Genomic DNA, 72,089 nt, shown 5'->3' with positions numbered 1-72,089 from the left:
GCCGTTACTGAATGTGTGATCTGATTTGGGTGATGAAATGTGTTAAATTACTTAGCATTACATGATATTTTATAATGCTTATTATATCGATTGAGGAACTCACCCTTACAACTATGTTTCAGGTAACGAGCAGTGATTGAGTAGAAGCTAGTGCTTGGAGTCTAGTGTAGTTACTTAGTGGGTCATGCTCTGGTAGATGTAACATCGGGACGGGATGTTTTACTTTGTTTTCAATTGTGGTTGTTGAACAGTTTACATGTAATGTGATTACATGGTTTGCATGATTGATTAGATCTCTATCCGCTGCGAATTGTGCAATGTTTTATTTTTGATTAATAAATGAGCATGACAAGTTATTATGGTGAATGGTGTGAAGTGTCAAGTGTGACACCCTTAAATTGCATATCTACTCTGATTTATATTTTGTTGAATTAATTGATTATTGGGGTATTTTAGAAGGGTGTTACAAGTTGCACTCAAAATTTCTCAAGACAAATAAGTATGATGTGAATTTTGAGGAATGCCTTATTTCATAATATATTGTGAAGCCCTTTCAACAATTTTAAACCACATAGAAACATTGAATTTTCTAAACAACCGAACTCGTCATCAGGAAAATAATTCGTATACAAACACTTACAATCTAAGGAAGATGATAAATTGATTTTTTTCTTTGAGAAGCTTAACCATAAAAAGTTTTTAACCTAAGTAAGATGTCATTCAACCAAGGTTTACTTTCTCTCTAAAGCTACCATTAGCTTGAAGTATCCCCACAGTCTCTTCGTCGATCCATTTAACCCTTAGAGGTCGCTTCCTTTGCAAGGGATGAGACTCTATCGAGTTAGGTGTAGTTTTTCCAAGATATCAACATACATGATGTTGCAAGAGCTCATTTGGTCCCGAAAAATCCTATGTACTTCAAAGTTGGCCATAATGACCCTTACTAACAACGAGACATGAGAGTTTTGAACCCTATTGACTAGCTTTTTGTCATAGAATGGGAGGGGTGACATGCCTCTTCTGAGAGGTTCTTTTGGTGATTTATATTCCTGAAACATTTCCCTTTATTTCATCTTTATAGATTTATAAGAGGCAACTTTGGAATAAGGGAATCCTCATGAAACTATCCTTGTCGTGACTAGCGTGGTTTGCTTTGGGGAGATTTGGCTCAGTTGGCCACTTCCATTATTTTCTTTCTTTAGGTTGGTCTATGCACTGATAAGAAGCATCTCCCATGGATATTACTCTATTCCTTGATGTTCATTAGGATGTGTAGACTCTATCATTCGATTAGCGTTCACCCGACTACGGTTTAAGGAACTTACAATTTGTTTTCTTCTTCATCATCATAATGTTTCTCTTTCTTGGTTACTTGGGTTATTTAGTTACTTCTTCTTAATGGGATATCAACCTTTGACCTCTTATTCTTGGATCTAACTTTGCCCTTATGGGAACATCTAGACATACTTACCTTCTTATTCAGATATTTAATAGCATTTTTCAGTTGAACACACTCATTCATGTTATGGTCGTTACATTGGTGAAAGCGATAATATGAAGATTTATCCATTATGTGTCGTTCTCAAATAGGTATATGTATCTTAATGTGCTCTTCTTGAAACTCCATGTTGATGCACTCTCTGAATATGTTCATTGGAGTGTGGTGTCTATACCTAGACGGGGGTGCTTTTTTGCCTTCTCGGTTGGTTCAAGATTCTTTTTTAACGTTGCCTCTCTTATCGGTTCCATGCCTAGTATCTTCATTTCTCTTTCTACTTGTCTCTTATTTCTCATGCCTTCCTTCATAGGTTATCTTGTTGGCTGCTAATTTTTTCTTGCACTGAATATATTTATTGACCCTTGCAAGCATGTTGTTGAAGGTTTTATGGGCCCTGATAACAACGCTTTTAGCGAATTTGGACCCCGACTGGAGTCCGAGACTTAGAAAACATTTCTTCATCTTGTCGCCATTGATCTTCATTAGTATTTCTTATTTATTTAACTTCTAAATGTGTGATCGCATGTTTCATCTGTTCCTTTTTTGGTAGGTCTTAAGCACTCCAACAACATGTGTTGCCTTCGAGATACCGTGAGATGCACCGAAAAAAGCAAATGAAGTTCTCCCCATGAATTAATCGACATGTAAATGCCTTTAAATCAGGACACAACCTTAATTTCAATATGAGGACGAACACCTTGAATTTTTTAGGTCCCATTGCTCTCCAAAACATTAGAAGAAAGTCGACCAATTCCTAATGTTCGTCGATATCAATTGTTCTACCATATGTACCCATCCCTAGATGTTTTTAAAGTTCCCTCTTGATGGGGTAATCATTGATTCTTCTGCTTAAGGCATTTAGGAAAATTATTTCTTCCACCTCTTCTGAATCGTTGGAGGATGAAGAACGTCGAAAATGAAAAGTGACCCCTAAACCTTTCTAGATGGTGGTGATTGAGTTATGTGTCTTCGGTGGCCTCACGAGCACTATAATATCATTATTTTTATATTTAATGGTGGGGAATCTCTAGATTCAACTTACAAGAGATTCAAGAGATTATTAACTACATGCCTAACTCATAAATTAGATCTCATACACCGATTACAGATATTTTGTAATGATTAAAGCTCAAAACAAAGAAGATACTTGACATAATAGTCTACAATTCCTCAAACTTCAAAACCTCTACTGAAATTGTAAGAATAGTTGAAGTTATTGATGTTAACAAATATTTATAGTTATATGACAAATGTTTTACTTATAAAAATAATATGGTGGATCTAAAGCTAGTGAAGGACAACAACAAAATGATTGAAGAACATATAGCGGGTGAAGTGGAAAACGGTAGTTGCACTCAAATTTTCTAAAGACCAACAAATATGATGTAAATTATGAAGAAAGCCTCATTTCACAATATATTGTGAAGCCCTTCACTATTGCAAAACACATAGAAACATTGAATATCCTAAACAACCAAACTAGTCATTAGGAAATTAATTCAGATGCAAACACTTACAATCTAGATTAACAGAACCGCCCAAATTTCTCATGGGAAGATGATAACTCGGAAACATATTGCATATATGAATCGATTCACATGCTAATTTGTGTCATTTTCTTTCCCTTTGTATGGTTTCATGTTGGTACTTGGTGTATGTTTCAGGTATTTTATTTGTAGGAGTGTCCGTGCAATAAAACGGTGCAAAGTTGACAAAAGCTAAAGAATTTGTGCGCTAGCTGGATGACGGGTGGGTCATCATTTGGATGAAGCCCATCATCCTCCCTTTATTCATGATGGACAAGACATCAACACCATGACACCGGTCATGGTGCTAAAGCTCATATTTTTACACCACATTTCCAAACTCAACTATTTAGTTTTCACCACTATCTCCACTATCTTCTACACTATTTATGACACCCCTATATGAATTATTCACTATAAATAGAACCCTTAGATCAATTTTCAATATCAAAGATTTTAGAATTTTATTTTAGGAAGAAATTTACTTTTGTTAAAGCGGTTATTTTCTCATACTAAGGAATAATACGATATTTTTCAATCTGTATTCAAATCATTCATATTTAATCTTGCAGATATTTTCATTCTAGAATCTTTATTCATCAATTTTTATGTACTTATTGGGAGCACTTCTTTATATTATCACATATTATTTACTGCTATATCAGGTTCCACTTTTTATTCACTTTACTGTTTTTCTATAAGTTTCAATTGCATGTGCCTCTTTTATTATTATTATTATTATTATTATTATTATTATTATTATTATTATTATTATTATTATTATTATTATTATTATTATTATTATTATGTTAGATATGTTTAGTGTGTTTAGTATGAATTTCAATTTTCAATTACGATATCTATTTCATAGTAAATATGTTCGGCTAATTCTATCGAGTCTGGAATGTGAGGATCGTCGTACCGACGGTGTTCACAAATAAGTCGTAAAAATTATAATTAAATGGAATTTGTTTATTGGGCTGAATTTGTTTACGTTTTTAATCAATTTGTTCACTGCGAAAACAGTAACTTAGAGATACCGGTTCCGATTCGAAAGAATATAACATATATTTGACTTAGGAAAAATCTAGTTTTTAACTATCAACATTGTTAAAGTAGTTTTTAATTATTTAAGAAAATAATATTTTTCAAAAAGGTGATTTTAAGAACATAAACGGACACACGAAAACGGACGTATATGCGCTTAAAATATGGTATTAGATGAGCAAAATCCGGTAATACCTTTAAATTAAATTTTCCACCGTAAACAAATTTTTAAGTATTTAAAGTAATTAACTTCCAAAAAGAGTTTTGCACTTTAACACGTTGAACATGCAAAAGCGGCAGTGTAAATTTTAGGCTAAAAGAAATTATTGTCCCGATTTAATTATAAACAAAATGACTTCGCCAGTGCTATTGATTGACGAGAGCCACATTTTAGTCTTTCGTCTCTTAATTGATTTTTAAACCAACTTATTTCTTTCTTTTTCACACCAAAATTATTATCCATAGCCTTATATTTACATAGTAGCAATAGATAAACGTAGGTTGACATGGGTATATGTGGGTTCAATATTTCTATATTACTACGATATTTCCGTGCACTTGTTGACATATCAAGTTTTTGGTGCACCAGGGACCAAATTAGCCAATATCGTGATTCTGTTGCTTTGTCATATATACTAAGGCATATTCTTTTATTCTTTTCTTTCCCTTTTCTCGGTTATATGGCCATTACCCATAACTCTGAGGACGAGCTAGAACAACCGATTGACGAGATCGATCTTTTTCTTCATATTATACACTAATTAGAACAACGACGCGCCCAATACACTATCCATATGTCTGCGTAAAATGATGAGCGTCCTCTTAAGGACTTTTTTGTCCCATGTGAGGAGGAGCTACATTCAATCATTGTTAACCCGACGATTCAGGCTAACAATTTTGAGCTTAAACCTTATCTACAACAAATTGTGCAGCAAAACCAGTTCTCCGGAAGCCCTACGGAGGACCCAAATCAGCATCTTTCCGTGTTCATTAAGTATGATGACACGTTAAAGAATAATGGCCTCAATCCCAAAGCCATTAGACTGCGTCTTTTCCCATTTCCCCTCAGTAGAAGAGCTAGAGCTTGGCTGCAGTCCTTCCTATCTAATTCCATCACTACATTGAATGAGCTCAAGAAGGTATTTTTAGCCAGATATTTCCCACCGTCTAAGACGTCAGTATTAAGAAACCAAATCATTTGTTTTAGACAAGCTGATGGAGAATCCCTCTTTGAAGCATGGGAAAGGTACAAAGACATGATGATACTTTGCCTGCATCATGGTCTAGAGAAGTGGTTAATTATCCATGCTTTTTATAATGGTTTCCTCTATAACACGAGGATGACAATTGATGTTGTGGCTGGAGGGGAAGCCCTTCTCTGAGGCCTACAAACTTATTGGAAACATAGCCTAAAATCATTATCACTAAAGGTGAAATGTACGAAAGAGAGGCCTATATCACATGAATACTAGGGTAGATGCTCTCACTCAGAAGACCAATAATCTTACCATTACTCTCGCATCTACCGTTGTTGCAGTGACTCCTAAATGAAAAATATGTGGAGTCCAAGGACATGTCACCTATAACTGTCAATTGTTATTTGAGCCTTCCCATGACCAAATCAATTATGTGAATTTATCCTACAAGAATAATAATGCTGGATAATCCTGGATGGAGAAATCATATGAATTTCTCCTATAATAACAATAATTCTCTTTTTGCACGAAGCCCACCTCCTTCTACTCCTACTGGATTTCAGAATCATAAAGGAGCCCCTGATGCTCCTCCTGCACCTAAGAAGTCAAATATGGATCTCATGATGGAGAATTTTGTCATGTATTAAACCAACAAAACAAGGATTTTATGAACCAACTGATGTTTTTTCTGGCCAGCCGTAACCCAACCCAAAAGGCCACGCTAATGCTATCACACTGCTAAGTGTGACAAAATTAGATGGACCAGTTGATCATAAAGTTAGAGACCTGATGCCTCTCTCTATTTGTCTTTTAGGATCTAGCATAAGCTTGATGCCTCTCTCAATTTATGAGTGGCTAAATTTACGTGATCTAAAGCTCACCAAAATGTCCCATCAGCTGGCTGACCATTCAATCAAGTATCCAATAGGTATTCTGGAAGACATTCCAATTATAATCGGCCAGTTGTACATCCCTGTAGACTTTATAGTGATGGACATAAAGGAAGACTCAAATATTCCAATCTTGTTAGGAAAACCCTTTTTAGACACTGCTGGTGCGATAATTGATGTGAAGAGAGGGAAACTTACTTTTGATGACGATGAGGAGAAAATTGATTTTATTCTAGCCCAGTTTATGAAAGCTCTCACTATTGATGATACCTGTTGTTTTTTGAACATCATCGATGAATGACTAAAAGAGTTATCATTAGAGGTACCACCCGCTGGAGAGCCGGTGCACCTCCGGCACCAGAAGTAATGGACCCCAAGGCTGAATTATTATTAGATGAAGGACTAGAAGAGTGCCCCGCCCTTACTCGCAATCTAATGCCCGACACAGAGCATCCAAAAGTAGAGCTTAAGGAGTTACCTTAGAGCCTTAGATATGAATTCCTATATGTTGAACTAAATCGCCATTTCATTGTCAATTCTAACCTTAGTAGAGAAGAGACCGATAAACTACGTAGCATACTCAATAGATATCTTGAGGCATTAGGATACACTATTAATGACCTCAAGGGAATAAACCCATCTGTTTGAATGCACCAGATTATGCTAGAAGAGGATTCTAGAACCTCTCGAGAGCACCAAATACGACTAAATCCCAACATGAGCGATGTTGTTAAGAAGGAAGTCATGAAACTTCCTGATGTCGATATTATCTATCCTATCTCAGAGAGTGGGTGGTGATTCTGGTACATGTAGTACCTAAGAAAGGTGGTATGACAGTTGTAGTGAATGAAAGGGGAGATTTTTTAGCTGTACGCATGGTGACTAGATGATGGATGTGTATCCATTACAGAAAATTAAAAAAAAAAGCCACTAGTAAGGCTCACTTCCCCTCCCTTTTATTGACCAAATGTTAGAGAGCCTATCTAGGTACTCACATTTCTTCTACTTGGATGGATATTCAAGATTTTTCTAGATCCCGATACTTCCAAGTGATCAGGAAAAGACTACCTTCACATGCCCCTATGGCACTTTTGCTTACTGACTGATGTCGTTTGGGATGTGTAATGCTTCCGCCATTTTTCAGAGATGCATGTTGGCCATCTTTGCGGACTTTATTGAGGACATAATGGAATTCTTTATGGAAAATTTCTCTGTGTGTGGATCTAGATTTGATAATTGTTTAGTCAATCTAGAGAAGGTACTAGAGAGATGTGTTAAGGTGAATCTTGTTTTGAATTGAGAGAAGTGCCACTTCATGGTGAAGGATGGCATATTTCTCTTAAACTCAGTGTCTTCTGGTATAGATGTTGATAGAGCAAAAATGAAGGTTATAAAAAATTTTCAACCTCCAAAGACTGTCATAGAAGTCCGGAGCTTTCTCGGACACACTGGCTTCTATCGACGATTCATTAAGGGCTTCTCCAAGATAACTAAACCCCTTACTGATCTGTTGGTGAAAGACACAAAGTTCATCTTTGATGAACGATGCCATGGGTCTTTTCAGTTATTAAATAATGCACTAATCTCTGAACCCATAATGCAACCCTCTGATTGGAATAAACCTTTCGAGATTATGTGCGACGCAGGTGATTATGCAGTAGACGTTGTTTTAGGATAACACAAGTATAAAAAGTTGCATGCCATTTACTATGCAAGTAAGAGGCTTGATGAAGATCAGATAAATTATCATACTAATGAATAAGAGCTTCTAGAAATCGTGTTCGCTGTTGATAAATTTTATTCTTACCTTGTATGATCGAAAATTATCATTTACACTGACCACAGTGCCCTCAGGTACTTACTAACTAAGAAGGATGCATAGTCGAGGCTGATTCAGTGGCTTCTATTATTGCCAAAATTCGACATGGAGATTCGGGACAAGAAAGGAACAAAAAATGTAGTGGTGGATCACCTGTCGAGAATAAATGCTGGTAAGAGTGAAGATGTTCTGATTAATGACTATTTTCCTTATGACAAGCTGATAGCCTTTGTTAGAGATGAAGCCCCTGCTTTTCCCATATTACTGATTTCCTTGAAGAGCGTAGTTCTGGAATTAAGTAGGATCTTGATGAGGCTACTGTTGTAGCTAAATCATAGGCACCATGGTATGCTGATTACATTAACTACCTTATTGTCAGTGTTTTTTTCTCCTGATCTAACCTACCAACAAAATAAGCGATTCTTTCATAACCTTAAGCAATAATACTGGGATGACATTCTCTTATTTAAAATAGGCGTCGAAGTTATTTTTTGCTGATGAGTACCTGATTATGGGATCAAGAGTGTCATGACCCACTGTCACTCTTCCCCCGTATGGAGGGCATGTGAGCAATTCTAAAACTGTTGCCAAAATTCTTTAAGCTTACCTATATTGGCCTACCATTTTAAGAGATGTTCACGTCTTTACCACAGAGTGTGACCGGTACCAACGCACTAGAAACATTTCAAGGAGGAATGAGATGCCTTAAAAGCCTATCCTTGAAGTGGAATTTTTTTATGTATGGGGTATTGATTTCATGGGACCATTTTTATCTTCGAATATGAATAAATACATACTTGTTATTGTAGACTATGTGTCTTAATGGACCAAGGTCATTGCCTCTCCTACTAATGATGCACAAGCTATGACAAAAATGTTTAAAAATGTCATATTCCATGGGTTTGGAACCCCCATATTGGTTATCAGTGATGGTGGCTCACACTTCATTTCTTAATGCTTTGAAAACTTATTAACCAAGTACGAATTTAGACACAGAGTGACGACTCCTTACCATCCGCAGACAAGCGAACATGTTGAAATCTCTGATAGAGAGATTAAAAGGATACTGGAAAAATGGTTTCCGCCTCTAGGAAGGATTGGTCGACCCAGTTGATCAACCCATTATGGGCCTATAGAACGACTTACAAAACTCTTATTGGAACTAACCCTTTCAAGCTCATCTTGGTAAATCTTGCCATCTCCCTTAATATGGATCACACAATTGCAGGGAGCAAGAGAATTTTTGACTTGCATTAGCTAGAGAAGTTGCGTCTGGATGCATATGAAGATGCCTTAATTTATAAAGAAAGGACAAAAATATGGCATGATAAATTCATTTCTAGGAGAGAATTCAATGAAGGCTAGCTTGTTCTTTTGTTTAACTCCGGGTTGATGTTATTCCTTGTAAAATTACGGTCCCGATGGTTAGGACCATTTGAAGTGACTAGAGTCAGTGAGTCTGGTGAAGTGGAGATCTGGAGTGAATCTACTGGAAACATTCAGAGATTGAAACACTACCACCCGTCAGATAGTGTTTTAGATCAAGGTTGTACCTTGTTATTGTGTCTCTCTTGAGGACTGAGTAAAATTGTGTTGAGCTACCAATGTAAAATGAAGCATTGTGTGGGAGGTGTAACACCTCAAAATTTGCCCTCCTCTCTTGGGACTAGCTTAGCATTTTGCATTTCATGTTTTAGGGCATTAGTAATTTCATATTGCATATCATGTGAAAAGAAGAAGGTCATCCTCCTAAGTCTTTCTCAGGAGATGAAGAGGTTAAGAGATTCAAGCCTGAGGGTCTCATAAATTGATCACTAGCCATCTAAGGGTTTGTGCTTCAATTAGGGTTTCTTGGTCCTTCAACGAGGTTGAGCATTGTCTTGGTTGCAAGGATACATCATCATCATCATGGTTATTGTCATCTGCAAGAGGTTCATTGTGCCTGATCATGTTCCTTAGGATTAGGGTTTTGACCTCTGGTCAACCCTAATCAATGGTATTCTTTCAATCAGGGATTTTCAAGGAGATGAGGTCTTTATTGAGATGGAGATCCTCATATTGATTTTATTGAGCTTGTACAAGCTAGGGTTCATTTTGGAGCCATTTCCTCAAGTGGTTGAGGCTGAAAGTCATCTGAGCATGTTCAAGTCATCTGAGGACCCAAAAAGTCAACAGAAAGTCAACTGAGGGCTAGGAGGTGGAGAAATGAGTTTCAACATCTCACTCATGTTCAAAAGAGGCTTATTAATCATGTCAAATGCATATCTTGAAGAATTTGAGTTCAGTGCGAAAGTTTCCAAAAATGGAAAGTGACCTGTAATTGGAAGTTTCCAAAAATGGAAAGTTTTTGGTTCAAATTCAACTTGATCTTGCATCATCAAAGAAGATTCAAATGAAATTTTGTCCAACATGAAAGTTGAAGATCTCTCTCTCCCATTTCCAAAAAGTCCAAGATCATGAGCATCTGATGAATGGTTGAGGAGATATGGTCCAATCATTGCCAAGTGTACATGGAACTTCAAATGGCCATAACTTTTGATTCATAACTCCAAATTTGGTGCCTCTTTTTCTACAGTGCTTCTCATGTCATGAAGTTTCCAAATCAATCATCACATTGCATAAAATGTTATCACATGATCATTTGCATATCCATGCCCATTTTGGAGGGAAATTGCAAAATTTAAAAATGGTGCATTACATGAACTTTTTACCATTGCCAATGTGTTAAGAAAATGATTTTAAGTGCATTTGAGCTGGTAAGGGTTACTGTTCACATGTGCATGCTTCACACACCCTCCAATTTGTCATTTTTTGCCATGCACCTTATCTTGATTAATTTCAACTAAACCATGCCTAATTTGGATTAGGAGTGGATTAGTGAAGCATATATATTCATAATCATAACAGAATTAATGAGGATTCTAGATCTAGATCTCAAAATTCTCTCTCCCTCCAAAATTTTCTCCTAAGCTAAATTCAAATTTCTTCAACATAACACCTTGTTTTTGTTGAAGATTCATGATCAGTGAGTGTGATTGAGTGTGAATCCAGCATTTGTTTGAAGAATTGGAGCCATAATCGAGCAGTTGAAGTTCAAGAACATTGCCATGGAAGTTGATTGGTGAGCTAGATCTACATGTTTCCAAGCTTCAAATTCTTCATCAAACATCATCACAAGCATTCTGGAGCTGATTTGGATCGTTACAAGCTGTGAATCGTGCGAATTCAGAACCTGCTCTTCAAGAGGTAGGTTTTTCGACCTTCATAATTCTCAAATATATGTACATATTTGTGTAGATCTTTTAACATTGATGAATCTGGTGGAAATTTCATGAAAAATAGTGCATTATTGAGTGAGTTATGTGTGATTCAAGTTTGATGCACCATTTTTATTTTGCTCGATTCTCTCTGGTTATGTTGAATTAGGATTAGATGTTGATTGATCTATAATCTCCATTGCATGAGCTTTGATTTGGTATAATTTTTGTGGAATTCTGGAAAAATCTGGAAAATTGTTCATGAAGTTCATACTGTTCATCTTCATCTTCGTGAGGAAGATGAAGATCTTCATCGTAGCGACGGCCTAGCGTCCACCTTGCGTCCATTCTGGGTTCGCTAGGGTTTTCAGGCAAAACGACATCGTTTCATTGCCTGGCGCGCTCATTCAAATTTGTACACGGTTCGAATCCTGCTAGCTCCACTTTTTTCAAATGTTTTCATCAATTGCCATTTCCCTATTTATTTTTCATACACATGACCATGGTGGATTCCAAATATTTTGCCAACTTCAAAAATCCATAACAAATTGAAAAATAACTCAAATAATTCCAAATTTTTTGTAGCATGATCCTCTGTTTGTCTAGTATTTTTTGATGATAATTGCTGAAGTTGTGCCTGGCTGGTTTTTGATTTGTGTTAGACTATTTGATCATATGTACACTTGTGACCTTGCTCCACTCTTCCTATTGTGAAATGCTTGATTTTAATCCAATTACCATGAAATTTTACATTATGGTTCTTAACATGTTGATTGACATTTTGGTTTTGGTTTGACATTTTTTCCATGTTTCATTTCTGTTTTATGTACATGTTAAAATGGTGTGACATTTTGTGTCACACATTTGGTTGATCAACTTGTGCAATTTCATTTCCATATCAAATGATCTCTGTTGATTTTGATTTTTTGCATGATGATTGTATTGGATGTGCTAAATTCTCATGAACGTTTCCAGAATTATTTGAATCATTTCTATTTTGATTTGGATTTTTCATTCTCAATGTCCATTTGAATGCTTTGAAATTGTCTTTGATTTCCCTTGCATATGAAATGCCTTTGCTTGATGATTTTGATGTGATCCTTTTTTGGACATGTTAATATGTGTTTGAAGTTGCATTGTGTTGAATTTCAGCTCCTGTTTTGGATTTTTTCTTCACCTTTGACCCTAGGCTTTGACCTAGTGGTTTAGACTTACATGTGAGCTTTGAATTTCAGGACCAAACACCTAATCTCCATGGTTGATGTTGCTTCATCATTTGAATGTTGATATTTGCTATTGATGGCTAACATTTGTTTGTTTTGTAGGTTGATGATAACTCATTTGAGTTTGCCTTATGGCTTATATGTTGTACATTGGGATTGTCTGTTTGTTGATTGACTGTTGTCTGTTTGGCTGAATATTATACTGATTTGTTTAGTTGTTTACACAGGTACCTAAGTTGCTTTAAGTTCATTTGAACTTTGCTTTGCTTTGCTTGTGGTTGGCATACCACTTAGGTATAATCCCTATTCTTCATGTAGTCTGGAAGACCTGCTGTTATTGGCAGGCACCTGTCTGAAGCCCTCCTTAAGAGGCAATGTTTGTGGTTGTTTACTTTTGTGCCAAGCAGGTTAAGTCCTCTTAAGAGGCAATTGGCAGATAAAAGGGATGTGTAATCCATCCCCTGCTACTCAGTTGTGTCATTCATCCTGCTCACACCCTGTATTGATGCACTTTGAATAAAAAACCAAAAATCTTGTATATAGAGTCAGTCATTGTGGAGAAGAGTTCCTTCATTCTGAATTCCCACATCTTCTATTGATTCAAGCTCACCCAGGCCCGGGTTAAGAGCTATGAGGCATAACCCTCATCTCCATTTCATCTGCTCACCCTAACTCTCAATGTTAGAGGTTAAGAGCCTGACTACCCATTACAGTATCTGGCTTGTTTGTCAAGGTCGATATGACCCCTTGACTAAAGCCTAACCTTGCTTGAGCCCCCTTGGTTGTGTATAGTGTGTGCTATTTGCTTTTGATGTTTATCTGCTTAGCTTCTCATCTCCTTTCTGTAGGAGTCGTATGATCAACTTTTGAGGAAGTTGACGTACGTAGAGATAGACTTGAGTTGACTCACTGCCTGTGTGAGTCACGCTCTTGTTAGAAACCTCAACCTAGGACTATTATGGATTACATGATAACTATTAGGCTCGAGTCAGTCTCCCTTCTAGTTTGTCATTTCCCGGTCTCTGGTTAGGATAGAAGTTTCTCCCCTGTTCAGGGGAACTACGTCGCCCTGATCCTCATACCAGATGAGGTACGTAGGCAGGAGATGAGCAGATCTCTCCGGGCGCCCTTTTCTTTTTTCAACCCTCTTGTGTGTGTTTGGAGTCTGACGTAAGCCCAGCGATTGGCAGTCGGTTTCCTGTGTGTGTTTGCTTGTTTGGAGTCTGACGTAAGTCCAGCGATTGGCAGTCAGTTTCCTGTGTGTGTTTGCTTGTTTGGAGTCTGACGTAAGTCCAGCGATTGGCAGTCGGTTTCCTGTGTGTGTTTGTGCGTTTGGAGTCTGACATAAGTCCAGCGATTGGCAGTCGGTTTCCTGTGTGTGTTTGCTTGTTTGGAGTCTGACGTAAGTCCAGCGATTGGCAGTCGATTTCCTATTTGCGTTTCTTTTGTGGAGTCGGATGTAAGCCCAGCGATTGGCATTCCGTTTCCAGTTTGTGTTTGGATGTTTGCTCTGACGTCTCAGCGTCTCCGTTTAGCGTTTTGTTTGGCGTGCGTTAGCCGAACTACGGTAGCTCTGATTCTCATTCCAGATGAGATACGTAGGCATAGGATGCGATATCCTAGCGAGCCCTTTTCCCATTTCCCCGAACTACGTCGACTCTGATGTCTGTGTTCGACAGACTACGTAGGCCCAGGATGCGATATCCTGCCGAGTCCGCTTCTTCCGTCTTTCATCTGTGTTTTATTCCAGCGTGTGTGCATTCTCTGAGCAGTTTGAGCAACTTTATTCTATCTTTCTGAGCGTGGATCCCGTCGAGTACGAAGGACGTGAGGGGTGCTAATACCTTCCCCTTGCATAACCGACTCCCGATCCTTGCAATCTCTGGCCGTAAGACCATTCCTTTCCAGGTTTACTTCGAGCGTTTCCTTTCCCTCCTTTGGGATAAATAACGCACTGTGGCGGGTCTATTTGTTTGTTTTTTCCCGCCGGTTGTTTCTCGCGGATGCGACAGGAGGCAACCCACGAGTTCTAAATTTTTAATTCATTTTATTTTTAATCAATAATTGGTAGACTCGGTTAAGAGAGGACCGACAATCAATGTGCCATTATATCAAAAATTAATCCTCATGTGTAAATGTTCCTTCAAAGGGCACCACCTTTCTATTTTTCAAGAAAAATAATGAAAAATAATTGTTTTAAGTACATGATGGATTACCCGTTAAATAGATGATGGATGTCATGCCTTCTAAGAGCGTTGACGGGAAGGTCGTCATCTGGATGACACCTGTCAGGCTATTAAGGAGATGTTTTGCTGCTTTTAGTTCCCTAAAATCACTTATTCCCCAATGCTGGCGGGCAAGGTATTATGCACCTGACGCTAGTCAGATTGTTAAAATTCGCTTTTTCAACTTAATTGACTGTTCCTCATCATTGTTACCATTTAATCCACTTAATTTCTCTTTCCAACTTCCAACCATTTTTCTCCCCCACCATTTTAAAAACACATACCATTTTTCTCCCCGTACCCTTTTTCCACACTTTCCTTTCTTCTTCATTCTCTATCATCTCCATCTTCTTCACAAAAACTAAAACAAATCCACTAATATTCAAACTTTAACCAACTCCAACTCCCTTATTTCTCTACCAAATCCAATTCTGAGACCATCATTCTTCTCCCCATTACCCCCTCTTTCATCTCCACCATTCAAAAACCAAACATCCATCCTTCCAAAAATTCACAAATCCGAACCTCCGTCTAAAACACCTCATTTCTACTTCCATCATGCCTCCTAGGAATGAAGTGGACTATATGGATATCATTTTCAAGGAAGGAAGTGACCAGCAGTAAAGGTTTACATCTCTGTATCGGCGTTCGATCACTCCTACGAGGTATTCCAATAATTCTTGCTTACGCTCTTTAGCATTATTTGATAGCGTATGTTGGATACTGTCTAGATTATGGTGGGATTATTTTGTTACTTTAAGACACCCTACGTATGAGTGACTCATATTATAGTTCCTCGGCTCATACTCCTATGCCACTAGTCCCGTGAGCCAAGGCTCAATCGGGACTGTGTGGTTTAGAATGTTCAATATGGACTATCAATTTAGTTAGGATCAGATTGCTGCCATGTTACGATTTCTGTACGATGTTGGTATTACCTGTGAGGTCCCTCAATATGGACCTTGGTTTGTTGATTTTGGCCACCTTTAGGAGCAGATAACCGAGGACTATGCTACTGACATGGAGGGGAAGAAGTATTCCCATATCCATAACACGAATATTAGATAGTTTAGGTAGATTTTAGCGCATACTATTTTTGGTTGAGATTATAATGGTATTGTCAACTCTAAGGAGTTATTATGTATTGACTGCGTGTTTAAAAACACATTGGTTCATTCTGTTGCGTTCATGCTGGCCCACATGTGTTCAGTCTCGAACATTAAAAAGGGGCGCTATCGCCATTAGAGAATTCATTACCTTCATTGCTCACGCCTTGCACTTAGAGGCTGAGTTAGCGACGCTGGTGTCTCTCGCTAACAGCATGTCCCTGGACATTCATTCTTTCTAGGCGCAATGCTTGATTAAATACAAGAGCTAAGGTAGGTACCACTTGATGGTTAATAATATTGTTGTCAGGAGCACTACTTTGCCATGCATGGCGCACACTGATGTGCAAGTTGAGGCCAATTGGCTTTATGACTTAGCGGTCGACGAAAATGCCAAGGATGTTGCTATGGACATAGGTGCGGGTGGTGATATCAACGATGAGTCAGATCAAAGAGAGCGACACTCCCTGACACCTTTATACCTTACCCGCACCCCATCTCTTAGGTATCCCACTTCCCCACCCAACTTTTCCCCTCTTCCACATTATTCCCCTACACACAGTGCACCACATTATTCTGATGCTTTTGTACGTTCATCGTCATGGCATCAGTCAACCCAAGAATATGATTATAGTACCTTTAGACATGAGATAGATGACTTGAGGTATTAGATCCATGCATGCAATGATGCTGATTCAGAGCGTACTCACATGTTTTATGACATGCACCAACATCAGAGTGATATGATGTCGCGCACACAAGCTATGTAGGCATCTCAGGATACTATTGATTACTTATATGTAGAGCTTACATGATGCTGAGACTCATAGTCAGGAGATGATATAGAACTTGAGTCAGCAGTTGCATGACATGATGATAAAGATGGATCACAGGGAGTCCATTGAGACTCAGAGATATGACATGCATAATAATATGCTAGGATATATGCTTTACTATTTGCAGGGTTTGGGTATGCCACCTCTTGAGCGCTGACCCCACCATGGTCGAGGCCAAGGTTGGTGTTCATTTTCCTTCTAAATAGGTTCTACCTTCCTCTCTTATTCTTATTTCCTTACACTGGTGACAATGTAGGATTTAAGTGTAAGGGATGTGTTTAACGCTTTTATTTACTTTTACCGCTTTTCTTTATTTTTCTATCTTGTTTTCTTTTGTTTCCTTAGTTTAGTTTTATGCTATTGGTTATTTATATTGTGTAGCATAGTGTATTGAGTCATTGCATGTGTTATCGAGTCTTTTAAGCATGATTTTTTGCTTGTAATTAATTTTCCTGAATACTTGAGCCCTACCGATTTTTTTAAAAGACTTAGGATGCTTAGCATGATTTGAAAGTATATAGATTAAAAAGAGAAGAGAAACTAAGTTGAGGAGACTTGGCAGAATTTGAAAAAATTGGTAGTACCCGAACATCTCAGGCCTCCCAAATATGCATGTTAGTTTAAATTCCCATTGAGCCTTAGTCTTGAACTTCTATTTGGTAGTAATCCTCGAGTAGTTTTTATATCTAGTCAGACACCCTCTATAGGCACATGTTTAAGTGGGTTGGTCGACGAATAATAAGTGAATGATCGGTTGTTAATAATGAAAAAAATGAATAAAATGGGAATATCACATTTACTAAGTTAGGTGACCCTCTGTCGCTATCGAGGTTTTTGAATAATGAACCAGATAGACTGTAACAAAAGAATGAACTCACTCTTAGAGAAGAGAGAAAGGGAAAAGCAGAAGAGTCGCCACCGAATTTTATATAATTTTCTCGTAAAAGGGAGGAGATGGAAAATAGTCGATAAAACCCTCATAAAGGAAAAAAGAAAGGATAAAGGATTAATCTCGCAACCAAGATTGGGTTCGAAAGTCGACTATGCAATGGGAAGGTATTAGCACCCCTCACGTCCATGGTACTCCATGGGAACCATTTAAGTTGTCTGCGTGCATGGATATTTATCTATAAATTTTCTTTATTTTCAAAAGAGTGTGAAAGAATGAGAATTAGGTTTTTTATTATTGTGATCGCCAAGGATTGGGGCCTTTGTGCCTACGTATCATTCATCGGGTGATGAAGAATCAGAGCTCTGTATTTTGGAGTAGAAAATGTTTATGGGTTGGTCGATTTTACCTTTGAGAAAAGGCTTTTCGATGTGATGCCCTAAGGCACAAAAAATAAGTTTGATGGGTTGTGTTGTTTTTACCTTGAAAAAGAGTTTATAAAAAGATTGTTTGTGATTAGATTGCACTAAAGTCTATGGGAGGAGGCGAATATTCTAGACAAACAAGCCAAGCGTCTTGTGTCCAAAATAATCAGAGTAAGGGTAGGAGAGCTCCATCCTTACTCATTCCCTACCATTTAAGGCCCGTGGCTAATCATATTTTTATTGTTTTTTGAGTTTGATTATGAAAATTCTGCTTGACGTTGGATCAAGGGTTTATTGCTTTGAGTATTAAATTGTTATGAACATTGTCATACCCCGATTTTGGTCCTGAATTTCTTTCCATGTTTTTCTCATTTTTTATTTGGCACTTGGCCTAAAATTCATTTTTGCATACATTCATAACCAAAGGCAACCATCCATTTCCAAACATTGTTTATTATCTAGCTTTTTGATCATAGTGTTTTTTGATTACAAAATGGATTTTAGTTATGACTCTTTTTTTCATTTTTCAATTTTAATTTAATTAGTAAATTTAATTCCAAATTTCAAGTTAATCTTAATTGTATTTTACTAATGATTCAAACTCTAATTGATTTTTATTCCCAAATGAATGTTAGAGTTGATATCAAAGTAATTTTAAATTATAGATTGATTCGATTTTAATTGGTTTTGTTGATTTTTTTTTATTTTAAATTGACATTTTGATTATTCATAGATTTATTTCTAAAATCCATATTCATTTCTATAATCACAAATTCATTTCATTCAAACCAAGTTTGCTACAACCTTAAAATCATAAGTAATTTTTTGTTATTAAAACAAGCATTTTACATAAGCATTACATTATGCCTCATTGGTTATTCATATACATTTTATTTTATGCTACATACATCAAACTCCAAACCACATATTCCAAAACGTAAACAAAACATTAGTCAACATTTTCACCTTGACCTAACAACTTCTCCTTTCATTACAAGTGACAAAGCACCAACATTAGCCCCATTCTCCGATCTCACACCAAGCATAACCATATCTACATCAACACCTATGAATGAAATGGTTGCTGTAAACTCTGTGGATCCAGGTAGTAAGAATCGACAATGTATAACTTACATTGAAGCCAAAGGAAGACAGTGTGTGAGATGGGCAAATGAGGGAGATGTATACTGTTGTGTGCACTTATCCTCTCGTTTTTGGGCCGGCTCAGCAAACGCCGAAAACCCGGGTCAAGTTGATACTCCTATGTGTAGTGGTACAACTGTTGTGGGTACTAAATGTAAGCACCGGGCTCTACCTGGGTCGTTATACTGTAAGAAACATCGGCCTAATGCTGAAACAATACATGTCTCGAGTTTACCCCAAAGTACTATGAAGAGGAAACATGAAGAAAATTATACTGGTTCAGAGAACATGTTCTGTAAAGACATAGTATTGGTAAATGGCGAAGGTTCACTGCAAGTGGATCCAGTTCCATATATTGCTGGTAATTCATTACATGGAGTAAACAACTTGTCTGAGAAGCTGGTGCATTCTGAAACGGGTCTGTTGCAATGGAGGCTCCAATCTGTATAGGGTCTCCTCCATTTGATAATAAGAATCCTGGTAGGGAAGCTTCTAAGTGCTATTCCTTATACTGCGAAATCCACCTTCCAAGTTGGCTTAAATGAGCAAGAAATGGGAAGAGTAGAATAGTATCAAAAGAAGTTTTCTCAGAACTTTTGAGGGGCTGCAACTCGTGGGAGCAAAAGATACATCTGCATGAAACCACCGAACCTGCGGAAACAGAATGAGTTTAAGGAAATGCATTAGTGTTTAATTTGCCGGCTTACCGATGGAATTCGCCCTATACTTCCTTCAAACGAATTTCATGATGGAATAGGCATCAAACCGGGCTGGTCAAAACAACATCCAATCTGCAAAAAACAGCTAGCATGGCTAATTTCGTTTCCTTCCAGTCCATATATCTCTAGCCGGACTGTGTTTCAGACTGGTCCCAAGTGCAGCCAACTCATGTTGAGGTTCTGATTTTAAATCTTCAAACCTGCAGCACAAGGACAATGCTGTATATTGCAAGACAAAACATGCTTAAATATCTGTGTTACAAGAAACCACTCGACTTATCGAACAAAAACTAGCAACTAATGGAAAGGCACTGAAGGCTTCTTTTAATGCAGCTAATCTTGAAAATGATGGAGACTTCTTGTATTTCGTGGCTGATGCTTCTGTTATAGCGTTTCAATATGGAAATCCGGATATATTATGCAAGCCTCTTGTTGAAGCAAAGAAGCACGGAGATGATTTGGTGGAAGCTTATGACAAATTTATCAAAGATTTTTTCCTTAAATCTGAAGGTAGTACACAAAGTTATAACCAACAGAACTTGAAGAACACTGCTATCATTGAAAACAGTGCTGATAAATTATGGTGGTTTCAAGTTTGTACTAAAGTTGCATACTTTCAGGTGGCTCCTTCAAATGACAGTATACGCTCCCACAAAGTTGACACGAGATACCATTTGGACCTTTGCAAAAATGTCTTTGGAAAGGGCATATATCCTGATGTTGATGCAACTAATTTATACTATGGAGACACAAAAGTTGCTGGTTCCAAAATAGTATTCACAAATGGTTCACAAGATCCTCGGCGTCGTGCATCTAAACAAATTTCATCACCCAGCATGCCTTCCAAAGGTTGTATTAGAGTTTATGGATTTATAGCCACTTGACTCCGGTGTACGAAATTGAGCCTCTTGAGAAGTTTACTGATGCCCATCTTGATCAATGTCTGTGGCAACAATAGTTATCTCTTTCCCAACTGGATAGAGCCCGCAGATTCGGAGCCATCACCGTTTTGGTTTATAAGTGATATAAACAATTTGTGAAGTATGCTACAGACCAAGTCTGAATTGTCGAGAAGATTGATTTAACAACATTAAATGGGCTTCTCCGTTTGGTGCTAAATCACAACACTGCAGATGTTTTGTCTATTCCCCATGAACCATCAATTCACTCCCTGTTACTCAGAATGTTTATTCTGCAGATAGAACTGAGCAGAAATTTGTTGTACCTCTCCCTCAGAATATAAAAGATGGTGTAGAATCAGCTCCTGAAGTATGCGCATAAGGTTTTTCTCGACCCCAGGATACATGGGCTGATGTTGAGCTAGTTTTGAAGGTTATGACAAGAAGTAGAAAGTTATTATTCAAAGAGAGAACTAAGAGGCTTGAAGAATAGAACGGAATGTTTGCTGCTAGGAAGTTGTGCCTTGTATTGGACCCAGACCATACACTTTTCAATTCGGAAGTTACGGCAACACGTCTTCTAATCAATGTTACACCATCCTCACACATCCAAACTGAAATCACGAGCCACCCAAAACCGAGTACACCAACAAGGCTGTGAGAAAACCGAAACCAATGCTTCAATCTTCACTGCAGTAAAAAACACAAATTAATTAGTAAAAGAGGCAGAATTCCAGAAAAATCCCAAAACGGGATAGAGACAAAACTCAAAGAGAAAGTTTGAGTTCATAGTACCGTTTCCGGTTTGTAGCGTAAAACAGGATAAAATTGATTCTGAGCACACAAAAGCACTTCTGGAAATTTTCTCCATTGAACCTTTGGGGGACCAAATCAAAACCCTAAGCTGTGAACATAAATAGAGAGAAGAAATCAATGAGAGAGGATGAAAATTAGGAGGAGGCGGAATTGAAATTTCAAAGCAAAAAAAACCTAATCCTAAAATACAAGAAAACCAGCGTTTGAAGAGGGGAAGGGAAGATTCGTGCATTACCTGAGCTCGCCGTCACCGTCGAAGGTGAGCCTTTTCAACCGCCTTTGCCTCTGTTTGCATGTAGAGCGAAGTTTGAGAGAGAGAGGGTTGAACGCGAGAGAGAGGGTTGAACGCGAGATTAAGTGAGCGATTGAGGGAGATTGGAGATTGAGAGAGCGATGAGGGAGCGATTCCATTGAGAGCGTCGAGAGATTGAGAGAAGAGAGATTGAGAGCGGGTACGCGTTTGGGAGAGAGCGAGGACGATGGACTGTTCTTGGTTTCCATTTCTTTTTTTCTTTTTTTTATTTTTAAACAGAGATAAGCGTTGAAACCATAAAATTTTTATGTTTTTAAATTTCCTAAGTTTTCATTTTTAACTTCCCAAGTTTAATAAATATTCTTTTTCATTTTCAACTCATATGCTTTTGAGAAACCCAACAGCCAGGCGGCTGGGTTTTTTTGTTGGTAAATCAACAGACCTTCATTATTGTTATTTTAGTTCCTTTTTTTGTTTTTATTCCGATCTAGTCTGGTTTATATGTTTAAGCTGTTATCTAGATGACAACTAATGATAAATGGTCTAGTGGAGAGGGGGTGGTTTCTATGGTCTTTAGTGTAGTGGGTTCGATACCCGTATTGAGCATTTTATTTTCTTTTAGCATTTTATTTTATGTTTATGTTTTTATTATACTCATGGTTGATCTGCTTTCTTTTAATTTCATCATTCATTCAAAACCATTTTAAAACTATAAAAATCATATTTTTCTCGATTCAATGTCGAGCCCATTTTCACACCCTTGTAAGTCGATTGCTTTTTAAGCATCGCCATCAACCTCACATAGCTTACTCTTGGGCTTTCTTACAATGAGCCGGTTCTCTTGCACTTACACTCATACTTTGCATTATTTGTTGTTTGGGCCCGATTTAATTATTTCATGATTTTGAATCCCCATTTGACAAAATGTACCCCACTCCCCCGATATGTAACAATCTTGTACTGTTTTATTTCTTTATTTGCTTGACTGTTTAGTTAGATACTAGCACAAGAATAAAATCAACAATTTCAAAAAATACAAAAATATGACTCGATCCAACGTCGAGTATTTTCTCAATAAACAAATCAATTCATTTCTCCCTCCTATTCTATTCCATTTCTTCCAAACTTTCATTAAACGCTTGATTCAACGTCAAGCCATTTTTTCTGATAAAAACTCAAAAAATATTAATCTACAGTTAAGACCCTTTCAATAAAGGTGGAAATGGAACATGGTGTATACCATGCACTCCTGAGACTAGGATTCGAGATGTATATCTCGCCAATCCTAGCTCTCGCCATCATCTAAATTTATCCACTTTGCTCTCTCAAACAGTTATTCAAATTTCTCTTAAACGTCCACCAATACTTGATCTAGGGTCAAGTCATTTTCACAACAAAACTCAAAATACCTAATTCTTATTTAACATTTTTTCAATAAAGATGGAAATGGAACATGGTGTATACCGTGCACTCCTGAGGTTAAGATTCGAGACGTATGCCTCGCCTATCTTAGTTCTCGCCATCATTTAAAATTGTCAATGTGGTTTTGTCAAACCCTTTCTCAATCAAATCTAAGATACCTAAATCTTATTTAACACTTTTTCAATAAAGGTGGAAATGGAACATGGTGTATACCATGCACTCCTGAGACTAGGATTCGAGATGTATATCTCGCCAATCTTAGCTCTCGCCATCGTCTAAAATTGTCAATGCGGTTTCTTCAAACCCTTTCTCAATCAAAATTCCAAAATACTTAATTCCTATCTTAACTTTTTTCAATAAAGATGGAAATGGAACATGGTGTATACCATGCACTCCTGAGGCTAGGATTCGAGATGTATATCTCGCTCATCCAAGTTCTCGCCATCACTCAAAATACATCCAACCGATCAACCTCTTTTCTCGCCATCGTGCGACTAATCAAAGAACCCTTTTCATAAATGAAAGATATATTGTCTTAAGGTGATACGAAACAATGTTTCGGCCACGATTGTTGAGTCGAGATAAGTGACGCTTTTCCGAATGTAGATTTATAAATCCGTTCGATGTATGGTATGCGTCCACTCCTCATCTGTTTTGGGTAAAACAATGTTCTCGTCGATTAATACAATATAGCTTTCGCTAAAATCGACCAACAAAAAAACATTTTTCTACCCAGAACTACGTAAGCCTTGATTTCTCTTTTGAGATACGTAGGAGCAGGATTTGTAAATCTTGTCAGGCCCACTAATAAAAAACTTAGGTTTAGTCCTTCGTTAAAAAATCCAAAAACATTTCTTCTCCCTTATATTCTTTCTTTCCCACCTAATAACTTGAAAAGCCTATCATTTCAAACTAACATTAACGCACACAACTGACCTAATGGTTCCCGTTGAGTACAACGGACGTGAGGGGTGCTAATACCTTCCCCTTGCGTAATCGACTCCCGAACCCTGATATTGGTTGCGATGACCATATCTTATCCTTTCTTTTGTCTTGGGTTTTATCGATATTTCCCCTTTCCTTTTTAGGAATAAATAAAGTTCGGTGGCGACTCTGTTCAGTCCATCATTGCGAGCGTGCGATCGCGCTTCGCTTTGAGGTCGTATCCCCATTTTTTCGAGGTGCGACAGATGGCGACTCTGCTGGGGACGTACTTGTTCCCTAAGCGAGTCAAGCCTAGTTAGGACGTTTGTGTACCTTTGTTTGTTTAATTGTGTGGCTTTTCTTTATTGTTTTATTATCTTTATCGTTATATTGTTATATCTGTTGGATATTGGTTCTATTGTGATTGTTGGTACTTGGGTATTTGATTGCAAACCATGTGGGAAAGACTCTACACCCGAGTCTAGAGTGAAAAAACATAAGATAAGATGATGGTTGAGTAGTACAGACTCCCGAGGTGTATACTTCGTAAGAGTCGATACGAGAACCTCACTTAGAGTAGATCTTTTTGCAAATATTGTCGCACGAGGTGTATACCTCGTAAGCTTCGATGTTTCAAAGGGGTCCATGACTCTAAGAACCTTTTAGAACATTGAACCTTTGGCCAACTAGAAATGATGGTTACGTAGTATGGATTCCCGAGGTGGATACTTCGTAAGGATCGATACGAGAACCTCGCTCAGAATAGATTCCCTAGATGGAGTTGACGACCGGAAAGTATTTTCCGTAAGCGTCAAACAGTCTTTTGAATCCATGACTCTGAGTACCCTGTCTAGAACCCAGTCGATGGTTGCGTAGTGCGGACTCCCGAGGTGAATACCTCGTAAGGGTCGGTACGAGAACCTCACCCAGAATAGATTCCCTTGATGGAGTTGACGACCGGAAAGTATTTTCCGTAAGCGTCAAACATTCTTGTGAATCAATGACTCTGGGGATCCTTTGTAACAAAGCCCTAGATCATACCCGGTGAGAACCCCGTTTTGGAAAGCAATCAAATTTATCCATACCTCGGACCTTTGAACCTATCCAAAAAAAAAACAAACAAAAAAAAAACATTGCATCCATCCATCCATTCATTGCATATGCATAAAAAAGGCAAAACTCTTAGTTGTTTCACATTATTTCAGGAATCCAAGACTTGTTAGCAAGATGAATCCTGAGAGAAGAGGCACTTTTCAGTTCAAATACAAGAACGTGGACCTTACCAGCCTATAGAAGTTGAGTGCCAAAGTAACACCCCTCAAACTCAACAGCTTCGTACAAAACTATGGAAGAATTTTGGACATCCTAAATGAGAAGATAGACATGATGACCACAGTGACTATTGCTCAATTCTATGATCCACCTCTACGTTGTTTCACGTTTTCTGACTTCCAGTTGGCTCCTACCTTGGAGGAGGTTGAGAGGATCATAGGCCGGAACTTGAAGGACCATAACCCATTTCCTAAGCTCGATGAAGATATTCCTCCCAAGAGAATAGCTTCAGCTTTGGGTCTGAAAGTTTCTGAAGTCGTGGATAATTGGGATGTGAAAGGACCTTTCAGTGGTTTTTCTAGGAAGTTCTTGGAAGATCAGGCCAAGAAGATGGAAAAAGAAGGGAATTGGGAAGCCTTTTATGCTGTGTTAGCTGTGTTGGTATATGGGATAGTCCTCTTCCCAAATATTGACCATTTTGTGGACCACCTGGCGGTGAGAATTTTCCTCTCTAGTAAACCTGTACCGTTCCTCTTGGCAGATATCTACTACACTCTCCATGATCGTTGTAACACCCCGATAAAATAAGATAATTATTTAATTTAAGTTAATATTATATTTATTAATTTAATTAAATAATTTAGAATATTATTGGATTTTATTATTGGAATATATAAGTTGGAATAAGAAAAAGAGTTTCATTTGGTAAAGAGGGTTTTCACGTGAAAACAGAGAAGCGGCAGAGAAGTGGAGAAAGGGCAAAGAGGAAGAGCAAGAGAACGAAGGTTGGAGAAGAGAAAAGCTTGAAGCTAAAGGATTGCCGGATTAACTCAGGTAAGGGGGGTTTATCGTCGTTTAATGGGTATTATGGGTTAACATGTAATGGGTAGTGATAAGCCGTTGATTTGACCCTAATTGGATTATGAATGTTGAAAAATTGTGATGAATAGATGATGTGAAAACTGTAATTGAATCTGTATTTGGGTTAGTTGTGATTTTCCGAACGTATAGCTTTTTACGGAGTCGGAATCGGAGGTCCGAAAGTCCTCCAACGGTGGAAAATGCGGAGAATTCTGCGTCCGTTTCGCTGTTAGCGCAGGGACAACTTTCTGTCTTGCGTTAACCGGTTAACCGAGGGCGTTAACCGGTTAACACTGTTTTGAATTATGGAAAAAATTGCTGTCTGTCTTGCGTTAACCGGTTAACCCAGGGCGTTAACCGGTTAACACTGTTGAGTTTTACCAGAAAGCGTGTTCTGTCCTGCGTTAACCGGTTAACCCAGGGCGTTAACCGGTTAACACTGTTGAAAAGTGGGAAAATTGGTATTTAAATGTTGTGTACATATTTGATGGTTGGCCTATATCGGTGTGTGATATAGTAGGGATCATTTCCCGTTGTTTTGAGTAGTATAGGTATTAGTAGAGGGTGCTAATACTGTGATTGACTTATTTGGCATGACATGATATGATTATGTGATAAATATGCTGATGATGTGTGAAAATATGCATAATGTTGTGAATGTATATATTATGTATGTAATTGTGGATGGACTGTTTTATGGCTTAGAGTGTGAGCATATGTCCATTGTGGATCGTTGTTGATGGTTGTATGCTAGGTGATTTAGCATGCATAGTGTGGCCTTTATGGTGGTAGCTAATTCCCATGGTGAGGAATTAGTGAGTTAGTCATTGTGGACTGTTGTTGATGTTTGCATGCTAGGTGATTTAGCGTGCATAACATAGCCCTTGGGGTGGTAGCTAATTCCCATGGTGAGGAATTAGTGAGTGAGTCACTAGGTCTCAAATGAGTGGGACTAGTGAGCTTGGTAGCCGTACCTGGATTTGGTCGGTGAGGTTGAACTATGTGTTCACGAATAGTCGGTACCGTATGCATGGAGTCTCATTGCATAATGTATGTATGGCGTATAATATGAATGGATGTGTTCCAATATTATACGTGTGTTTTGTGGTTGTGTTGAGTATGAGTATGAGTATGAGTATGATTATGAGTTTATGTTGCCGTTGCTGAATGTGTGATATGATTAGGGTGATGAAATGTGTTAATTTACTTAACATTACATGATATTTTATAATGCTTATTATATCGATTGAGGAACTCACCCTTACAACTATTTTTCAGGTAACGAGCAGTGATTGAGTAGGAGCTAGTACTTGGAGTCTAGTGTAGTTCCTTAGTGGGTCATGCTCTGGTAGATGTAACATCGGGAAGGGATGTTTTAATTGTTTTATTGTTGGTTGTTGAACCAGTTTACATGTAATGTGTTACATGTTTTGCATGATTGATTTGATTTCTATCCGCTGCGAATTATGCAATGTTTATTTTGATTAAATAAAGAGCATGACAGTTATTTTGGTGAATGGTGTGAAGTGATTGTGTGACACCCTTAATTGCATATCTACTCTGATATATATTTGTTGTTTTAATTAAATATTTGGGGTATTTTAAAAGGGTGTTACAGGTGTGGTCAGGCTGGACTTCGTATCCATGAGTGTACCAGTATTGAGAAGAAGTGTTTCAAGTGTGGAAAAGGTGGTCACTTGGCTGCAGAGTGCCGGTTGAAGACTGTGACTTGTTTCAACTGTGGAGAGGTGGGTCATATCAGTCCACAGTGTCCTAAGCCGAAGAGAGAGAACCAGTCGGGAGGCAAGGTCTTTGCTTTAACGGGTTCTGAGACTTCTGCAGATGATCATTTGATCCGAGGTACGTGTTATATTAATGGCTTTCCTCTTGTAGCTATTATTGACACCGGTGCGACTCATTCCTTTATATCTTTGGATTGTGCTGTGAAACTTAAATTAGAGATATCTGAGATGCATGGAAGTATGGTGATTGATACTCCTGCGAAGGGTTCAGTGACTACTACTTCAGTTTGTTTGAATTGTCCTTTGAGTATTTTTGGTAGAGACTTTGGGATGGACCTTGTGTGTCTTCCACTAGTGCAGATTGATGTTATCCTGGGTATGAACTGGTTGGTGTTTAACCGAGTTTATATCAACTGTTTTGATAAGACTGTGATCTTTCCTGAGATTGAGGAAGGAAAGAGTTTGTTTCTATCAGCAAGGCAGGTGAATGAGGCAGTAGCAGATGGGGCAGAGTTGTTTATGCTGTTAGCACTTTGGAGGCTAAAGATAAACTGGTGATTTGCGATCTAGCCGTGGTGTGTGATTTTCCTGATGTGTTTCCTGAAGAAGTGAATGAATTACCGCCAGAGCGTGAAGTTGAGTTCTCGATTGATTTGGTACCTGGTACTAGGCCGATATCGATGGCTCCGTACCGTATGTCTGCTGTTGAGTTAACTGAATTGAAGAGTCAGCTGGAAGATCTGTTGGATAAGAAATTTATTCGTCCGAGTGTGTCACCGTGGGGTGCACCAGTGTTATTGGTTAAGAAGAAAGAAGGTACTATGAGGTTGTGTGTGGACTACAGGCAACTGAATAAAGTGACGATCAAGAATCGGTATCCTTTGCCGAGGATTGATGATTTGATGGATCAGTTGGTTGGTGCGAGTGTGTTCAGCAAAATAGATTTGAGATCGGGGTATCATCAGATACGTGTGAAAACTGAGGATATTCAGAAGACTGCTTTCAGAACAAGGTATGGACACTATGAGTATTTTGTAATGCCTTTTGGTGTGACTAATGCGCCTGGAGTATTTATGGAGTATATGAATAGGATTTTCCATCCGTACCTAGACAAGTTTGTTGTGGTATTTATTGACGATATTTTGGTGTATTCGAAATCTGAAGAAGAGCATGCTGAACATTTGAGAGTGGTTTTAGGAGTTCTACGAGAAAAGAAGTTATTTGCTAAACTCTCTAAGTGTGAATTTTGGTTAGAAGAAGTTAGTTTTCTTGGTCATGTGATTTCAAGAGGTGGTGTTGCTGTTGATCCTTCTAAGATAGAAGCGGTATCTAAGTGGGAAGCTCCTAAGTCTGTTGCTGAGATTCGAAGTTTCCTTGGTTTGGCAGGTTATTATAGGAAATTCATTGAGGGATTTTTTTAAGTTGGCGTTACCGTTGACGATGTTGACTAGAAAGGGGCAAGCGTTTGTTTGGGACTCAAAATGTGAAGAAGGTTTCCAAGAGTTAAAGAGAAGGTTAACTACTGCTCCTATTCTGATATTACCAAGGCCGTCAGAACCATTTGAGGTTTACTGTGATGCTTCATTGTTGGGTTTGGGTGGTGTGTTGATGCAGAATAAGCAGGTTGTAGCTTATGCTTCGAGACAACTGAAGGTTCATGAGAGGAACTATCCGACACACGATTTAGAGTTGGCAGCTGTGGTGTTTGTTCTGAAGTTATGGAGGCATTACTTGTACGGGTCAAGATTTGAGGTTTTCAGTGACCATAAAAGTTTAAAGTATTTGTTTGATCAGAAAGAGCTGAATATGAGACAGAGGAGATGGTTAGAGTTTCTGAAGGATTATGACTTTGGTTTGAATTACCATCCGGGTAAAGCAAACGTAGTGGCTGATGCATTGAGTCGGAAATCATTGCATATGTCTATGTTAATGGTTAAGGAATTGGATTTAATTGAGCAGTTTAGAGACTTGAGTTTGGTGTGTGAGAGTACTCACAATAGTGTTAAATTGGGAATGTTGAAGTTAACGAGTGGTATTCTGGATGAGATTAGAGAGGGTCAGAAATCCGATGTGCTTTTGGTTGATAAGTTGACTCTAGTGAATCAAGGTCAAGGTGGTGAATTCAGAGTTGATGAGAATGGTGTTTTGAAATTTGGTAATCGGGTGTGTATTCCGAATGTTACCGAACTTAAGAAGAGTATTCTTGAGGAAGGACATCGTAGTGGCCTGAGTATTCATCCTGGAGCTACGAAGATGTATCATGATTTGAAAAAGTTATTTTGGTGGCCGGGAATGAAAAGAGAAATTGCGAGTTTTGTTTATTCTTGTTTGACTTGTCAGAAGTCAAAGATTGAGCATCAGAAGCCGTCTGGGCTAATGCAACCGTTGGTTATTCTAGAGTGGAAGTGGGATAGTATCAGTATGGATTTTGTTTCGGGTTTACCGAGGACGATTAAGAATTTTGAAGCTATTTGGGTGATTGTTGACAGATTGACAAAATCGGCTCATTTCATTCCGATCAGAATGGATTATCCGTTAAAGAGATTTGCTGAATTGTATATTGAGAAAATTGTAAGTTTGCATGGTATTCCGTCGAGTATTGTTTCGGACAGAGATCCTAGATTTACATCGAAGTTCTGGGAAGGTTTGCAGAGGGCTATGGGAACTAAGCTGAGATTGAGTTCTGCATATCATCCGCAGACTGATGGTCAGACTGAGAGGACGATTCAGTCACTAGAGGATCTTTTGAGGGCTTGTGTTTTGGAAAAGGGAGGTGCTTGGGATTGTTATTTACCTTTGATTGAGTTTACCTACAACAATAGTTTTCATTCGAGCATTGGTATGGCACCGTTTGAAGCTTTGTATGGTAGGAGATGTCGGACACCTTTATGTTGGTATGAGTCCGGTGAGAGTGCTGTGGTTGGACCGGAGATTGTTCAATAAACTACGGAAAAGATTAAGATGATTCAGGAGAAGATGAGAATTGCTCAGAGTCGTCAGAAGAGTTATCACGACAAGAGGAGGAAGTCACTTGAGTTTCAAGAGGGAGATCATGTGTTTCTTCGCGTTACTCCGATAACTGGGGTTGGTCGAGCTTTGAAGTCGAAGAAGTTGACACCTCGATTTATTGGTCCTTATCAGATTTTGGAGAGGATAGGGGAGGTAGCCTATCGTATCGCTTTACCGCCGTCACTTGCGAATTTGCATGAGGTTTTTCATGTGTCTCAGTTGAGGAGGTACATTCCTGATCCGTCGCATGTGGTCCAAGTAGATCATGTACAGGTGAGAGATAACCTGACTGTTGAAACATCACCTATGAGGATCGAGGATCGAGAATTGAAGCAGTTGCGGGGTAAAGAGATTGTTTTGGTAAAGGTAGCTTGGGGAGGACCAGCAGGTGGCAATGTGACTTGGGAACTTGAGAGTCAGATGAAGGAGTCTTATCCCGAGTTATTCGCTTGAGGTATGTTTTCGAGGACGAAAACTCTTTTAGTGGGGGAGAGTTGTAACACCCCGATAAAATAAGATAATTATTTAATTTAAGTTAATATTATATTTATTAATTTAATTAAATAATTTAGAATATTATTGGATTTTATTATTGGAATATATAAGTTGGAATAAGAAAAAGAGTTTCATTTGGTAAAGAGGGTTTTCACATGAAAACAGAGAAGCGGCAGAGAAGTGGAGAAAGGACAAAGAGGAAGAGCAAGAGAACGAAGGTTGGAGAAGAGAAAAGCTTGAAGCTAAAGGATTGCCGGATTAACTCAGGTAAGGGGGGTTTATCGTCGTTTAATGGGTATTATGGGTTAACATGTAATGGGTAGTGATAAGCCGTTGATTTGACCCTAATTGGATTATGAATGTTGAAAAATTGTGATGAATAGATGATGTGAAAACTGTAATTGAATCTGTATTTGGGTTAGTTGTGATTTTCCGAACGTATAGCTTTTTACGGAGTCGGAATCGGAGGTCCGAAAGTCCTCCAACGGTGGAAAATGCGAAGAATTCTGCGTCCGTTTTGCTGTTAGCGCAGGGACAACTTTCTGTCTTGCGTTAACCGGTTAACCCAGGGCGTTAACCGGTTAACACTGTTTTGAATTATGGAAAAAATTGCTGTCTGTCTTGCGTTAACCGGTTAACCCAGGGCGTTAACCGGTTAACACTGTTGAGTTTTGCCAGAAAGCGTGTTCTGTCCTGCGTTAACCGGTTAACCCAGGGCGTTAACCGGTTAACACTGTTGAAAAGTGGGAAAATTGGTATTTAAATGTTGTGTACATATTTGATGGTTGGCCTATATCGGTGTGTGATATAGTAGGGATCATTTCCCGTTGTTTTGAGTAGTATAGGTATTAGTAGAGGGTGCTAATACTGTGATTGACTTATTTGGCATGACATGATATGATTATGTGATAAATATGCTGATGATGTGTGAAAATATGCATAATGTTGTGAATGTATATATTATGTATGTAATTGTGGATGGACTGTTTTATGGCTTAGAGTGTGAGCATATGTCCATTGTGGATCGTTGTTGATGGTTGTATGCTAGGTGATTTAGCATGCATAGTGTGGCCTTTATGGTGGTAGCTAATTCCCATGGTGAGGAATTAGTGAGTTAGTCGTTGTGGACTGTTGTTGATGTTTGCATGCTAGGTGATTTAGCGTGCATAGCATAGCCCTTGGGGTGGTAGCTAATTCCCATGGTGAGGAATTAGTGAGTGAGTCACTAGGTCTCAAATGAGTGGGACTAGTGAGCTTGGTAGCCGTACCTGGATTTGGTCGGTGAGGTTGAACTATGTGTTCACGAATAGTCGGTACCGCATGCATGGAGTCTCATTGCATAATGTATGTATGGCGTATAATATGAATGGATGTGTTCCAATATTATACGTGTGTTTTGTGGTTGTGTTGAGTATGAGTATGAGTATGAGTATGATTATGAGTTTATGTTGCCGTTGCTGAATGTGTGATATGATTAGGGTGATGAAATGTGTTAATTTACTTAACATTACATGATATTTTATAATGCTTATTATATCGATTGAGGAACTCACCCTTACAACTATTTTTCAGGTAACGAGCAGTGATTGAGTAGGAGCTAGTACTTGGAGTCTAGTGTAGTTCCTTAGTGGGTCATGCTCTGGTAGATGTAACATCGGGAAGGGATGTTTTAATTGTTTTATTGTTGGTTGTTGAACCAGTTTACATGTAATGTGTTACATGTTTTGCATGATTGATTTGATTTCTATCCGCTGCGAATTATGCAATGTTTATTTTGATTAAATAAAGAGCATGACAGTTATTTTGGTGAATGGTGTGAAGTGATTGTGTGACACCCTTAATTGCATATCTACTCTGATATATATTTGTTGTTTTAATTAAATATTTGGGGTATTTTAGAAGGGTGTTACAATCGTCATGAGAAGAAGGGAGGAATCGTCTTGTGTTGTGCACAGTTGTTACATGCCTGGTTCAGATCCCATATGCCCGAAGAAGGTCCTTTTGTCTCCAAGGAACTCAAGCCCTTCCAGAAGTTAGCTTCCCTCACCTCTAGTCATGTTAAGTGGTATATCAGGGATTGGGAAACCGAGAATGTGATTGTCAGCATTGGAGACTTCCCCAATGTGCCGTTGATAGGAACCAAGGGTTGCATCAACTATAACCCCATGTTATCTCTAAGGCAGCATGGGTACCCTATGAATGGCCCTCCAAAAGCTGAAGCTCTAGAGCCTTTCATCTTACATGGTGTTGAAGCGGATCATCCCATGGTGAAAAAGATCAAGAGGTCTTGGCAAGCAGTTATCAGAAAGGGTAAGGAGTTGGGTAGGAGAAATGTCATCGCTCAAGAGCCTTACACTTGTTGGGTTAGAGAAAGGGTTCAGATGATTAAACTCCCTTATCTATTTGATCCCTCTATCTATCCATTGGTTCCTGAGCCAGAGCCCATATTACCTGAAGATGTAGAGAAGCTCAACAACCGTATCAAAGAGTTGGAGTTGGAAAATGCTGATTTGAGAATCAAGCTTGGCCGAGTCTCGATAGAGAATGGGAACTTGAAAGACGATCAACAAAAGAAGGACAAAGAGCTTGAAGTCTCCAACAAAAGAGCTAGAGAGTCTGAAGCAAGGAGAGAAAAGTTTGGACAAGCGCTCTATAGCACTAAATCTGTGTTCAAATCAAAGGAAGAGGAGTTGGATAGAGCTTTACTCCGGATTCAAAAACTCAACAAGACTCTAGAGCTGACCCTTGAGATGAAAAGAGAAGCACGGTTGATTTCTGAGATTCGTACTCGTGAATTGGAGAATACCATTCAGAAATACAAGGATACTCTCGAACGTGAGAAGTTGAAGACTGAAGAGTCAGAAAGAGTTTGCACACGGTTGAAACATCATTTGGATCGAGCCGATGCTAGAATCCAGGCACTTGAAAGTGGGGATCAGGATGCTGCCTATATGGTGTTGCTAGGTGAATGCAGATATTGGAGAAACCTCTATAGGGACATAGAGGTGACCAAGGCTGAAGACGTGCGTATCATTCAAGATCTTCAAGGGCTTTACACTGAGTGGAAGGGCAAATTTCTGAAGCTGTCCGGATTTGCGAGTTCCATCATGCAAGAGCTACCTGAGAAGCTGCAAGAAGCTGATTGGTGCATGTGTCCAGAGAACACCCCGCATCAAGTCTTTAATTTCATTAAGTTTTGTAAGGCAATGTTAGAAGGGTTAACTACCGACCTTGCTACGGTTCGGAAAGCCCATAAACCATGAGCACGTTGTTTGTATTTGAACTTTGATATGAGATTAATGAGAAATCGCTTTTGAGATTCATTTTATTGTGTTTCATTATTATTTTAAATATTTGCGAACAAGTGTTGTGACATTTTTGAAATGAATGATTGAAACTAACCAAGAGTTTTGCAAACAAAATGCATCCATACATACATTCATGCATTTTCAAAACAGAGTCTCATTCTGTCCTTTCTTCCTCCAGTTTCACGCTGAATTTTCAACACCAATATAATACTCGTGCCAGAGCTCGTCAAAGGATGGCAGATCAAGAGCATGAATTGGAGCGAGTGAGCTCAGAGCTCGAAGACCTGCATGGAAACATGGGTCAGGTCATGGAAATATTGCAGGTCATCAGGGCAAAGTTGGACGCCCAAACAATAGTTGTTTCAGAAATCGCCGGTCCAACGATTGAACCCCAACCTGCAAGGACGGTACCAACAACCTGGCCAACCTATGGTCTACCTCCCGGTTTCACGCCTACAGTTGAAGGTGCACCTGGTTTTGCACCATCTGCTCAACAGACGGCCCCTCTACCGACCATCAATGAAAACCATCCAGTGGTTCACACGTTCGCACCTCCTCTCGTTCGGGCACATGTGCAACCCTATTTTGAGGATCAACAACATGCTCCAGACTTTTCAGATGAAGATGAGGAAAGGCAGGAAGACCTAAGAGGGATGAAGGAGAATTACCAGCTGCTTGAGAAGAGATTGAGGGCTATGGAGGGCGACCAAGTTTTTGGTGCTACAGCTAAGGAGATGTGCTTGGTGTCGGGTCTTGTGATTCCTGCGAAGTTCAAGACCCCAGATTTCGATAAGTATGAGGGCCACTCGTGTCCTAAGAGTCACCTTATTATGTACTATCAAAAAATGGCTGCACATGTAGAGGATGACAAGCTTATGATACATTGCTTCCAGGACAGCTTAAGGGGTGCTCCCTCCAAGTGGTACTTAAGCCTTGATCAAAGCAGGATTCGTTGCTTCCAGGACTTATCTGATGCCTTCATCCAACATTACAAGTATAACATGGATATGGCCCCAGATAGGAGACAACTGCTCAGCATGTCCCAAAAAGATAAGGAGTCTTTTAAGGAATACGCACAACGATGGAGGGAAGTGGCCTCGCAAGTCGAACCACCTCTGGCTGAGAAGGAGTTAGCAGATTGGTTCATGGATACAGTCAAACCTGTGTTCTATGAAAGAATGGTGAGTAGCGTATCTGCGAGCTTCTCTGATCTGGTCGCCGTGGGCATAAAGGTCGAGTTAGGACTGAAGAATGGAAAGATGGTGACTACCTCTGAAACATCTGGTAGTAATGCCAAAAAGTTTCCTGGAGGGTTTCAAAGAAAGAAGGAGGGTGATACGAATGCAGTGTCAACCAGTCAAAGGAGGAGTCATTCATGGAAGAAGCAACACCAATTTTCTCAACAACAACCGATTTATCCAGTACAATATGTTCAACAACCATATGTGGCAGCAGTCACACCAAATTTTAACCAACCACAAGCTCATGTTTATCCACCCGCTCAACAAGCGCCAATATACCAACAGGCACCAGCGCCACCTGCTTATCAACAGCCGAGGGCACAGGCTCCTCGTCCACAAAATCCTCAAAATCAAAATAGGGTACAGAGAAGTAGACTTCCATTTGCTTCAATCCCTATGACATACACTGAATTGTACCCATCATTGCTACAGAAAGGGTTAGTGACTCCCAGATCTTTGGGTCCTCCACCAAATCCTTTGCCTCCGTGGTACAATCCAGATGCCCATTGTCCTTTCCATGGGGATGCCCCTGGACATGATTTAGAAGGATGTTATGCTTTAAAGCATATTGTACGAGACCTGGTTGAGAAGAAGATTCTTTCATTTCGAGACGTCGGACCCAATGTCAAGAACAACCCTTTGCCAACACATGGTGATGTTAATGCCGTCGAAGATGCTTCTGATGTGTGTGTAATCAAAAACGTGGAAGATGTTAAAACTCTGTTGCTAGCGCTTCATGCAGGATTGGTGAGGGCTAGATTGATTGACGCATGTCACAATAGTTGTGAGGAATGTGCCCTTCAGCCAAAAGGATGTAAAGTGGTACGAAATGACATTCAGAATTTGATGAATCAAGGTGTTTTACAAATTTCTGGTCCAACAATAAATGAGGAAGTTTCGGTCATTGAACCTGTTTTTAACATACCAGAACCGTTTGAGGTGACTTATCACAGGAGAGACGTTGTTCATCCGTCACCCGTGGTAGTTTGCATGCCTACCCCATTTCCTTTTGAGAGCACCAAGGCGGTACCCTGGAAGTACGACATAACAGTGGTGGATGGAGTGGTAGATGGAAAGCCCAAAATTGCTGAAAGTAAGGAAGTTTTGGAGAATGTTGACACCGACATCACCAATATCGCAGGGACAAGCAGAATGACCCGCAGTGGTCGGATTTATACTCCCAATTTTGATGTGAACCCTCAAGAGCCAACAAGAGGAGCTGCAAATGTAAATCCTACCCCAGAACAGGGAGGGGCACAACCGGCTGTGCAAACAGATGAAGCAAGTGAGTTCCTAAGGATAATAAAGAAATCTGACTACAAGATAGTTGATCAGTTGCATCAAACGCCATCAAAAATATCTATCTTGTCTTTGCTTCTGAATTCCGAAGCTCACAGGGAGGCTCTGCTGAAAGTGCTTGCTCAGGCTCATGTTACCCAAGATATAACGGTCGGCCAATTCGATGGAGTGGTCGCCAATATCACGGCCTGCAACACTCTAAGCTTCAGTAATGAAGAGCTGCCCAAAGAGGGGAAGAATCACAACCACGCTCTGCATGTATCCATAAAGTGCCAAGAAGATGCCCTGGCTAGAGTTTTAGTTGACACTGGATCGTCCCTCAATGTTCTACCAAAGAGGGAACTCGCTAAATTGTCTTACCAAGGTTCGGAGTTGAAACCTAGTGCGCTTGTGGTGAAAGCTTTTGATGGTTCACGAAGGACAGTAGTTGGGGAGGTAGAGTTACCGATACAGATTGGACCGCATGTATTCCCCATCAATTTCCAAGTCATGGACATAAATCCAGCTTATAGCTGCCTTTTGGGACTCCCATGGATACATGCCGCTGGGGCAGTAACTTCTACTCTACATCAAAAGATGAAGTTCGTTGTCGATAACAAGCTCGTTATTGTCTCAGGTGAAGAGGACTTTATCATCAGTCAACTCTCCTCTTTCCGTTACATTGAGGCCGATGAGGATGCCTTAGAAACTTCTTTTCAAGCACTTGAGATATCCAATGCCACACTTGAAGAGGTTAAGGATCCTGTTGAGAAAACCAGTTTGTCATTCGCCTCTTTGAAGAGCGCAAAATCAGCAGTTGAAAGTGGAGGCCCTGCAGGTTGGGGGCAAGTCATCAACGTCAATGAGAAAAATGACCGTTTTGGTTTGGGGTACAAGTCTTCTGCTAATGAAGGAGCCCTGGTCCCTGCAAAGGACCGTGTGCGGAGCATACAAGAGGTTTTCCTGAGCAAAGGATTTATCCATGGAGATCAAGTTGGTGCAGTGGAAGATGACACTGAAGATGGAGAAACATCAAATCTGATATACCGGTGTGAAGCAGCCCTGACAAATTGGGAAGCAGTTGAGATTCCAGAAGTTTTTCCTGTGTCAAAGTAATTGTTGTTTTCCTTTGTGTTTTGAAAATCCTTAGTTCTGCCCAAGGCTAATGGATCATTTGTAGGGCCCCTTTTGAATTTCAAAAAAATCATTATGACAAATAAAGAGCATTTTGTTCAAATTCTTGTCGTTCATTTATCTGTTGTTTTTCTTAAAATGGCAATACTTTCAAAAACTACAAAAATATTTTTTTTCTTTTGCATTTTATTTCCATTTTTCTAAAGAAAACCATCATTAAAAAACATGCAGAATAATCAATAAACCAGTTGAATTCGATGACCCCGCTACTTCCTATAATTTTGAACTCCCCATCTACCAAGCGGAAGAGGAGAGTGAGGAAGATTGTGATTTCCCAGAAGAACTGGAAAGGATGCTCGAGCACGAGTCAAAGGCCCTTCAGCCACATCAAGAACCAGTGGAAACAATCAACCTTGGCACTGAAGTAGATAAGAAAGAGGTCAAAGTTGGGACTACACTTGAGGCAAGCATCAAAGAAAGATTGATCAAGTTGCTACATGAATATGTAGATGTATTTGCTTGGTCATATCAGGATATGCCAGGTTTGGATACTGACATTGTTGTCCATAAGCTACCACTACAGCCAGATTGTCCGCCAGTGAAGCAGAAGCTCCGAAGAGCAAGACCCGACATGGCTCTAAAGATTTGTGACGAGGTGAAACGTCAATTTGATGCCGGTTTTCTAGCAGTTGCAAAGTACCCTCAATGGGTAGCTAACATAGTACCTGTACCCAAAAAGGATGGCAAGGTCAGGATGTGTGTTGATTATAGGGATTTAAACAAAGCAAGTCCGAAGGATGATTTCCCCCTGCCACATATTGACACTCTGGTAGATAACACTACTAAGTTCGCAGTCTTCTCCTTTATGGACGGATTCTCAGGTTATAATCAAATCAAGATGGCTCCAGATGATATGGAGAAGACCACTTTTATTACCCCTTGGGGCACATTTTGCTACAAGGTGATGCCTTTCGGTCTCAAAAATGCCGGGGCAACTTACCAAAGAGCTATGGTCACTCTTTTCCATGATATGATGCACAAGGAAATAGAGGTCTATGTTGACGACATGATCGCTAAATCTCAGAATGAAGAAGATCATATGAGCCATCTGAAGAAGTTGTTTGAACGCCTCAGAAAGTTTAGATTACGATTAAACCCTGCAAAATGCACATTCGGTGTCCGTTCAGGGAAGTTGCTTGGTTTCATTGTTAGTCAACGAGGAATTGAGGTGGACCCCGACAAGGTCCGAGCTATACAAGAGATGCCTGCTCCACGCACCGAGCGAGAGGTTAGAGGATTCCTGGGACGTTTGAATTATATCTCGAGGTTTATCTCACATATGACGGCCACATGCGAGCCTATCTTCAAATTGCTTCGAAAAGATCAAGCAGTTGAATGGAATTCTGACTGCCAAATGGCTTTTGAGAAAATCGGACAATACCTGCAAGAGCCCCCTATTCTAATTCCACCTGTCCAGGGGAAACCACTCTTTATGTACTTAACTGTGCTTGAAAAATCAATGGGATGTGTGTTGGGACAACATGACGAAACCGGTCGAAAGGAACATGCTATCTATTATCTGAGTAAGAGGTTTACCGATTGTGAATCCCGATATTCACTCTTAGAGAAAACTTGTTGCGCTTTAGCATGGGCCGCTCGTCGTCTAAGACAATACATGATTTGCCACACTACTTTGTTGATCTCAAAAATGGATCCAATAAAGTATATCTTTGAAAAGCCTGCTTTAACTGGAAGACTCGCCCGTTGGCAGATGTTACTATCTGAGTATGACATCCAATATGTATCTCAGAAAGCCATTAAAGGAAGTGTGTTGTCTGACTACCTGGCAAACCAGCCCGTTGAAGATTACCAGTCGTTGAAATTTGACTTCCCTGATGAAGACATTATGGTAGTAAAGGATTGTGAAATCCCAGGACCTGATGAAGGACCTGAACCCGGATCTCGGTGGAAGCTCATGTTTGATGGTTCCTCCAATTACATGGGGCATGGCGTAGGAGCTGTTCTATTAAATCCGAATGGTGGATACACTCCTTTCACAGCAAGGTTGTGTTTTGATTGCACAAATAATATAGCAGAATATGAGGCGTGCATCCTAGGCATTGAAGCAGCAATTGATCTCCGAATCAAAATCCTCGAAGTATGTGGAGACTCAGCCTTGGTGATATACCAAGTCAAGGGCGAATGGGAAACTCGTGATACCAAGTTGATCCCGTATCGTGCCTATGTCATGGAATTAATAAAATACTTTGACGAAATCACTTTCTGTCATATCCCGAGAACTGAAAATCAAATTGCTGATGCTTTGGCTATGTTGGCTTCCATGTACCAAGTTAGATTCCATAATGAAGCACCTCTCATTCAGATCGAGCGGAAAGTCGAGCCTGCCTACTGCCAGTCAGTTGAAGAGGAAGCCGATGGTAAACCCTGGTTTCACGACATCAAATGCTTTTTGCAAAATCAAGAATATCCAACAGATGCCACAACCCTTGACAAGAAAACATTGAGGAGGTTAGCATCCAAATTCTTCTTGAGCAATGGTGTGTTGTACAAGAGAAATCACGACATGATTCTGCTCAGATGCGTGGATGGACGTGAAGCGGACATGTTGATCAAGGAGATTCATGAAGGATCCTTTGGGACTCATGCCAATGGACATGCCATGGCCAAGAAGATTTTGAGAGCTGGTTATTATTGGTTGACCATGGAATCCGACTACTTCAATTATGCTAGAAAATGTCATAAATGCCAAATCTATGCCGACAAGGTACACGTGCCTCCGACCCTACTCAATGTTTTGACGTCACCTTGGCCCTTCTCAATGTGGGGCATCGACATGATTGGCGCCATCGAGCCTAAAGCTTCCAATGGTCACCGCTTCATCCTGGTTGCCATCGATTACTTTACCAAATGGGTAGAAGCCGCCTCTTACGCTAATGTGACAAAACAAGTGGTTGCACGGTTCCTCAAGAAAGAGATCATTTGCCGTTATGGGATTCCAAACCGGATCATCACAGATAATGGGACGAATCTGAACAATAAGACCATGAAGGAATTATGCGAGAGCTTCAAGATTGAGCACCATAACTCTTCACCATATCGTCCAAAGATGAATGGCGCTGTTGAAGCCGCTAATAAAAACATCAAGAAAATCCTGCAAAAAATGGTGAAAACCTATAAGGATTGGCATGAAATGCTACCCTTCGCACTGCATGGATACCGGACTTCCGTCCGCACTTCAACAGGGGCAACCCCGTTTTCTCTGGTATATGGGATGGAAGCAGTTCTCCCAATTGAAGTAGAGATACCTTCAATGAGAATCTTGATGGAAACCAAGCTAGAAGAGGCTGAGTGGATTCAAAATAGATTTGATCAGTTGAACCTCATAGATGAGAAGCGATTGACTTCTTTGTGCCATGGACAACTATACCAGAAACGGCTTAAAAGGGCTTTTGACAAGAAAGTACGTGTTCGGGAATTCAGAGAAGGAGACCTCGTGCTTAAGAAGATCTTGCCAATACACAAGGATTCACGTGGGAAGTGGACTCCCAATTATGAAGGCCCATATGTTGTGAAGAAAGCTTTCTCCGGAGGTGCCTTGATTCTCACAACTATGGATGATGAAGAGCTCTCGCACCCCGTGAACTCTGATGCAGTTAAAAAATACTATGCCTAATAAAAACCCACTAAATCAAAAACCTGAAAGGGCGATTTAGGCAAAAAAAAAAAGAAGGGGTATCCCGGTGGACCGAAAACCCGAAAGGGCGGTCCAGGCAAAAGTTAGGGATGAATAAAAATGGTAGCTCGCTAAGTTGAAAACCTGAAAAGGCGACTTAGGCAAAAAAGAGCGCCCCGGTGGATTGAAAACCCGAAAGGGCGATCCAGGCAAAAGTTAGGGGCATAAAGGCACAAACTGCATCAGTTGTTATTGATTAATACCGAAGAATTTGAGGTAGAAGATTAATCCAGTCACTCCCCTTAGGAGCAAAGTTTTTGGGGGATCATATCTATTGAGGATGTTGGTGGTCACTGAATTCAATGTAAACCTTTCCTTATTGCCATTTTCCAAAAAAATTGTAACACTCTATGGAGCTACGCCATTTGTGTGCTACCATTCTTGAATAAAATACAAGTTTTCCCAATCATTGTTAATTTGTGTTCATCTACGCTTTTCTTTGTTATGCAAAATGTCATTTATTTGTTAATAATGATGTTTTGAAACTTGGAAAAAGAATTTGAAACTTAGAACAAATTTACTTTGATACATGTGAAAATCGAAGGAAAATCATTTGTTTCCCCAAAAGCCTCGAGGTTGCATAAATATTCCTAGAGCACCAACAAAAGTCCCCACGGAGTACAACTTATGAATCCTTTAGAAGGATGGACCTTTGGTCATTTCTAACTGTCAATCATGATAGTTTCTCCTCTGGATGCGCCTGTTAATTGTACGGGTATGAGTTATCGGTGTTGAAGAATCAGAATCTCTGTCCCTACAAACACCCAGTCTGCTAAGTGTCAGCATTCTCATAATCATGATCATTCATATATCATGCATTCAAATCATGCATAGCCGAAAGGTATTTCGTGCTCATTGTGCATTGACCTAGGTCTTGTTGTTGATCCTATGTCCTTGGACCTCTAATTCAGGTTTGTCTTTGGTATCTTTAAACCAACATCCGGTTTTCACGGTCATTTTTCAAGTCCAATTGTTATTGGCAAAATCCGTTAAAAGCTGGTTGTAGTCCATTGCTTACGGTCAGAGTCCCATTGTTGTTATTCCAGTGTCAGGTCATATCTGAACCTGTTCTGAAGATTTCTTTCTCTGTTTGTTCAATCCTATTCAGGTCATATATGAACCTGTTGTTGAGCTTTATTCCGGTGTCAGGTCATACTTGAACCTGCTCTGAAGGGTTTTTCCAACTTTTGTTCAATACTATTCAGGTCATGTATGAACCTGTTGTTGAGCTTTTATTCCGGGGTCAGGTCATACTTGAACCTGCTCTGAAGAGTTTTTCCAAATTTTTTTCAATACTATTCAGGTCATGTATGAACCTGTTGTTGAGCTTTATTCCGGTGTCAGGTCATACTTGAACCTGCTCTGAAGAGTTTTTTCCAATTTGTGTTCAATACTATTCAGGTCATATATGAACCTGTTGTTGAGTTTTTATTCCGGGGTCAGGTCATACTTGAACCTGCTCTGAAGAGTTTTTCCAGTTTTGTTCAATACCATTCAGGTCATGTATGAACCTGTTGTTGAGCTTTTATTCCGGGGTCAGGTCATACTTGAACCTGCTCTGAAGAGTTTTTCCAGTTTTGTTCACTACTATTCAGGTCATATATGAATCTGTTGTTGAACTTTTATTCCGGGGTCAGGTCATACTTGAACCTGCTCTGAAGAGTTTTTCCAATTTTTGTTCAAAACTATTCAGGTCATATATGAACCTGTTGTTGAACCTTATTCCAGTGTCAGGTCATATATGAACCCGCTGATGAGCTTTCATTCCAGTATTATCAGGTCATATATGAACCTGTTGATACACTCTTCTTGAATTTTTCTGAATTTGTTAGGTCATACCTGAACCTACTGTCAGAACTTCTTGATATTCCCCAGCGTTGTCAGGTCATATATGAACCTGTTGTAGCATCTTTTCCTTTATTCGGGTTTGGTAAGTCATATGTGAACTTACTACCGAAATCCCTGGTATTCTAAGCGTCGTTTATCAAATTTCACTTTGAGTACTCTCCAGTGTGTGTCTGATTCTCCAGCAGGATCTGTCTTCCCCGGCAAGTTTGTTTTCACCTTTTGTCTGTCTCCCTGTTGGGTCATCAGCATACCCCACAGTTGGTCTGTCTAGTAGCATCTCCTGTCGAGAGTCCACTATATCCCTAGAGGATAAAAATTACAAAAAAAATCATGCATCCATGAACATCATATCATATCATATCACATCATGTCATAGGGATTCAGGATCAAAATCCGGATCTTCTTAGTATTTAACCATCTCCCACTATGATCATATGAAGAGTGTCCTGCTTCATATTCTCTAGTAGAAGATACTTAAATAGGGGCAACTGTCATACCCCGATTTTGGTCCTGAATTTCTTTCCATGTTTTTCTCATTTTTTATTTGGCACTTGGCCTAAAATTCATTTTTGCATACATTCATAACCAAAGGCAACCATCCATTTCCAAACATTGTTTATTATCTAGCTTTTTGATCATAGTGTTTTTTGATTACAAAATGGATTTTAGTTATGACTCTTTTTTTCATTTTTCAATTTTAATTTAATTAGTAAATCTAATTCCAAATTTCAAGTTAATCTTAATTGTATTTTACTAATGATTCAAACTCTAATTGATTTTTATTCCCAAATGAATGTTAGAGTTGATATCAAAGTAATTTTAAATTATAGATTGATTCGATTTTAATTGGTTTTGTTGATTTTTTTTAATTTTAAATTGACATTTTGATTATTCATAGATTTATTTCTAAAATCCATATTCATTTCTATAATCACAAATTCATTTCATTCAAACCAAGTTTGCTACAACCTTAAAATCATAAGTAATTTTTTGTTATTAAAACAAGCATTTTACATAAGCATTACATTATGCCTCATTGGTTATTCATATACATTTTATTTTATGCTACATACATCAAACTCCAAACCACATATTCCAAAACGTAAACAAAACATTAGTCAACATTTTCACCTTGACCTAACAACTTCTCCTTTCATTACAAGTGACAAAGCACCAACATTAGCCCCATTCTCCGATCTCACACCAAGCATAACCATATCTACATCAACACCTATGAATGAAATGGTTGCTGTAAACTCTGTGGATCCAGGTAGTAAGAATCGACAATGTATAGCTTACATTGAAGCCAAAGGAAGACAGTGTGTGAGATGGGCAAATGAGGGAGATGTATACTGTTGTGTGCACTTATCCTCTTGTTTTTGGGCCGGCTCAGCAAACGCCGAAAACCCGGGTCAAGTTGATACTCCTATGTGTAGTGGTACAACTGTTGTGGGTACTAAATGTAAGCACCGGGCTCTACCTGGGTCGTTATACTGTAAGAAACATCGGCCTAATGCTGAAACAATACATGTCTCGAGTTTACCCCAAAGTACTATGAAGAGGAAACATGAAGAAAATTATACTGGTTCAGAGAACATGTTCTGTAAAGACATAGTATTGGTAAATGGCGAAGGTTCACTGCAAGTGGATCCAGTTCCATATATTGCTGGTAATTCATTACATGGAGTAAACAACTTGTCTGAGAAGCTGGTGCATTCTGAAACGGGTCTGTTGCAATGGAGGCTCCAATCTGTATAGGGTCTCCTCCATTTGATAATAAGAATCCTGGTAGGGAAGCTTCTAAGTGCTATTCCTTATACTGCGAAATCCACCTTCCAAGTTGGCTTAAATGAGCAAGAAATGGGAAGAGTAGAATAGTATCAAAAGAAGTTTTCTCAGAACTTTTGAGGGGCTGCAACTCGTGGGAGCAAAAGATACATCTGCATGAAACCACCGAACCTGCGGAAACAGAATGAGTTTAATGAAATGCATTAATGTTTAATTTGCCGGCTTACCGATGGAATTCGCCCTATACTTCCTTCAAACGAATTTCATGATGGAATAGGCATCAAACCGGGCTGGTCAAAACAACATCCAATCTGCAAAAAACAGCTAGCATGGCTAATTTCGTTTCCTTCCAGTCCATATATCTCTAGCCGGACTGTGTTTCAGACTGGTCCCAAGTGCAGCCAGCTCATGTTGAGGTTCTGATTTTAAATCTTCAAACCTGCAGCACAAGGACAATGCTGTATATTGCAAGACAAAACATGCTTAAATATCTGTGTTACAAGAAACCACTCGACTTATCGAACAAAAACTAGCAACTAATGGAAAGGCACTGAAGGCTTCTTTTAATGCAGCTAATCTTGAAAATGATGGAGACTTCTTGTATTTCGTGGCTGATGCTTCTGTTATAGCGTTTCAATATGGAAATCCGGATATATTATGCAAGCCTCTTGTTGAAGCAAAGAAGCACGGAGATGATTTGGTGGAAGCTTATGACAAATTTATCAAAGATTTTTTCCTTAAATCTGAAGGTAGTACACAAAGTTATAACCAACAGAACTTGAAGAACACTGCTATCATTGAAAACAGTGCTGATAAATTATGGTGGTTTCAAGTTTGTACTAAAGTTGCATACTTTCAGGTGGCTCCTTCAAATGACAGTATACGCTCCCACAAAGTTGACACGAGATACCATTTGGACCTTTGCAAAAATGTCTTTGGAAAGGGCATATATCCTGATGTTGATGCAATTAATTTATACTATGGAGGCACAAAAGTTGCTGGTTCCAAAATAGTATTCACAAATGGTTCACAAGATCCTTGGTGTCGTGCATCTAAACAAATTTCATCACCCAGCATGCCTTCCAAAGGTTGTATTAGAGTTTATGGATTTATAGCCACTTGACTCCGGTGTACGAAATTGAGCCTCTTGAGAAGTTTACTGATGCCCATCTTGATCAATGTCTGTGGCAACAATAGTTATCTCTTTCCCAACTGGATAGAGCCCGCAGATTCGGAGCCATCACCGTTTTGGTTTATAAGTGATATAAACAATTTGTGAAGTATGCTACAGACCAAGTCTGAATTGTCGAGAAGATTGATTTAACAACATTAAATGGGCTTCTCCGTTTGGTGCTAAATCACAACACTGCAGATGTTTTGTCTGTTCCCCATGAACCATCAATTCACTCCCTGTTACTCAGAATGTTTATTCTGCAGATAGAACTGAGCAGAAATTTGTTGTACCTCTCCCTCAGAATATGAAAGATGGCGTAGAATCAGCTCCTGAAGTATGCGCATAAGGTTTTTCTCGACCCCAGGATACATGGGCTGATGTTGAGCTAGTTTTGAAGGTTATGATAAGAAGTAGAAAGTTGTTATTCAAAGAGAGAACTAAGAGGCTTGAAGAATAGAACGGAATGTTTGCTGCTAGGAAGTTGTGCCTTGTATTGGACCCAGACCATACACTTTTCAATTCGGAAGTTACGGCAACACGTCTTCTAATCAATGTTACACCATCCTCACACATCCAAACTGAAATCACGAGCCACCCAAAACCGAGTACACCAACAAGGCTGTGAGAAAACCGAAACCAATGCTTCAATCTTCACTGCAGTAAAAAACATAAATTAATTAGTTAAAGAGGCAGAATTCCAGAAAAATCCCAAAACGGGATAGAGACAAAACTCAAAGAGAAAGTTTGAGTTCATAGTACCGTTTCCGGTTTGTAGCGTAAAACAGGATAAAATTGATTCTGAGCACACAAAAGCACTTCTGGAAATTTTCTCCATTGAACCTTTGGGGGACGAAATCAAAACCCTAAGCTGTGAACATAAATAGAGAGTAGAAATCAGTGAGAGAGGACGAAAATTAGGAGGAGGCGGAATTGAAATTTCAAAGCAAAAAAAACCTAATCCTAAAATACAAGAAAACCAGCGTTTGAAGAGGGGAAGGGAGAATTCAAGCATTACCTGAGCTTGCCGTCACCGTCGAAGGTGAGCCTTTTCAACCGCCTTTGCCTCTGTTTGCATGTAGAGCGAAGTTTGAGAGAGAGAGGGTTGAACGTGAGAGAGAGGGTTGAACGCGAGATTAAGTGAGCGATTGAGGGAGATTGGAGATTGAGAGAGCGATGAGGGAGCGATTCCATTGAGAGCGTCGAGAGATTGAGAGAAGAGAGATTGAGAGCGGGTACGCGTTTGGGAGAGAGCGAGGACGATGGACTGTTCTTGGTTTCCATTTCTTTTTTTCTTTTTTTTATTTTTAAACAGAGATAAGCGTTGAAACCATAAAATTTCTATGTTTTTAAATTTCCTAAGTTTTCATTTTTAACTTCCCAAGTTTAATAAATATTCTTTTTCATTTTCAACTCATATGCTTTTGAGAAACCCAACAGCCAGGCGGCTGGGTTTTTTTGTTGGTAAATCAACAGACCTTCATTATTGTTATTTTAGTTCCTTTTTTTGTTTTTATTCCGATCTAGTCTGGTTTATATGTTTAAGCTGTTATCTGGATGACAACTAATGATAAATGGTCTAGTGGAGAGGGGGTGGTTTCTATGGTCTTTAGTGTAGTGGGTTCGATACCCGTATTGAGCATTTTATTTTCTTTTAGCATTTTATTTTATGTTTATATTTTTATTATACTCATGGTTGATCTGCTTTCTTTTAATTTCATCATTCATTCAAAACCATTTTAAAACTATAAAAATCATATTTTTCTCGATTCAATGTCGAGCCCATTTTCACACCCTTGTAAGTCGATTGCTTTTTAAGCATCGTCATCAACCTCACATAGCTTACTCTTGGGCTTTCTTACAATGAGCCGGTTCTCTTGCACTTACACTCATACTATGCATTATTTGTTGTTTGGGCCCGATTTAATTATTTCCTGATTTTGAATCCCCATTTGACAAAATGTACCCCACTCCCCCGATATGTAACAATCTTGTACTGTTTTATTTCTTTATTTGCTTGACTGTTTAGTTAGATACTAGCACAAGAATAAAATCAACAATTTCAAAAAATACAAAAATATGACTCGACCCAACGTCGAGTATTTTCTTAATAAACAAATCAATTCATTTCTCCCTCCTATTCTATTCCATTTCTTCCAAACTTTCATCAAACGCTTGATTCAACGTCAAGCCATTTTTTCTGATAAAAACTCAAAAAATATTAATCTACAGTTAAGACCCTTTCAATAAAGGTGGAAATGGAACATGGTGTATACCATGCACTCCTGAGACTAGGATTCGAGATGTATATCTCGCCAATCCTAGCTCTCGCCATCATCTAAATTTATCCACTTTGCTCTCTCAAACACTTATTCAAATTTCTCTTAAACGTCCACCAATACTTGATCTAGGGTCAAGTCATTTTCACAACAAAACTCAAAATACCTAATTCTTATTTAACATTTTTTCAATAAAGATGGAAATGGAACATGGTGTATACCGTGCACTCCTGAGGTTAAGATTCGAGACGTATGCCTCGCCTATCTTAGTTCTCGCCATCATTTAAAATTGTCAATGTGGTTTTGTCAAACCCTTTCTCAATCAAATCTAAGATACCTAAATCTTATTTAACACTTTTTCAATAAAGGTGGAAATGGAACATGGTGTATACCATGCACTCCTGAGACTAGGATTCGAGATGTATATCTCGCCAATCTTAGCTCTCGCCATCGTCTAAAATTGTCAATGCGGTTTCTTCAAACCCTTTCTCAATCAAAATTCCAAAATACTTAATTCCTATCTTAACTTTTTTCAATAAAGATGGAAATGGAACATGGTGTATACCATGCACTCCTGAGGCTAGGATTCGAGATGTATATCTCGCTCATCCAAGTTCTCGCCATCACTCAAAATACATCCAACCGATCAAACTCTTTTCTCGCCATCGTGCGACTAATCAAAGAACCCTTTTCATAAATGAAAGATATATTGTCTTAAGGTGATACAAAACAATGTTTCGGCCACGATTGTTGAGTCGAGATAAGTGACGCTTTTCCGAATGTAGATTTATAAATCCGTTCGATGTGTGGTATGCATCCACTCCTCATCTGTTTTGGGTAAAACAATGTTCTCGTCGATTAATACAATATAGCTTTCGCTAAAATCGACCAACAAAAAAACATTTTTCTACCCAGAACTACGTAAGCCTTGATTTCTCTTTTGAGATACGTAGGAGCAGGATTTGTAAATCTTGTCAGGCCCACTAATAAAAAACTTAGGTTTAGTCCTTCGTTAAAAAATCCAAAAACATTTCTTCTCCCTTATATTCTTTCTTTCCCACCTAATAACTTGAAAAGCCTATCATTTCAAACTAACATTAACGCACACAACTGACCTAATGGTTCCCGTTGAGTACAACGGGCGTGAGGGGTGCTAATACCTTCCCCTTGCGTAATCGACTCCCGAACCCTGATATTGGTTGCGATGACCATATCTTATCCTTTCTTTTGTCTTGGGTTTTATCGATATTTCCCCTTTCCTTTTTAGGAATAAATAAAGTTCGGTGGCGACTCTGTTCAGTCCATCATTGCGAGCGTGCGATCGCGCTTCGCTTTGAGGTCGTATCCCCATTTTTTCGAGGTGCGACAAACATGGATATTTATAAAGTAACCAAGCAAAAAAATAAAGGGTCTCATTGTAAGGTAGCCCAAGAGAAACCCTTATGTGTGCAAAAGTGACGTAAGCTAACAAGTGGATAATGGTCTTACAGTCATGTCTCCCTAGGGTAGTGTCATGATGCCATTCTTACAATAGGATTGTAAGTTACATATGAAATCCAAGTTAGGTTAAAGTGTAAAAAGATTAGGGAAATGTATCCAAGCAAGGGTCCTAAATGAAATCCTCTAAGTTCAAAGTTGATTACATATGAAATGCATCTTTTTTGTCTTATAATTTTATCATGTTTTTGTTGTTTTTTGATTGTATGATGGAAATAAGTAAAATGACAATGATAAAATGCATGAGGAGATATATGCAATGATGATGATAAGAACTTAAAAGTAAATTACAAAGCAATAAAGTTGACATAAAGTAAATCATAAGAAGATAATAACAAGGTCAATAATAATAAAGGTTAACAATGAATAGTTAATGGTTAGTTAAATGTACAAAGTAACCAATTAGGGATTATCTATCCATAGGCCAAAGGACTCAAAATATGGAGCATCAAGGGATAAATTATCATTTATGAAAAGTATTGAAGATGATCCATGATCATCTAATAATATATTTGAACCAATGAAAGTTATACAACCCCAAGTCCATCTATCAATGATTTGACAAATAGAAGATTGTATCACTCAAAGATTACAAGTTAACAGTTGATTGATGATTAATTTATGTACAAGTTAATTATTTAAGAACAAGTGTTAGAGGGTTAGGGGTTAATGAAAGTAATTCAATCAAAATGAAACAACAAGACAAAATCACAAGTATGGTTTCATCTATGCATCAATGGATCACAATATGGTTAAATAAAGGCAATCTATTAATACCTCAAAGTATCACGAATGATCCATTGACCATTCACTGATAGGTTTGAAGTATTGAAGGTTTTATCAAACCTAAAAAAACCAAGGACATGGCCTAATAGACTTCATAAACCACCAAGAATAACTAATGGTAAGAGTCAACAAAATAGTCAAAATAAAATAAACGAAGTGTGGAATAAATAAATGGTAAAAAAATATGTCAAGTATAATTATAAAATATTTTGATTAAAAATAAAATGAGTGGTGAAATAAGTGAAATGAAAATGAAAGAAAGTAGGTTAAAAATGAGACAATAAGAAAATAAGAGAAAAAAGAAATGGAATAAAAACTAAAGTGGGGGCACTGGGGGTTGAAACCTTGACCTTGGGGTCAACCCCCATCCACTGGGCCAAGCTCCCTTTGGTAATAGCTAGCGCGTTTAACAAATAAAATATTAAATCAACATTTAAAAAGAACATGCGCGTACAACCAACCAATTAGGACATGCCAACATACATTTTTGAATTTGAAACACGCGTGAGCCAATGACAACACATGTCATCTTCAACCTTGGACCTTTTAATATCAGACTCAACAACTCATGTTTTCTGAAGGAATCAATCATGGATTCTCCTTTCTAACACATCATAGTTGTCTTCTCCACACTCAAGAGCTATGAATTATCAATGAGTGTGGAGTATTTCACATGAACTCAGAATTTAACTTTAACCTAAAATTAAAGTTAAATGTTGAATATGGAGCAATCAAAGCTTATACCACATGGCTTAACATCAGAGAGGAAAAATGAGTAAGATGGTAACTTGTTTGAGTGAAAATGGTGGGTGCAACTACCTTATCAGAATCAATTTCTGATGAAGGTTCTGACGAGTATGGATAGCTCAGGGAAGTTGGTTTCAACTGGTTTCAGTGTTTCAGAAAGCTTGAAGGAGGTGTGTGAAGGTTCCTGGGTGGTTAACTGAGGTTGAAATGGCTCGAAACTAAGAACTCAAAACTCTATTTTAGGGGAGGAAAAACGGATTTGCAGCAGGGTTTTCTTGTCTTGAAAAGCTTGGTTTTTTCATGGAACACCATCCCCTGTTTATAGGGAAGGTGTTGGGATTGTTTGGAGAGAGAAAAGTGGAAGTTCTTTCAGAAAAGGGGAAGCTCGAAAATTTGCTCAAAAGTGAAGCTTATTGGACAAGTGTGGCAGAGTTATGACTTGGTATTCTCCTCCACTCAGTATGTTTTTCATCTAGAATTCTTTATGTGGGACAAGGATGGCTCAATCAGGGATATTGTGCATTTGGTTTTTTGCCATTTTGGGAAAAATCTCCTCTTTCTGCACAACTCGGGTTTTCCTCCATGTGACCTATTTTCACTCAAGTTGACTTGAATTCTTGTCATATAATGTTTTCTAACATGTATTGGGTCAAATGGGATCAGAACACAAGAGTTTGATGACTTAACGCACCAATATGCAAAATATGCCTAAGTCTGGCCTGATGTGCGCACCATGATGAATCACCAACTTTGATCTTGGGCCAAATAAAACTGGCTCGTGCATTTTGCATGAAACTTGTGTCAATTGTTCTTTGATATGCTATTAATTATTTTCAAAAAGAAACATATCAAAAGTAGTTGTGGTTTTGAAATGGCATTGAGTTAAAGTGGAGGTCATGGACATGTTTCTAGGTCTGGTAGACATCTTGACCAGCTTGGCAAATCCAAAATTTGAGGTCCTTTCTCAATGAATTAGGTCTTAGACCTTAAAACAAAGTTGAAGAGGGATTAAATTAGGACATTTGGCTCAAAGTAGATCATCAAAAGGTTGTAAGGTGAAAACATTATGGGGTTTGAACCAAATGGTAGGCCAAACTTGCCAAAATGTGACCAACCAACATGCCCTAGAAATGCCATTTTGAGTTTTCTTGATTTTCAAGGCACCATGATGTATGTTTGAAGCTTGAATGATCATAACTTGATGGAAAATGAGGCTTGGTGTTTGGTGGGATGCTTATAGGTCATGTTCATGGGTGAAACCAATGCATTGAGATTGATGAATCAATACCAAAACAAGAACTTGTTCCATGGATGAAATGGATGCTTGCTTGATGAATGGTGACTTGAATTGAAGGTGAATGGAGTGAAGAATGATAGGATGATCAAGTGAGGCAAGGCATATAAGTAATGGGATGCACAAATTAGGGTTTCTTGGATCATAAGCTTCATCAAAGGCCATAGTCAGACAAACTAGGGTTTGGGGTGCAAGAAGTGTCTTGAGGTGATTCACAAGGTTGTGATATGAATAAATTTGGATATTAGGGGTACTCAAAGTTATATCCAATGCACAAAGTGAATCATGACTTATACAAACCACTGAGGATCAAAAACTAGGGTTAAGGTCCTTTGGTGACCAGGTGAATCTTCAAATGTCTTCAATGAGGGATCACCATCGAATTAGGGTTTTAGAGGTGAGTGAGATGACTTGAGTGATCCTCCAAAGTCCAAGGATGCTTTGTGGATGAAGATTATGGTTAAGGTGGCTTGGGCATACCTCAACATGATCAAAGGGTCTTAATGTTTCTCAGATGAACACCATGCTTTGAGTTTGTGCTTGCTTGTTTGTTATGAGTGTAGATGCACATGAAATGATGTATGAGGGATGTATGCTCATGAATTAGGGTTATGGAAGGTGATATGAAAGTAGGGTGAATTTGAGGGTATGGCAGAAACTTTGTGCAAATCAAACGAGATGTGTTAATCAAATCACTAACATACCGCCTACCATGTGTGTAAGATAAAGGGCCTTAATGTGAAAATCCCAAATGAAAGAGGATGAAACAAATAGGAAAACTAGACTTTGTTTCAATAACATAGTTTGAACTAGTATGCATAGGAGGGAAGTTTGTGCCCGCGAAAGTGGTTTGTGTTGTCATAATATCCTTGGTGTTGACACTAGTACCTATCGAGTCGATTTTAGCCGAACCAATTTTTACAATTACGTATGAGTAATTGATTTCTTTATTTTCCTTAATTCTTTATACCTTCACTACTGCACTTCATTGTTTTATATGCTAGCTGACTTGCTTGAGGACAAGCAAGGGTAAGCAAGGGTTCAAGTGTAGGGGAGTTTGATAACTCGGAAAACATATCACTTTTCTGACTCGATTCACATGATAATTTATGTCATTTTCTTTCCTTTTTATGGTTTTATGTTGGTACTTGGTGTATGTTTCAGGAATTTTACTTATAGGAGTGTGTGTGTGTGTGAGAAAACGATGCGAAATGGCGAAAACGGGAGCAAAATAAGCATTATGCGCTGTCGTGGTGGGTCCACTGCCAGCACGACGCCCGTCATTGCGTGGCAATATTAAGACCGTCACCACAAAAGGACAAAAGATGAAGAATTTGTGCATTAGCTGAATGATGGGTGGGTCGTCATCTGGATGAAGCCCATCATCCTCCCCTGATTCATGACGGATAAGGTGTCAGCATCATGACGTCTGTCATGGTGTTAAAGCTCAGATTTTTACGCCACATTTCCAGACTCAACAATTTAGTTTTCCAACACTTTATCCATTATCTCCTACACGATTTATGACACCCCTATATGAATTATTCACTATAATTAGGACCCTTCAATTCAGTTTTCAACATCGAAGTTTTTAGAATTTTATTTTAGGCATAAATTTACTTTTGTTAAAGCGGTTTTTTTCTTACATTGAGAAATTTCTGCAACTTAGAGTTAGAATATGATATTTTCCAATCTGTATTCGAATCGTTCATAATTTAATCTTGTTGACATTATCATTCCAGAATTTTTCTGTATTTATTTGGGGCACTTCTTTACATTATCACATAATATTTACTGTTATACCAGGTTTCACTTTTTCTTCACTTTAATGTTTTTCTATAAGTTTCAATTGCATGTGCCTCTTTTATTATTATTCTATTAAGTATATTTAGTATGTTTAGTATGAATTTCAATTTTCAATTACAATATCTATTTCGTAGTTAATATGTTCGGCTAATTCTATTGAGCCCAGAATGTGAGGACCTTCGTATCGACGGTGTTTATAAAAAAGTAAAAAAAAAATATAATTAAATGGAATTTGTTTATTGGGCTGAATTTATTTTATGTTTTTAAATCAATTTGTTCACTGAGAAAGTAGTAACTTAGAGATACTGTTTTCGATTCGAAAGCGCAAAACCTATATTTGACGTAGGAAAAATCCATGTTTAATTAGGAAAAATAATAATTTTCAAAAAGGTAATTTTAAGAATATAAACGGACACGCGAAAACGGACATTTATGCGCTTAAAATCCAGTATTAGACGAGCGAAAGACGATAATTCCTTTATACTAAATTTTTCCACTGTAAAATAACTTTTTAAGTATTTAAAAGCAGTTAATTTCTAAAACTAGTTTTGTACTTTAACACACTGAACACACGAAAGCGGTAATATAGATTTTAGGTTAAAAATCGATTTCGGCTGCGCGAAAGCTATTAGTTTCTTGAAAATTGATTCTTTTTCTATAAGAAAATATTTTCCAATTTAATTATAAACTAAACGAATTCGCGAGTGTTATTGGTTGACGAGAGCCACATTTCAATCTCCCCTCTCTTAATTGAATTTTAAACTTGCTTATTTCTTTCTTTTGGACGCAAAAATTATTATTCAGAGTCTTAGATTTAGATAATAATAATAGATAATAGTATATTGACTTTGACCTTTGTAGGTTTAATATTTTTTATATTATTGTGATATTTCTGTGCACTTGCAGATCTATCAGTAGACTAACAAGGTGTCCATCAAAGACAAGTGAATTACTCAGTAGGTGTTAGCTGGAATTTTGACGCTAAGGAAATGTTTGAGATAAACTAGAAAACCAAGGGAAACAATTCTGAAAAGAATACATGAAAGTTTATTCTTTCAACAGAAGGAGTTTTGGTCGAAGGAACCCCTTGCATATTGGTTTGGAACTTATAAATATTTTTGAGTTCAAACTGCAATTCAACAGAAGCATTTCGATTGGGGTTGTCTTCGACGAGGCATAAATTCAAATAAGGCTCACAATTTTTTTTTGGCCTTATCCGATTCTTTAGGAAAATACGTGGAAAGTTGTGGATAATGAAGTGCATGCAGACGAAAATGTGTCATCTTTTGGAGAAGAGGTAGTTTGTTACAGTTATTTCGAATTAGTATAAATAGGAGTCTTAGTGTTTAGGATTCGGGGTGTTCCATCTTGTACAAAACTCTCAAATTTACTCTAAGTATCTGTGTGTGTGTTGAGAAACGAGTTGCTGAGAATGTAGGTGTGATCACCATATTGTTGTATTTTCATTAAATCATTTACATTTTCGCCATTTATCTTTATTACAAGTTTAATTTAAAGCCTTCTTTATACTTCTGCAATTTTACTCTTAAACTTTGAATATTGTTTTCAAGCCAAGAACATTGTCGAAATGTTCATTCTTTATAAAACTTAGATTAACAATATCACATGTCCTAGGATCAATCTAGTCGATCCTGTGAGTAACCAAACTATTTTTTATTTTTATTTTTTGGAAGACTAGCGCTTGTTTACCAAATTCGACGATAAACAAATTGGCACGCCCAGTGGGACCAATGCTATTGTCAAAATCTTTTGAAATATTTAGAAGTTCTTTTTTATTTATTATTTATTTCCTTTACCTTCATTGCATAAGATTAAGGAGTGGTACAATAACCACTGATAACGAAGCGATAACGAGAAGGAAATAAGTGAGAGAAATGGCGAATCTGTCAAGTAATAATGGAGAAACTACGGCCGTAATATCTGCGTCTGAAGCAATTCCATCCACGGTGAGTACGGCGGCGACACCATTGAATACTCACATTGGACAAATCCTATTTTCTTTAAGGACGTGGGGTCAACAAATGACCCCTCCTCCAGTAGGATCTAGCATATTCAGGCCCTATGTGATGAGATTTACAATGCCTTTAAATGGCCGAGAACAGTCATATGGCATGCCAACTTTGATGATGGAAAATTTACATAATACAATTACAACATTCGTTGACCCAGTGGTGAATACGTTTTCGCTTGTACAAGGGTTTAGATCTGCTGTTCATGATATGGGTCGAGTCAACCCACCCCTAAGAATGGGGTTTTCAACCTAACAAATGCCCAATCTTACAACAACCTCGACATCAGTTTTGAGGCAACAAATGGACGAAAGTAACCATTAAATGATCCATATGTTTGTCCAGCAAATAGGCACGATATTCAATCCTTTGATTCAAAACACCACCCAAACGAACCAATAAATGACAGCGTAGATGACGGGCACTCCAGATTTATTTGGGGTCCCACAATCCCCTCGACAACTTCGAAGAGAGTAGTTATTAGAAAACCAAGGAGCAACCCTTAAAGAGGACCCCACCATTAACCAAACCCAGCAAAATGCGTACATGGTAGATGTGGAAAACCAAGGGGTTGGGTCGAACCTCCCAAGGTCGAACAGCTAGTACCAATGGAGAGGGAACCAAGAGTGTTGATGGTTAATAGGAATCAGGACGCTGACAAAGTCATACGTCAAGTTTGACGTAATGATATGGCAACAAATAAAAATTTGGCAGCCATGGTTGAAAGGATTATGGCACGAAATAAGGTAAACGTTGGCCTCCATAGGCCAAGCTGTACATCACCATTATCTGAGTATATTATGTAGTCATAATTACCCTCTAGATGGAAAGTCCCAAAGTTTATGAAATTCTTTGGGGACACTAGTGAATCTATTGTCGAACATGTGGCAAGGTACCTAATTGAGGCAGGTGACTTCGCAAATAATGAGAATCTGAAAGTAAAGTACTTCCCAAGTTCCCTCACTAAGAATTCCTTTACATGGTTCACGATGCTCCCATCAAGTTCGATTCACGATTGGACTCATTTGGAAAGAATGTTTCATGAGCAATTTTACATGGGACAATCGAAGATTAATCTGAAGGAATTGGCCAGCATTAAGCATAAATTCACCGAGCCAATAGACGAATGTCTTAATAGGTTCTATTTTCTAAAGGCAAGGTGTTTTACATAAGTGCCTGAGCATTATTTAGTCGAAATGGCCGCTGGTGGCTTAGATTATTCCATCATAAAGAAATTGGACACCCAATACTTGAGGGATATGTCCCAATTGGCTGATAGAGTTTGACAGGTAGAGCGTCTGAAGGCTGAAAAAGCCAGAGAGAATAAAAATAACAGGAGTGAAAGAGTAACATATATCGAATTAGATGGGGATGATCAAGAGACATATAATGACTTTTTAGATTTCGACGAAACCGAAATCGATCTCGCTTAAAACATGGACCACCCTATTCCTGTAATGGGAAAAATCCTATCGAACCTGAAAAGAACGATAAGTTCCCCAAGAAAACATATACCTTCGACGTCACTAAATGTGACAAATAATTTTATTTATTAGTCAAAGATGGCCAAATGATAGTGCCTCTTGGCGCTAAGATACCTCCTTTAGAACAACGAAAGAAGAGAGGTTTTTGTAAATATCATAAATTTTGGGGCCATAAGACCTCACAATGTTTTCTTTTCAAGGATCTTGTGAAAAAGCAATCAAGGACGGGAGGTTGAATTTCGGAGACAAGACGAAGTCACAAATGAAGATTGACTCAGACCCATTACAGGTGTAAGATGCCCACTATGCTGAGTCATCTGTTATCAACATGGTGGAAGTATATGAGGTCCATGATAGAAATGCCATGATGTTTGAAACCACTGAGGGTTTCATGCAAGGAGACAATATAACTGAGGCCACTGAGGGCCTTAGAGCCAAGTTTGAAAACTGGAGATCATTGATGGTGCCAGTCTGGAGGTCAACATGGTCGAAATAGGCCAAGGAACAAAGATGGAGGTTAATGAACAGAGCCTTAAGCAAGATGGAGAATAGGTCAAGGTGCCTTATCCCAAAAATGATGAAATCCTACTTGAATTTCTCCATCGCTGCCAGCGGAAGAGATCTGAAGTAATGTTGTGCCTCATGTGTAGTTTTGTCTTTGGCAGAAAAGCAACAGAAGGAACTATAGGGATACCCATAACTGTTTTACCTTCAACAGGAGGGGACCCCTCGAAGGCAAGAGCAAGGAGGGCCAGGTCTCCGAGCCAACAAGCCAACCACTTTCAAGCCAACTTTTAATTCCCCGAGAGGGAAGTGGGTAAAACCTATGGAGAAAGGAGGACAAGGCCATAGGAAATGGCAGAATTTCGAGGTAGAAAAAGGCTCTTAGATAGCCTACTGTAAGGAGTTCCAAGAATCAAAGAAGCAAGCCTATCATTCTGAGAACTACAAGGGTAAACACCCCATGTCGAGGTCTCAATGGAGGAGGCAGTAGAGAAGGAGGAAAGTTGAAAGGGAAGCCACATAGAGGGAAAATGCAGAATCTAGCAGTAACATGCCTTTTAAGCAGGATAGAGACGAAGGGAAGAAACCAGTGGGAAGGAAAATTTTTCCTTCTCGGAAAGGGGAGTCTGAGGATAAGTATGAAGAGCCAAAGACGGAGGTGACATGCTGACGAACAATTTCAACACTGACTCAGAACCTTTGTTAGATATTACTTGTAACGTGGTTTCAGTGTTACCAAGGGAATATGATCAGGTGATGAAGGTCGAAGAACCTAAAGACACCATTGAAGCAGAAATGGCTAGACACAGGCCAGTATTCTATTATGTAATGAACAATGGCTGCATTGTGGAGCACAATTCCTTTTTTCGAAAGGCCACTTAAGTCATGAAAAATCATTTGAAATCCCTCTTTATTAGGGGTAGATTGGAAAATGTTGGAATAAATAAAATCCTAGTAGACAGCGTAGCAACATTAAATCTGATGCCGCCTTTCATGATGAAGAAAATAGGAAAAGACGACACGGATACCAAGCCTTACAATATGGTACTGTCAAACTATGAAGGAAAGGTTGACACCACCATGGGTGTTATCCAAGTCGATCTCACAGTTGGCATTATCACAAGGCCAACAATGTTTATGGTCATTGTGTCGAAGGCCAACTACAATTTACTTTTGGGTCGTGAATGGATCCATGGTGTGGGAGCAGTCCCATCTTCGTTCCATCAATGAATTTTGATTTGGAGAAATGATGGAATAGTGGAGAACATAGAGGCTGACCAAAGCTACTATATGGCTGAGGTTAACCTCGTAGATAGGCGACATTTCGATAAATAATTAGCAAACATAGCTCCATGTGCACCTACAAGATTTGATTTTATGCCTACTGATGAGGCATTTTGTTCCCTTTACTTGCACCCGACCCATGGGTTTCAGTGGGATAGGCAGGTTGTAGGAGACGAAGACCTTGGATTTGGAGGAATATCAGGAATCCAACCAAATGGTTAGGGGGACAAAGACGATGATTATGTCTGAGTCCAAGACATTGGAAAAGATTTCAGCTTATATAGCTGAAAATAGACTAAAAGTGGCCTTAGAGGTCAAAATTAAATACATGGTTGTCGAAGCCAACAAGACCGAAGTGCACCTCGAGGGGCCTGGGAAAGATTTAGAACCAGAGCCACCTGATAAGAGTCATGACAAAGTCCAAGACCAGAGGCTCGACGCCATCTATGATGATGAGCCTTTGGGATTCGTGAGAGACCCACTGACACCTAATATAAAAATGATAGCACATGATCCTCTAAAAGAAATCGACTTGGGAGAAGGAACAATCAAGAGGCCAACATATATAAGTGTTAACCTTGTCCCAGAACTCAAAGTCAAAGTTATCCAATTAATCAAGGAGTACAAAGATTGTTTTACGTGAGATTACAATGAGATGCCTGGATTAAGTAGAGAATTGGTCAAACTAAAGCTACCCATCAACCCTGGAAGGAAGCCAATCAAACAAACTCCAAGGAGATTTGCACCAGAGATCCTGTCAAAAATAAAGGAAAAAGTCGAAAGGATCCTCAAATGCAATTTTATGCGCACAACAAGGTATGTCGAATGGATTGCTAACATAGTCTCTGTCATTAAGAAGAATGGGACTTTGAGAGTTTGCATCGACTTCAGAGACTTGAACGTTGCAACCCCAAAGGATGAGTATCCAATGCCTGTGTCTAAAATGCTTGTTGATTGCGTTGTAGGCTATGAGTATATTGGTATGCTCGACGAATATAATCAAATATTCATTGCTGAGGAAGATGTGCCAAAAACGATATTTTGTTGCCCCGAAGCCATAAGTACCTATGAATGGGTGGTGATGTCGTTTGGTCTGAAAAATGTTGGGGTAACTTACCAAAGCGCAATGAATTCTATTTTGCATGACTTTATTGAAACATTCATGCATATTTACATTGATAACATAGTTGTCAAGTCTGTTTCAGGGAAAAGTTACATAGATCATCTTCGACAATCATTCAAAAGGATGAGGAATCATTGTCTAAAGATGAATCCTCTCAAATGTGAGTTCTCTGTTCAGGCGGGGGATTTTTTAGGCTCTGTGGTCTACAAAAAGGGAATCAAAATCAACCAAAATATGACCAAGTCCATTATGGAAGCGAAAGCGTAATCAACAAAGAAGGAACTGCAGTCTTTACTAGGAAAGACCAATTTCTTAAGGAGGTTCATCTTGAATTTAAGTGGCAAGACTCAAGCCTTCTCCCCTCAACTTCAACTAAAGAAGTAAGGTTTTGAATGGGGGAAAGCGCATCAGGAAACTTTCAAAAATATCAAAGACTATCTTGTTCGCCCTCCAATTATGTCACCTCCCTGTAGGAATAAAAGTATGAGGTTGTACATTTTTGCGTTTGATATAACTTTAGGGAGCATGCTTGCCCAAGAGGATGAAAATGGTGTCGAAAAGGCCATTTACTACCTTAGTCAAGTCCTAAATGATGCAGAAATTAGACATAATATGATCGAAATTTTGTGTCTATGTCTGTATTTCTCTTGTACAAAGTTGAAGCATTATATAAAATCAATTGATGTGTATGTTTCGTCTCACTTTGATATTCTTAAACACATGCCATATAAGCCAATTTTGCAAAGTCGAATTGGAAAATGGGCACTTGTTTTGATTGAGTATTCCCTAATTTATATGCCTTTAAAGGCTACGAAGGGGTAGGTGGTTGTAGACTTTATAGTCGACCACTCTGTAGTCGGAAACTCCCAAAATTATCTAGAGCTTGAGCCTTGGAAATTATATTTTGATGGTTTTAGTCACAGAGATGGAACAGGTGTTTGAGTGTTGATTATTTCACCTAATAGAATTCCAAAAAAAATTCAAGTATAAGATCAAAGGTCTATGCTCGAACAATGAGGCTAAATATGAGGCGTTGATAGTCGGACCTGAAATCTTGTTGGAATTGGGGGCAATTAGAGTGGAAATAATGGGTGACTCTGAGTTAGTTATAAAGCAAATAAAAAATGAGTACAAATGTGTCAAAGAAAACCTAATAATGTACTTTTTAATAACAAATAGACTATTACGAAGGTTCGAAATGGTGAGTATTAAACACATTCCTCGACTTAAGAACCAAGAGGTAAATAACTTTGCTCAAATATCTTCTGAGTAGAAAACTTCGAAGAAAAAAATTAGAAGATGCAATCGAAGTCCGAGGGAGAGTTATGTCGACCAAATTTTTTCTGACAGATTTGGAAGCAACGAAGCTAGATTATGCAGATGAAGAGAACTTTGAGATATTGGCCATAGACAGTTTGACAAATGAAGATTGGAGAAAACCAATAGTAGAGTACTTAGAAAATCCAACAAAATCTACAGAACGAAAGGTCATATATCTTTCTCTGAGTTATACCCTTATGGGGAATGAATTACTCAAAATGACACCTGAGGGAGTCTTACTCAAATGCCTTAGAGAGTATGAGGCGTACTTAGCTCTTTATGATGTCCAAAGTGGGGCATGTGGAGCACATTAAGTAGGTCAGAAGATGAAATAGCTTTTGTTCCGACATGGGATGTATTGGCCTACTATGCTGAAAGATTGTATTGAATTTGCCAAAGGATGCCAGGAATGCCAGATACATGTAAGTATCCCACACATGCCTGTAAGAGAATTACACTTTATTGTAAAGCCTTTGCCTTTCAGAGGGTAGGTGTTAGATCTAGTTGGGTAGATTCGACCAACATCTTCTAAAAGTCAAAGATACATCTGTAAGACCCCAATTTTGACCCTAAGATCCCTCATGCTATCTCATCATATGCATTAGCATTGGGATCACACCTTGGCATCCTCCTTACCCCTCCTTCATTGGGTTTGCATTGGGAGAGATCACCAAGCACCATTTGATTGTATCATACTTTGTATTTTATCATCTTTACTAACCAAAATACCAAAAATATGTCTTGGTATGCACTAACTCTGTTGTAGGTAGGGCATGTTCTCACCTTTGATTCATCAAGCTCACATCTAGGGTTTAAGACCCTCATTGCAAGGAGATCAATCAAGAAGTGGTTTACTATGGCTCTAGACATCATATATGGATCCCCATTAGGTTCACATGTTATTTTGATCAAGAATTCGTCAAGAGTTTGAAATTGGTTTGCCTTGGAAACCCTAGTTCATCCGGGTATCTTGTGTAAATTCTTCAACAATTGATCAAATAATTAAAGGTATACTTAAAATTTCATTATCTTATGCATATATTATCTCCCATGAGTCCCAAAACTCAAGAGACTTGCAAGCTAGCAAGTTGGTTCATGGTGGTTGACTAGAGGAATTCATCTAATCAAAACTGAGGTTCCTTAGACCCTATCTCCTACAATTTGTATCATATGAAAATGATTCTAAGAGAAAAGTTACAATAAATGACATTCCAAACAACTTTCATGTTTAGGTATAGAGCTAGTTTTTCTTGGAAAGTCATTTTTTATGGTGAAAGATTATAGGTCATTTTGTATAAACCCTAATTTGGAGGTCAACTTCCCAAGGCCATAACTTGCTCAATTTTTATGAGATGAAAGATTTACAAGTTTCAAAATAAAATCAAGATGTCTACTTCAACTTTTATGTTTGGAGTAATAGCTAATTCAACTTTTATGAGCATGTGATATGAGGATACATTATAGGTCATTTTGGACCAATACCATTGAACAAGTGATTTTCCTCAACTTCAAAAATGCATAACTCCTTCATATTAAATCCAAATAAGGTCAAATTTGTGACCATTTTTAAGGAATTTGAGAGATATACAACTTTGATGATGGAACGTGTCTAATTTGAAGCTCATATAAAAAGTTAGCCAAGGTGGAACAAGTGAACATATGGCTTGACACTTAGATTTTTTTTTGAATTGTTTAAATTTCCAAACTTCCAATTCAAAATTCATCATGATGCAAGCTTCAAATGGAAAAATGTTCAACATGAAAGTTGTTCCTTTTGATCTAACCTTTCCAAAAGGTCAAATTTCATCCATTTTGGACAAGATTTAAATGGGCTGCGCATGGCTTGAACATTGCATCATCATTTGGCGAGATTAAACTTCAAACTTTCATGCACATTTGCCTAGCATTCCAACATGGTCTCAGACTTGTGTACACTCAATCATGGACCAAATGAAGTGATTTTGTGGGCCTGTACACGCCCATGCATCCATGCATCACTCATGGCCAAATTTGGAAGTTCACTTCAAGGGTGCAAATATTATTTGAATTAGCTATAAATATAGACCCTATGCATCAGAAATGAGGACCCCTTCGCACCAGCTTTGATCCCAAACACCAAACCCTTCCATTTGAGAGGATAAACCTGAGAATTTCCATTGGAAGTTGAGTTTGAATCTCACTCTTTTGAGATTCAAAACTCCAGGGATCCAAAGCCTTTTGATCTTTCTAATCTACTCATGTAAGCATTCTGAGCAAGATCAAGCACGAATCAAAGCAAGAACAGTTGAACTCAGACATTCATTGAAGCTGTTTTTCAGAAAATTTCATCTCTACGATTCTCACTCAATTCTCCATAATTCTCTTGGATCCTTGGTTGTCTGAAGCCCTACCAATGTAGGCAACAAGATTGAGTTACTTTGAGGTCAAATCGAGGCAACTCAAATTGTGCACCTCAAATTTTAACTCCTTGTATCTTTCAATATACTTGGAGTTAGGATTAATTGAGGCCAGATTCGAGCTTAGTGCCATTTTTACTTTGAAATCATGTCCTTCTTTTTAATTTTGGTGATGGTTATGACTGAACCAGTCTGGCGAGGCTCGCCTGAGAAGGAGACTAGAGTTGTAGCTCCGGTGGTGAGTTGGCGTGTTCAGAGCCACATCATCCTTTTGAAATGAGTTAATCATAAGCGTTGGTTTGAAATACCAAGTTTGTGCCGCGCTGACTACAGTCCATCGTGGATTGCGTGCTTGTGACCACTTGATCTGCCACCTCAATTAATAAGGGTGATCAAGTGATCCACGTTTTTTCTAATTATTTGATTTTCATTTTATTTGTTTTATTTTAATTAATTCATATTAATTTTAATATTGATCCAAAAAATATGAGAGTTTCACCAATTTTTTAAAAATAATTTCCTCTTTTATTTTCTGAATTAAAATTATTTTTTGGATCATTATTAATATTTTTCATGATTTAACTGATTTTGTGAATTTTTTTAATTATTTAAAAATATTTTTAAGTTTCCAAAAATGATGAAATTTTTTTCTCCAAGGTCCTTTGACCTTGTTTCACCTATGATAAATCTCATGACCATTTCTTTGGTGTTTTAATGAGGTTTTAGGAATTTGATAAACCATAATTTAATTTAATGCATATTTTAGTTGATTTTATTTATTTAAATGCCAAATAAATATTGTTGAGCTTCTAATTTTGACTTGTTGAGTTTGACTTGTGTTGTTGGGCCTTGGTCAAGGTTGATTTAACTTTGTTGAGTTAAGATCATTGAATTTAGGAGATTGATGAAATATGTACATTCCGTCTCCCAAAATGAATGAATGATCTTAATTTGGTAAAAGTCCTCCTTTGACCAATTTGTGTTGATTCCATTTCCCCTCCCTCTTCATCTCATTCCCCTTCCTTATTCATTCATGTCATGGGCCTATGATATCTCTAGATCCTAAGACTAGTTGATTGCAAAATCAACATGAGTATGGATGAGATTAGGTCCACCTTTTTGCATATTCTTTTTGTGTGTGGTATATTTTATGAGCATAGTCCATTATACTATGTCTCTAACATGCATTAAGACCAAAATTTCTATTGCCCGACCTCAAATAGTTGTGACTTCTACGTAAGTCCAATTACGATTGCTTAACATGACACTAAATTGTTGACACAAAAGGCATATCATTCTAGTAAGTGAGATTGTAAGTCTCCCCTCTTTCATGGTATTGTGTGGAAACTTGGCCTTTTTTCCTTCCTTTGGAAGATGTCTTGGTTCAAGGATTCATGCTTGTGATAAGTGGGTTGAGTGTTCTCCAAAGGATGACTTAAACAAAACCAAAGCAAAAGCAGTACTAACTTTTAATCCACTAACAACTAACATTTAATTTCAAGCCATTTACTTTTATGAACTTTAATTTCAAGTCTTTATTCATTTGCCATTATTCATACCATTCAATTTGTTTACTTTAATGTCATTTTCACTTTGCTCACTTGAGCCATACTTTGTGAATATATTATGTTTGTATATACTTGTTTGTGTTTGTGGTCTTTTGACCTTATTGTACATAATAAGAACAAAAAACCTAAAAAAACATCTTGTGTGGACTGTCGGATTGATCTGAGACATTGGACTTAGAATTAGGCAATACTCCCTATGCAAAGGACTTGACCAATGCCAACTTTCATGAAACCAAGTGCTTGTGAAGAAAACTTTCATCTGATGCAAATATTGAAGATCCATTTGAGTTCATCTACAACATGATCATATTGATGCTGTTATTTTAAACCTGTGTCTAATGCTCCTCTTTGAAGCCATCTACACGTGAGGAATTATGAAGAAGGATCATAGAGTTGCTAAGCTTGGATGTGGCTATCTTTATTTGATGCCTTGATCTTCATATTGCTATTTGTGCAAAATCCAAAAAGAAATAACACCCATCCAAACCATTTTTAGGCCCTTTGTGCCTTTTTTAAACTTAAAATTTTGTTAAAAGCAATTAACTCACTTTGAAATTGATAATACGAACTACGGGGTTTTGATCCCTCATTTTATGTTGGTACGTAGGCACAAGTACGAAGGTCTTGTTAAACACAAAAATATAATTAATGATATTTGTTTTCATCCGTCCACTCTATTTATTGCAAACATCGTTTTATACAAAAACACACATGCACACAAAAAAGGGCTCCCTAGGAGTACCTAGGACACTTTGGATGCTAACACCTTCCCTCTGTGTAACCAACCCCCTTACCTGTAACTCTGGAATTTTATTAGTTTTAATTTGAAAATTTCTTATCTTTTGGGTTTTATTCGTACTTTTCCCTTTTCCCTTGGAAACAATAAAAATGCGGTGGCGACTCTGGTTTAATTGATGTCTAGCTTATCCATAGCTTGATGGTCATGAATTTACCGCTACAGAAATTAAGTGGCGACTCTGCTGGGGAGTAGTCTCCAGTGTGTTTAGCCTACTTTTTTGTGTGTATATAATTGTATATTTGATGTTTGTATATTTGTTTGTATGATATAATATGCTTGTTGTTCTTGGTGATCTCTGAGTGGTGAGATAAGTTCTAACCCGAACTTGAGTGCAATTAAGATAGGAGGATGGTATAGTCATGTTCGACTTGTGCGGAGTAGTCCTTAACAAGTTGGCTTGAGACCCATCTACTCAGTGGAGACCCTTTTGGAGCTATTGATGTCACACAAGTTATTTGTGGTTAGGCATCAATTTCTCTGATTTGGGGTCCGAGAAGCTGAGGACTGTAGAACATTTAACCCCTCTTGGCCTATTTAAGACGTAATGCGAAGACTGTTCAAGTGTAGACTTGATAACAGTTGTTACGTGATACTACACTCAGACGAGTTTCTCTTGAGAATATTATGGGTTGATGAGTCAGTCATCCTAACTTCTAATATCCGATAGGTGGAATTAAGACTATGGGAACTTTTTAGAACATGATCTACATGTTTTTATCCTTAGTTCACTCCTTTGGGATGGTTCTTACCCAGACTCCATGCTCGTGACTCACAACAAACCCTTGATTCTTGGTTGATCCAATTAAGTCTTGTCAATATCAATGGAACTTGGGTGTTGATAAGGTGAAAACCATAATCCACCAAAATGGATGATTGATCTTGATAATGACTTGATTCATCCCTTGAACTTTGTTTGCCTTATGTGTGATCCCTTATTTGTGATTGTTACATTCATGCATTCATGTGCATCATAACATTCATCACATGAAAAAATAACTTCAAGGAACTGAGGTTTCATTTGCAAATATTTTCAGACCATGGATTATGGACGAAGGAACACTAAAAAGTACAGTTTCAGGTGTTCAGATTTGAAAGAGTTAAGGAAGCTATCATCTTTTGTATTAGATTTCAACCAACGTTATGGGAAGCTTCTATCTGTATTATCTACTGATGTGGTTGAAGAACTCTTAAGTGTGTTGGTTCAGTTCTATGATCTTCTCTACCGTTGCTTCACTTTCCCTGATTATCAGCTTTTTCTTACGTTAGAGGAGTATGCCCATCTCCTGGGAATACCTATTTCTGAAAAAAGTACCTTTTAGTGGATTAGAGGAGATTCCCAGATCTCATATCATTGTTGAAGCTCTTCACTTGAAGAAGTCTGAGATAGAGGCTCATTGGGTGAAGAAAAGAGGATTGTTTAGATTGACTTCTGAGTTCCTCATCAAGGAAGCTACTGCATTTGCTCAAGCCGGTAGTGTGGATGCTTTTGAAGCTATCTTTGTGTTGCTCATCTATGGATTGGCTTTGTTCCCTAACATTGACGGTTTTGTTGATGTTAACGCCATTAGAATCTTCTTGATTGGAAATCGTGTCTACTCTGTTGGGTGATATGTACTTCTCTTTGCATCTAAGGAATTCTAAAGGTGGTGGAACGATTGTGTGTTATGTTCCTCTTCTGTACAAGTGGTTTATTTTGCACTTGCCTCAGACACCTACTTTTGTGGAGAACAAACAATGTCTACGGTGGTCTCAGAGACTTATGTCTCTCACTAATGATGATACAGTTTGGTATGATTCTTCATTGGGTAGCTTAGAGATTATTGATTATTGTGGTGAATTCTCTAATGTGCCTCTCATTGGTACACAAGGAGGAATCAACTACAACCCTTCTTTGGCTCGTCGTCAGCTTGGGTTCCCCTTGAGAGACAAACCTAATAACACTTTGTTAGAAGGTCTTTTCTATCAAGAGGGTAAAGATCCCCAACATTTGAAGCAAAAGATTGTGCATGCTTGGTGTAATGTGCATAGGAAAGGAAGATTCTAGCTTGGTCCATGCAACTGTGTAGCTTTGGAAGCTTACACTCTTTAGGTGAAGAAGAGAGCTTTGGAGTCGAAGATGCCTTATGCTTGTGAGAGACCTATGTCTTTGGTTGTGGCTGAGCCATCAATTCTCCCTAACTAATATGTAGAGGAGTTGGAAGACGCACTCGCCAAGATGAAGCAAGAAAAGGACATGTGGGAAGAGTGTTTCCATGCTTTGAGCAAAAAGCATGAGGAGTCGCAGCTTGAGTCTAAGGATAAAGATGAACTTATTGAGCTTCTTAAAGACCGAGTAATGAAGAGACAGAGAGAACCAGAGGTTTCATCTTCCTCTAGTATGCCCCGGCCTTCCGTTGCTTGGAAGAAGATTATTGATCAATTAGTCCTTGAGAAGACTCAGATGCAGACTTCTTTTGAGTCAGAGATTCGACGCATCCGAAGAAAGTACACGCCTGCAGCCAGATTTGTTAATGTTGTTATTAGGGATCCTTAGGATGACTAGTATCCTTTCCTCTTGTATTTTGTATTTTGGTTTCTGAAAATGTACTCAATGTAATCCTTCCAATTATATGAATAAAAGAGATTTTTTATGGTCATATCAAATTGTTGCAATTGTTGTTATAAACATATATATATTTACAAGTGAAATAGTAAGTTCCTTGAAAATAAAAACAAATCAAGCATTTCATTTCATGCATCATTTGCATAGCAGGTTTCTCTTTCGCCAGATGTCTTATTGGTATTTCTTTTGTGCTTCAGCCAAGCTGACTCATTGATACAATACCCGTGCGAATCACTCAAGAATCATGGAACACCTAGAGCAAGAGAACAGAGACTTGAAGGATGAGATCGCCTGCCTGACTGCCATGATGGAGTCAGTGTTAGCTGCTCAGAACCAATCTTCTCCAACGCCTGCAACTCCTCCTCCTCAGAGGACTATCATTTTTGAGGTTGCTACCTCCACCATTCTTTCTACTGCTGCTCACTTTGCGCCTGCCATACCTGCCGGATTTCCGTGGAGAATGCCACCCAACTTTGTACCCGAGGGTTTTGCGCCTACTTTTGCTTCCATGCCGATATCTAGCCCCGTCATGTCTGTGCCACCATCGGTTGTTCATACTTTGCCCCGAGTTGAAGACACCATCTATCATTCTGAGCCGTCTGTGGGTCCGGATGTTTATGAAAAGATGAAGGAAATGAAAGACCAATTCTTTGAGCTGCGAAAGGAGTTGAAGACCTTGAGGGGTAAAGATCTGTTTGGTAAGAGTGTTGCGAAAATTTGCTTGGTTCCAAATGTCAAAATCTCAATGAAGTTCAAAGTCCCTGACTTTGAAAAGTATAAGGGGAATACTTGTCCGCTCAGTAATCTCGTCATGTATGCTAGAAAGATATTGACACAAACTGATAATGATCAGTTATTGATTCACTATTTCCAAGATAGTCTGACTGGTGCCGCTCTGAGGTGGTACATGGGTTTAGATGGTGTGAGTGTCTGCACGTTCAATGATTTGGGTGAAGCATTTACGAAGCAGTACAAATATAATGTGGATATGGCGCCAGATAGAGATCAGTTGAGGTCGTTGTCTCAAAGGGATAAGGAGACGTTCAAAGATTACGCTCAACGATGGAGAGAGCTTGCCGCTCAGATTACCCCTCCTTTGGAAGAAAAGTAGATGACCAAGATTTTCCTCAAGACCCTGAGCTCATTTTACTATGAGCGGATGATTGCCAGTGCCCCCAGTGATTTTACCGAAATGGTAAACATGGGGATGAGACTAGAAGAAGGTGTCCGAGAAGGACGGTTATCTAGGGAGGAGGTTTCGTCTAGCAAGAAGTATGGCAGTGGGTTTGCTAAGAATAAAGAGAACTAGACTAATGCAATATCTGTTGGGAGGCAGAGGAGGCCTCATGTAAGAAGAAATCAATAACCCCGTCAACACCATCATCAAGTATCATTTGTAATTCCAGTATTTTCTAACAATCAATCAACACCAATTCAACAACAACTTCAACAACCACCACCGCAACGAACAAACACCTACAACAACAACAATACCAACAATCATCATCAACAACAACAAAACTTTGAGAGGAAGAAGGTCTCTTTTGACCCAATTC

The 72,089-nt window shown here is 38.6% G+C and overlaps 2 protein-coding genes and 1 non-coding gene across 3 annotated transcripts; 2 read left to right on the top strand and 1 right to left on the bottom strand.

Moving 5' to 3' along the window:
* Positions 1–5,249: 5,249 nt before the first annotated feature.
* On the bottom strand, positions 5,250–5,356 carry LOC127098873 (small nucleolar RNA R71). The gene has a single exon (XR_007793557.1). It is a non-coding gene; the product is annotated as a small nucleolar RNA R71 (small nucleolar RNA).
* A 14,691-nt stretch (positions 5,357–20,047) lies between these two features.
* Positions 20,048–20,934, top strand: LOC127094981 (probable serine protease EDA2; the record flags this gene model as incomplete). Its single annotated transcript, XM_051033736.1, has 1 exon — positions 20,048–20,934. A coding segment is annotated over one exon (636 nt), but the record flags the coding sequence as incomplete, so codon positions are not given.
* Positions 20,935–46,330: 25,396 nt separating this feature from the next.
* Positions 46,331–47,668, top strand: LOC127094980 (probable serine protease EDA2; the record flags this gene model as incomplete). The annotated part of the gene is made up of 1 exon (XM_051033735.1): positions 46,331–47,668. A coding segment is annotated over one exon (636 nt), but the record flags the coding sequence as incomplete, so codon positions are not given.
* Between the last annotated feature and the right edge of the window lie 24,421 nt (positions 47,669–72,089).

The sequence above is a fragment of the Lathyrus oleraceus genome, chromosome 6, assembly GCF_024323335.1.
Source record: "Lathyrus oleraceus cultivar Zhongwan6 chromosome 6, CAAS_Psat_ZW6_1.0, whole genome shotgun sequence".
Lineage (NCBI taxonomy): Eukaryota > Viridiplantae > Streptophyta > Magnoliopsida > Fabales > Fabaceae > Lathyrus > Lathyrus oleraceus.
Note: the sequence above shows the minus strand (reverse complement) of the source record. Positions and strands in the feature narration are given on the sequence as shown.